The 72,089-nt window shown below is 47.5% G+C and overlaps 1 protein-coding gene across 1 annotated transcript; it reads right to left on the bottom strand.

Annotated features, from left to right (window-relative positions):
* Nucleotides 1-30,993: 30,993 nt before the first annotated feature.
* On the bottom strand, nucleotides 30,994-60,125 carry LOC135913047 (endothelin-converting enzyme 2-like). The gene is made up of 10 exons (XM_070532216.1): nucleotides 60,072-60,125; nucleotides 52,207-52,349; nucleotides 49,271-49,551; nucleotides 46,550-46,717; nucleotides 45,006-45,209; nucleotides 43,501-43,695; nucleotides 37,950-38,291; nucleotides 35,060-36,246; nucleotides 33,476-33,721; nucleotides 30,994-31,350 (listed from the first exon to the last, which is right to left on the bottom strand). Exons 3-10 carry the CDS (start codon nucleotides 49,526-49,528, stop codon nucleotides 31,050-31,052), a joined length of 2,901 nt encoding a protein of 966 aa, XP_070388317.1. The 5' UTR covers nucleotides 49,529-49,551; nucleotides 52,207-52,349; nucleotides 60,072-60,125; the 3' UTR covers nucleotides 30,994-31,049.
* Between the last annotated feature and the right edge of the window lie 11,964 nt (nucleotides 60,126-72,089).

Below are 72,089 nucleotides of genomic sequence, written 5' to 3'. Positions count from 1 at the left end.
TGCCGTGGACGATCTTGACCGCGAGAAGACTGCCTTTGTAACACCCGATGGTCTTTATCAATTCAAAGTGATGCCGTTCGGCATGATCGACTCCCTTCTTTCCGGTTTCGAATGGTCCAGGTGCCTGTGCTACTTTGACGACGTTATAATATTCTCCCCAACGTTCACTACGCACCTCGAGCACCTCTCAGCAGTCCTGGACGTTTTTCGTCGAGCCGGTCTGCAACTCAACGCATCGAAGTGCCATTTCAGCCGTCGCCAGATTACCGTCCTTGGGCATCTCGTGGACGCGAACGGAGTGCAACCGGACCCAGGCAAGATCCCTGCTGTTACGCACTTCCCTGTTCCGAAGTGTGTCAAGGATGTGCGCAGCTTCATCGGCCGTTGTTCGTACTTCCGCCGTATTGTGAAAAATTTCGCGGCCACAGCACGACCACTAACCGAGCTTTTGAAAAAAGACGCCCCTTTCCAGTGGGGCGATGACGAGGCCTCTGCGTTCTCGCATCTAATCGAACTTCTCACAACGCCTCCCGTTCTGGCCCATTTTGATCCTTCCGCGCCTCCAAAGTCCGTTCTGATACCAGCGGTCACGGAACTGACGCAGTACTGGCACAACGCCAGCGCGGCAACGACCGTGTTATCGCTTACGCCAGCAACCTCATCTCACCCTCGGAGCGTAACTATTCCATCACTGAGCGCGAGTGTCTGGCCCTAGTTTGAGCGGTTGCGAAGTTCCGGCCATACTTATATAGCCGACCCTTTTCCGTTGTCACAGACCATCACGCGATTTGCTGGTTAAGGCCGATCCACACGACGGACCAAGCCTGCGGTTCGATCGGTCACGTGATGCGACGTCAGGACCCGCCGCTGTGCGGTCCAGCGCAGAGCACATCCACACGGCGGACCGTCATAGCAGATGGCAGAGCACACGAACCAGCTACACTCTCGGCCAGTGTTATCATTGTTATCGTTCCGGATCGAGTTCCACAAAGCCGGGAACTGCTCAACGAGGTATACAAAATGAAAAAAACCTCCTCGTCACTTCAAGAGGACACGGTGCTTAAAAAATATATCTGCTGCACGCACGTGTAGGCGGAACGGCGGACCTGAAACGACTGGCTTGAATGGCTTTTGCTGAGCCGAAAACTAGATTAGATTTGGCTGAAGGCACTCTTTTTCCGGACAACATTCGTTGGCTAAGCCAAAATCGCTGCGGTTTGCACGTGGTCCGCCGCCAAAACGGAAGCGGGAGAAGTCTCGGCGATTTGTTGGACCGCGAGGGCCGCGGTCTTGCGCGGGCCAACGGTGGTACGCACGATATGGTGACGTCTTATCACGTGATGCGCGGACCACGATCCAAAAGAGCAATTTCATCCTTCGTGTGGATCGGCCTTTATGCTCACTGAAAGATGCTGCAGGAAGACCTGGTCGCTGCGCCTTACGCCTCTAATAATATTCGTATACGGTCACCTACAAATCTGGCCGACTACACAAGGACGCTGACTGTCTGTCTCGCTACCAGGTAGACGAGCCTGACGATGGCGACAGTAGTACCGCCAAGGGCATTTTCTCTGTGTCTGCCTTCGCTAACATCGCCGACGAGCAGTACCGAGACCTATCACTGCGAGCACTGATCGAGCGTCTGCGCTCTACACCCTACCGACGCATTCGTTCGCCTATATGTCCTCCAAGGCGGCACTCTGTAGCGAAGGAACTTCCTCCCTGACGGATCTGATCTTCTTCTTGTCATGCCAAAACATCTAGGACAGACTGTGCTCTTTGGGATGCATGACGCACCCACTGAAGGACATCTTGGGGTGACCCACACGTACGACCGCGTCCGCCGCCACTTCTATTGGCCTGGTCTCGCTCGCTCCGTCCGACGCTATGTTGCTACCTGTGACCCTGCCAGCGTCGGAAAACACCTCAGGTGATACCTGCCGGACATCTCCAGCCGATCACCGTCCCTGCGGAGCCGTTCTTTTGTGTTGGATTTGAGCTCATCGGTCCCTTTCCCACGTCCTCCTCTGGGAACAAATGGGTAGCCGTCGCAACTGATTACGCCCTACCAGTTGCAGCTCTGACGTCGTGGACTCTGTCTTGCATGACATTATCTTACTGCATGGCACCCCGCGACAGCTGCTTACTGACCATGGTCGTAACTTCCTCTCGAAAGTTATCGCCGACATTGTGCGTTCCTGCTTCACTCAACACAAGCTGACTATATCATACCATCCTCAAACCAATGACCTGACAGAGCGGTTAAACCGTACTCTTACCGATATGCTGTCCAAGTACGTTTCCAAGGGCCACCACGACTGGGAAATTGCCATTCCTTACGTCACATTTGCGTATAATTCTTCCCGGCACGACACCGCCGGATTTTCTCCATTTTATCTACTGTACGGTCGCGAACCGACCTTGCCCCTTGACATGGCGCTTCCTCCTGCTGCGATGTCAACAAGAAAGTATGCGCGCGACGCCATTGCCCCCGCCAAACATGCACGCCAGCTTGCCCATGCTCGACTGAAGTCCTCGCAAACCACTTAGCAGCGTCAGTACAACGCGCGCCACCATGACGTACAGTTTTCGCCTGGTGCGCTCGTGCTCCTGTGGTCGCCCTCTCGTCACGTCGGACTTTCAGAAAAGCTCCTTTCGCGATACACAGGGCCTTACTGCGTGCTGCGCCAGGTGACGCCTGTGACGTACGAAATTGCTCCTGTGAGTTCAACTTCGCCCTCTGCTCAGGCATCTAATGATGTCGTGCACGTCAGTAGTCTCAAGGCGTATACTACACTGCTTCCGAGTCCGGCCTTTAATCGCTCCGGGACGGCGCTTTTGCCACCGAGGGTAGGGCTACGGAACAATATTTGCAATGACGAAGAGGCGAGCAGTCAGAAGACGACGACGACGATTGGAGGCTAGCGCGGGCTGTTGCCTCTTGGCCAAGTGCCGTGTATTCCCTTGTAAATATACTTGTACTTATATATACTTGTACTTGTAGCTTTTCGTCTGCGTCTTCCTACATAACAATATGACGTGCGTAAGCAAACTCAAAATGAGGGTCTAGCAATTTTCATTACGCTTCTAATTAGGCCGCACATTTCAAGATTTGCCCACCATATCACGTATACCATAGCATTGCTCACAATTCCTCGAAGTATAAACTCTAGAGTGCTCTGTTTTTTTTTTCACAAAGCTTTTATGTACCGCATGTTGCTGCCTTGGTACCAAGGTGACGGCGGGACTAGTCAAGATACAGACATGCAGCTTTTACCCTGCTATCCTCATGACAAATGGTACATTCTGTTGTGTTACAGATGTACCGATGCGGTGAAATAAACCAAAACAAACCAAAACTGGCATGTAACGTTTCTGAACTCTTCTAGTAGCGCTAACCTAATCGCTGTAAAATATTAGAGAATAAACAGAAATCTGCACCGGAAATCAGAGCAGTCTACTGAAGCGTGAGCAGGGAAGACATTCCTCCGGCCTATCCACGAAAAAGAAAAAAAAAAGAGAAGAAAATACTAAATTTTTTCTTTTCTTTCTTTTTTGCCCTCCTCGCAAACACAATAAACTTTAACTGCATGCTTGCTCACCGAGCATGTGAGTCGTGGGTGCGCCCCTTCAGCCAGACTTCCTCAATTATTTTTTTGGCAGACGATTTTTTTTATAGTGTGGGCATGACGTTGTAGGCAGTTTATGGTCCTGAATATTTTTAACAACAGAGCCCGACCCGACTGGCGGTGTACGTACGGCGCCCGGCGGGGCAATAAAGAGTTCGCATTCTGGTGCACCCGTCCCCCTCCCCCTTTTCCCGACACCGGCTGCAATAAATCTCTCCCGTCGCTTTTCGATCGTTGCGGAGACAATCATACTTTCTGCATGAGTTTGATTGCCGGCGCAAAGACGAAGTCAACAACGCCAAGAGGGGTTCATTTGCAAATAAATTATACGTTGCCTTTTTACACCGCGATTAGGTGAGCCATGAAGACGCAATTTTAGAAGCGTAAGAAAACGCTGCGGCGAAAAATAGTGCATTCTTGCTTCACAGCTCAAGAAAAATTAGTTACACTGTGACGAAAAAACAAAAACGAGAACGGTCTTAGTTGATGGAACCTGTAGGTGACAGGAAAGAATGTTTTTCTGAGCGAGTTGGGGTTGAGAATGTGGTGTATGAACCGCAGAATTTATTCTGAGATCTGCCGCGTCTCAAAGCACTAGCAGTCACGAGGGAAGAATGCGAGAACGCTCCCCTTACTACCGTTACCAGATATATATTCGCAATTGGAGCACATTTTTAGACCGCACAATCTCTGGGATCAGCCCACGAAAAAGGATAGGAACATACCGGATACTGAAATGTGCGGGTAAATCGAAAGAAAAGAAAGAAGAGAAGAAAAAGAAGACAAGCCATTGGCTTAAAACTTAAAATTTTAATTTAAACTGCTTCTTTTTGAGCGCCTTAGGAATCGACCAAAATTTCCAGCTCCCCAACACAACAGCGCGATACTTTAAACAGAGTATTGGGCAAAAAGATCTCTTTCTGCCCTATAAGCTTTTACAAGTGAAATCAGTTACACCGACCCAAAACAGGTGCGTCGCTAGCGTTTTGTTTTACTTGTTTCTGTTCGAAAATATCTCGACGCCACTTCCAATTCTGGTTGTGACGTCATACATTTTTTATTTCTTTTTTTCTTGACAGAAGTTGTCTGCATTAGACACCCACCGATAACGCTGTCAACGCACTTCCAATTTATAGAGATGTGAGCTTCCGTGGACCATTCGCTACCATTTTACATATGCCTAGTGTCAACATTGGGCCCTCCACTACACGGCGTATCTGATAGGTGCTGACTGCGTCCTTGTTCTCTTTTATGTTTCGCGTGCGAGCCTTTTATGCGAGTGAGCACATTGAAAGAGAGCGGGAAGAATTAATTGAGATGAGGACGGAAGAGGCCATTCGGGAGACGAAATGCTATTTTACTGCCGTATATACTGGGGAAGGTGTAGTAAAGCAAAGAGCTGCAAAGGCATAACAGTGAAAGAAAGCACGCGCCCTTAGAGAGAGAGAAAAAAAGAAGGTATTGAATACACCGTTCAAGGTGTGCAGCGAACAGCAAGGGAACACTTCCCGTTTTGACCACCGCTTCTTATCTACTTATCACCCCCTCCACCCCCCCCCCCCAAAAAAAAGAACGTGATACAGCCAATGCAGGTACAAAACAAAAGCGCGTGGTGCTGGTATTGAAATTCAGAGGGAGAATAGAGCTAGGGATCCCAGTGAGGAAATGAAGGAATCTTCAATCAGGGACACTTTAGGCGCGAGTGCCATGTGCTTGTAGAAAGTGACAGTGGCGTGAACAAGACAAAGCGCGCCGAAATTGCGTGTCGGTGCCATAACGTGATAAGAGACACGCGAATGATTTTTTTCCGCGCACTATCCTTTTTTCTTCTTTTTTTGCGCGGAAGAGCTATCGGTGAATACATATTTTTGGATAGTTGGTTCGTCATGGCTTGTAAACAACGACAGAAAATACGAAGGAAAGAAAGATGACAACAATGCCTTCACAAGGCGCTATCGGCAAACTATTTCCAGCACTAAGAGTGCGAAGTAACGGGTTGTCATGCTTCATCCTGGGCAGGAAATCGCCCATGGTCGTAGCCCTTTTTTTTATCAACAGCATACGTTTACTTCGCGAATACAGACCGATTCGAGACATCGAAGTTTGGTGCACGCTGCATCTCGCTATACTTTTCTATCGCTTGACACGCTCGTGACACAAGCGATAGAAGGCATCTATTTGGTTTTCTGTGCTGCACACTAAGAGCATTGTGTTTACATTACCTTTTCTGTGAACGACGTACGACGGGCTGCCCAGATTTTCCTGTTTACGACCATGGAACTACCTTTCATGCGTTGGCCGTATGCCACCGGGTTTAGTGAAAATATCACAATGTTCGATTTCTCCCCACGCTCCCCTTTTGGGAGGCAAACGAAGCAGGTAACTGTGCTTAGTGCCGTGTTCAAAAGTTCGGGAACAGACTTCAACAAAAAGTGCATTCTGCCGGCTTTTCGTACGAAGCGGAAGTAATGCTGGCGTTCAGTTTCGGCTCTGTTGACAGGGTAAATCAGTAGAATGTCAACAGGTTCTCGCGTGTGGGCGTGCTTTTGCGTAGCTCAGGAGCTTTGCCACACCGATCACGAGGCGTCGAAAATGACTTACCCCGGAGTGGACGCCTGGCAAAAAGTTGTGTGAGAAAAGTTGCAATTTTTAGAGCCATCACAAAAAGCGCTGCCTGCATTTTCTCATTTTTTTTTGACAAAGGAAAAGTCGTTTTGGAAAACATCAATACCTTGGTCTGCTAGAAGATTTACTGCCCCCGTGGCCATGTATTGTACAGGTTACACGCAAGCTTCGTTATGCCTGAACATGCACGCTAACGATGTTACGTTAGCGTGTTTACGTGCGTCCATGTCTTGAATACCGTATCCATCTAAAGCTAAAATTCAGAGCGACCCGCCGTGGTGGCTTAGCGGCCACATGGCGTTGCGCTGCTAAGCGCGAGGTCGCGAGATCAAATATTTGGCTGCGAAGGCCGCACCTCGATGTCGCGAAATGCAAATGTATCCATGCACCGGGCACCGGCTGTACCTTAAAAAATTCCAGATGCGTGGTCAAGCTTAATCCGGAATCCCCTGCTATACGGTGTGTTTCTTAATGAAATCCCATAGCTTTGGCACGCATAAAGCCCCAGGATTTAATTCCTTAATTGAAGGCCGTTGTGCTTTATGTGCTTGGGAAATTTGCTGTGAACTATGCCGTGAGTATGTGCCGTGATTTGTGCTTTAAATATGTGCCTAGAATATGTGCCTAGAATATGTGACGTGAACGTCAACGCTACTTCTGTCATGTAATGGTCACTTTCGGAACTGTGTCAAAGTGACTGTAAGTCGTAAGTTCGTTTAATGCATAAATTTTTCCATTCGTAGCGCCATGAGAAATATCTTGCGCAGCCTAAACGCTACGACCTCTCCAACAAATTGATGTAATTAAAAAAAAATATATTCAAGCTGAATCGTGTAATCGCGGGAGTTGAATTCCAGGCGACAGTGTGAGAGTTGTTTGAAAATTTGCGGCTTTCTTCTGCTTCTGCGTTAATGATCAAATACACCTTATAACAAAGACCCGGGCCGCCCAGTACACTTTTGCAAAGCGATTTCTGCTCCATTATATACTGGGTCGTAACCTAAACATTCAGTGTACAAGTTCGATCCCCAAAACCGCACAGTGGCTACCCTATTCACCTCCGCGATCCAAAACATTGTACCCAAGACACGCGATTATTGAAAGTATAGCTCGACTTTGCCTTGATGTCACTAAAATGAATAATCGTGGTTGGCTGACACACCTGTACAAGTTATCTTTAGCGTTGAGCAGCGGTGAATTTCGCACCACATTCTGCGGTTGTCACGGACTACAGTGAAGACACTTTTCACACATGTTTTGTATATTATTGAAGTGGGCCACATCTGTATGTACTTGGGCGATTACGAAAGATGTGTCCATGCTCCCGCAAGGAACACTTTCTTTCTTTAAAATGCTCTCGTAGACGTTTTCTGTTGAGAGAGAGACAGAGGGAAGGAAATCAAGTCGTCAAAGATCTTCCCACTATATGTTACCACTCCGAGACCATATGTCGGTGGCGCAAGTTACCTAACACTGTTGTTAGCCCATCCAGTGCACTGCTTTCTGCCTTATTCGAGCGACGTTTGCATAAAAGGCAGAAGTGTTAAAGTCCAGTACATCTCTTATCTACTGTTTTTATACTCTGGCTGACACATGTCATGTCACTGATGTTCCATTTTTGCTTTGCTTTTATAACTTTCACAGTATTCAAAAACCATCTTTTAATGAACCGCCGCTACAATAACACCCTCTGTATGGCTGTAGTGATGTTAATAATAAATAAATAAATAAATAAATAAATAAATAAATAAATAAATAAATAAATAAATAAATAAATAAATAAATCTATCACTCTTGTAAACAGCGAAGATGCCACAAATTTCTAGAAAATAATCCTACGAACGCGTACAAAGAAAAAAGCATCACACCGTACGCAATTATGGTTCTGCCATCTTGAAATACCGGCAATCTTTCAGATAACACGTTTATAATGCCAAGTTTATGTAGTCTCGGGAGATATAGACTATGAGATCGACATGTCCAAAGCCAGCGATCTACCCGATTCTTCTTTTCGTGAAAATGAAGCTTATGCTAGAAGTGTGTATGGCTGCGCAGTAGCTTCCGCCGGACTGGGTGCACTTGGGCGTGTGTTTGTGTCTACCTGGGCTTTAAGTGGGTATGTAGCGACGTTATCCCTGTAGTACGATGTTCTTAGTTTTGTTTCCATCTCTTAAAGGAAAAAAAGAGGTTGCTGAGGGGTAAAAACTTTGGCTGCTACTCTGTGGCATCGGGGTTAGAATCCACTCAGGGCCCTGCTTATTATGTTCTTCAATTCTTTATAAAGTTACAAAACACTTTGTAAATCATGGGGCGAAAACTAAGGGAATAACTACTAGGTGATTGCTGTTGCTCTAAAATACGAGAAGAAAACGCGACACCTCTGTTTCAACTAAGCCTTACCCTTCCGGGAACACAACATATTGCAGACAGACGTGTGGAAATCTAGTCGCATTTTAACCAAATTTACTTTTTCTCTACGAATTGAAGAATCGGCACTGCTCAATGGTGTGCTCCAAGTATAGTTATGAGTTACTCCCTCTAGCCTGTGAACGAGCACAAAGTTAAAAGAAGGGACGCGGAGAGGGAAGAGGTGTGCATATTTTTAGAGGGAAGAAAAAAACAGAAAACTCACGAGTGTGTTACGCTAATGTTTAAGCGTTAGCCGTGGTGCATAAAAGGCGTTAGTTCACGCAATCTCGGGAGAGAGAATTGAATACCGGTGTTTTACATGCCAGAACCACGGTTTTATTAGGTGGCACGCCGTAGCGCGAGACTCCAGATTAAATTTCACCAGCAGGTGATCCTTAACGCGCCCCCAATGCACGGGACACGGGCATTTTTGCATGTCGCCCCCATCGAAATGCGGCCATCGCGGCCGCGATTTGATCTCGCGACCTCGTGCTTGGGAGCGGTACGTCATAGCTGCTGAGCCACTGCGGCGGGTAGTCGAGAGAGAATGAACCATTTAGTATAAGAAAAGCAGAAAGGTCGGACCGACAAGCCTTGTTGCTGGCGTGCTACTCAAAGCAGGGAAAAGGGAGAAGGCAAACGAGAAAGAGAGAGAAGGAGCCCGGATGGCGATAATAGCGTACAGTGCACGCGTGTGATATGCGTACACGATATGCGCACATTCCATGCTATGCAATGCGCATTGTTACCTTGTCTCGGGCTCACCGAATCGCTCGGGGGTCTGAAGGTCCTGCTTCCGCCATGACAGACATAGTGGAAAGGAAGTTTTATAGCATTCTCATTTAATCTGCAACTTTCCTCCGCGATGAAGGCTTGAAAACGACGACAGCATGGCGGCAATGGGATGACGAGTGTGAAGTGATGACGATGGTACAAAGACGACAGCGTGACGACGTGACGCGTGCGCTCTCATTAATTGAAATAACCTCTGGCGCGCTGACAAGGTCCCTCTTGGCCCGCTGCCAAGGTCTGCGCCTGATATCGGCATCAACGGCGCGAAACATGGGGAGGAGGAGGTGGGGGGGAGGACAATGGAGGCGAAGAAGAGACATATTTCTGCAGCCGCAACGGTAGCATGTAGCTGTGTCTTACCAGTACTCACCTACGGGGCAGAAACCTGGAGGCTTACGAAAAGGGTTCTACTCAAATTGAGGACGACGCAACGAGCTATGGAAAGAAGAATGATAGGTGTAACGTTAAGGGATAAGAAAAGAGCAGATTGGGTGAGGGAACAAACGCGAGTTAATGACATCTTAGTTGAAATCAAGAAAAAGAAATGGGCATGGGCAGGGCATGTAATGAGGAGGGAAGATAACCGATGGTCATTAAGGGTTACGGACTGGATCCCAAGGGAAGGGAAGCGTAGCAGGGGGCGGCAGAAAGTTAGGTGGGCGGATGAGATTAAGAAGTTTGCAGGCACGGCATGGCCACAATTAGTACGTGACCGGGGTTGTTGGAGAAGTATGGGAGAGGCTTTTGCCCTGCAGTGGGCGTAACCAGGCTGATGATGATGATGATGATGATGATGATGGTGATGATGAACGGTAGCATGTCTCAGTATTTGTGCGCAGTTAGAGAGAAGGTGGCGTCAACTGGTAGGACTGCGAAACTAAGCAACTCGGCGTTGTGTGCTCTCTCGCGCACCTTTCTCGCGCTCCTCTGGTATCGGAAAGTGCCAATGGCGCAACATTGAGCAAAGGTATAAAAGAAGCGCTAGTTTTAAACCCTGCTGGTCACAATATAAATGCCTAGCATGCAACTGACACCTGAACATCGGTCAGCAGTGTAGAAAAGAAGGTAAAGGACTGAAAGATGACCGACATAAGAAGGAAGAGAGTGCTCGGAGCTGACAGCTCTGCTGGAATGAGATCCTCAGCAAACAATAAGAGGGGAATACGTGGAAAAGGAAGATTCACTCAACAAAAACCTGGCTGTTTTGTTAGAAGGGCGGGCCATTGAAAACGATAGCAAGGGGTAGGGTTGCATTTGAGCTCCTCAAACAGCATTTTAATAATTCGCGGTGCCCACATGTTGGCGCGGGGCAGCACGCTGCTGCTGTGCAGCAGAAACAGTGCCTTGGTAGCTACCAGGCTTCTCAGAACGCCGGCGTCATGAGGAGCACCGCCAGCGGCGTCACAGGCGTCGCACCTCGATGGTGCACCAAATAAAACCGAAGGAAAGCTGCCAGCATTTGTAGCTTGAAGGTTGCTGTCCATTTAGCTCTGACTACTGTGTGCACTGCCGTGTGGCAGGCGCGTAGCTGCACAGCAGGGACGCTCGTATTCTTGTGCACAGCGCTAATACCAGCAGCGGAAGCTAGAATATTGTCATGACTCGTCGGTAGAGGAGATTGAGCGGAGCATTATGGTGCGTCCACTTGGCTTCGTTCTTTTCTTTTTTTTTCAGAGAGAAGTACTCTTGGACGCACTGTGCTGCCTCTCTGTAAGCCTTCACAACTTCCACACGCGGGCAGCGCATGCGCTGTAGATACCCAGTCACGCCGATATGGCGCAACCTCAATGACCCACGTACTACTGTGCTACCCTAATTGTGTGGAAAAGCGAATACTAAAATGCAAGTTCATTACGACTTGCTGTAGTTTACAGTGTTTCGTATTGCAGGGTGTAAAATGCATAGAGACGGTGTCTCCAGTAAACAGCAGGCGTAGATCTGTAAACACACCAGCCCGGCCGTGATGCTCTGCATGGCGACAGAACAATCATAAACGCAGCAGAAAAGTAAGCATAACAACTTGATTCAGGATTCGAGTTGCGCATCATTAGGCACACGAAGAAAGCTTCTCTTTGTTACTCCTGGCGCACGTAGGCGGGGAAACGTGCTTGGAGCCCGATTCGGTTGCATAGTTTGGGTTTGTTGTTTTCTCTAGACCCTCTCTTCTCCTGTGCCTTGCCTCCGGGCATTCTGAAAGCGGGAATTGCCAGTTTGCATTAGCGCCCGCTTACGTGACTGCCGGTATTTAGGCCTAGAGGCTGCAAAGGGCGCGTACCAGATGTTCGGGAGTTATAACATTAGTTTGAATTGCCTTTGAAGCGATGAAGCGAAACATTGCGACAGATGGGAGCTTTGATGCAAGAAGGCGGCCACAAGGTATGCATGGTATGCATAAAACTTCAGCGGACAAGCGTTCTCGTTTTATTTCTAAATAAAAACGCGTAATAAAATAAAAACATATAAACTTTATGCTTGCAGACAAAGCTACAGATAAGTGAGCAGAGAATACTAGCGTAATTAGTATATACTCGGCCCGAGGCGCCAGTATTAAATATTGTACGCCTTCCATGCTTTTGCGGTGTTTGAAAAACTGGAAGCAGCAGCTCTGACTGTGCGAAGGGCGAGCAATGATAACGACACGGCATTTCAGCGGCAAAAGATTCCGTGCCACTTTGCACGTCAACTGTCCAAAATGAACGGGTCATTAGCTTGCTTCAGCACGCCGCCGTTTCTTTCCAAGCACTTTTTCTTCGGAGAATTCCCTTTTGTGGCAGAGTTTAATGTCATCACACGCCTCTTTTGCACAGAACGCGCGTTTAGAAACAAGTCTCGCACTGGCAACACACCGCACGTTTGCGCGTCCACTCTTGCGCTTTCTCGGAACCGTTCTCTCGAATAATATTTCTGTGAAGAACTGACCCCTAAAACTGCGTGACGTTGCAAGTGCGGTTCGTCCTTAGTACGATGTCGTTTTTACCGGCATGTCAGTGAGAAAGTTTAAGTACATACTTTTTATCGAATGGCAGATGGATAGGCTACAAGTACCAACGCCGGAAGAGAATAAATAGAGAAATGGAAATGGGTGTTGCGAAGGAAACTTATTGAAAGTGTCGGATAATTTCACGACTTCAATTCATATGCACTTACAATCGAACACAGGGTACACTTTGCACAAAGTGTCACTTTCTAAAATGTTTGGAGGCGGATACCTGCTTGGGATACTGTTCTTAGTAGGCGAATCACGGCTGAAAAGAAGTGGCTATTTCCGTCGTATACAGTGTCACTACAAGTGCGAGCCGCTCCCGTTCTTGAAATGTTTGCGTTCTATCAAAAACTTTTTGGCTAAATATTACTTATTTTTAACCGAAAAGAATAGCTCGTCTGGGAAGACTCGCGGGAACACATTGAGCCTTCTGAGAGGCATAAACTTATTGCCGTAAGGCCTCCATAGATTCCCGCACGAATTCAACTTGGTGATTGGTATTCAGCGTCTTGAAGTGCTTAAGGAGCATCTTTATCAGTTACAAGTATTGCAGGTGACACGGATCACGCAAATATAAATCCCCAGAACATTAAAAAGCAGGTATGAATGGACATGGTGAAGGCACTCTCACGTGGTGAAGAGCAGCTGGCCGATGTTGTTAAAGTGCTACCATCTCTAGTAGGAACTTGAGGGATAACCACGTTCGGAAGCTAGGGACCGCATAACGAGGAACGGACTCAAAAGAGGTGTATAGGCCTATGTTTAGGCGACAGGAACACGGCAGTGCATTTTAGACAGGAAACGCGGGTAGTAGGTGTTGTATAGTTAAGATTATTATTATTATTATTATTATTATTATTATTATTATTATTATTATTATTATTATTATTATTATTATTATTATTATTATTATTGTATATGGGAACATACAAACACACAAAGGAAACAGGGAGGGAGCTAGCTGACAACTGCCACTGGGAGGGGCACAACCCCTGCCTACTCTATCGGGAGAAGGAATGAAAAGAGGAGAAGAGGAGAAGATAGGAAGAAAAAGTAGGAAAGAAAATAGGAAATAAACAAATGACAGAGACAGGGACAAAAGAAAGTTGGCTGAGATTAAGAAGTATAGCTCGGTAAGTCATGTAGTGCTTATACTAAGTATCTTGGGTTCCACTAGAGTACCGCAATCGATGTAAACGTAAAAGAAAAGTAGACGAGGAAGGCAGATAATTGTTAGGGGAAAGAACCAAGGAGTAAATTTGCAAGCGTAGGATGTCTCGAGTCGGCTTACGCAAGGCATCGATAGGAGAGGCATTCGGTTGGCAGGGAACATCAATCAAGTGATGATAATTAAAAAAGATCCAGAACTTAGTCTGCCGATAGAAGTCCCCTATGTGCGGTCATTTACGGAGAAATTGTATTCCTAAATGAACATAGAAGAGCTCGTGTTCGCACGTATAGGCATATTATTCTTATGAAATATTTTAAGATAATATTCTAATAATGATCCTACAGTCGCGTGAGCATTGCTTTTAGATGACAATGAGAGTAACGTGAATGCCACTTTAACTGTGAAGCTCGTTGAAGCTTCCACTATGGTTCACTTCTTACGAATTATTATAGTGGTTTCTCATCCAGCACTGCGTAAGACTTTTACAAAGATATTTCAGACAGGTTATTAGCACGCAAGCACCACTTCACATTGTCTTACGAATGTGTACGTGAAGTCAGTGTAGAAAGTTTCAGAGTTCACAAATGTTGTACATGCATTTATCGAAGCTACACCATAGGCTCGCTGTATATAGGGGCATCACTGGATGATGTGTTTTAGTGCGCGCTACGATTTTCTATAAATTCTACATGACTTCTCTTTGCGTCCCCTTTTATTGTGTCCAACTTCTTTTCATTTTTCTTTCGCTTTAGCCAGTTGAAATTACCTAACAATAACACAATGGTTCTCACCAGAACGTTATCCTCTTTCCTGAACCAAGTTATCCCTCATAAGCACGGTACGAACACACGTGAATCAAGAGGCGTCGTAGAAGTTATGCATGCCATGAACGGGAGTTTCACGATTCGACGGAATGGCGCTCGGTCCTACGCGGTAGTTTCCACTGTAAGGATGAGCCGAATTTTCCTGGCTCAGGCAGTGGTCACACTCACTCGTGTGCTGTAAAAGCGCACGCCAGGCCGCTCCTGTCAGTGTCCCATTGAGTGCGTACCTCTGGCCCGCTAGATAAGCATTCAGGGTGTCGGTAAGTTGGCGAGGAAGCGTGGGACAGCGTAGGGGGAAATCGCGCTGCTGTAGCCGGGCCTCCTTGACGAGGCAGGCTTTACGCCTGACGTGTTCCCCATCTGGCCTATACGGTGGGGGAGCGCGCACCGTTCTCTTGGAGTCGCAGAAGCGAGATACGTGCTAGCGGCAGCGAATGCTGTGAGGACAGGTTGAGGCGGTGCCAGAGGCAGTTTCACACAATCGATTCGCTTGCGCTTGGAAACAAAAGCAACACATATCGCAGCATCAAGCGCGTCCCGGATTTGAAGGGGAGGAAAATTTTTGTCACACGTAGAAATGGGACGCTCAACGGGAACGCGAAATATGATTTATATTTTGGGACTGTTCGTTTCAGAACAAAAAACGAATGTGAGCGTCTCGATATATGGTGACAGAATGAAAACACTAAATGTGACATATAATTGAACATTGCAATTTTAAGTGGAAAAAAATATGTACGCTTGTCCGCATACGCCAATGACATATGTATTTGGTTCCGCGTGTAGAACATGGGAACTTCTGCGAACAATACCCGAGAAGATAATCCTGGCCAATCAGGCTCACCTGGCGACAGTCGGATTGGAAATATCAATCCACAAATGGTGCTTTATTATTTTCCCTGGATTGTGAAGGCATTAGCTTGGCAATCAGCATCGGAGGCTTATGTATGCACTACAGAGGCTTATCCACTACAGTGTGCCGCGGTGGCCCACCCCCGATTCCATCGTCTTATCACTTGACCCGCGCATCAACGTGGTTTGGTGAATCACGGCTGTATGTTGGGGATGCCATCCAACGACAGCAATGGAGAAGCGTACAGCAACGGTGACCAGCCGAGTAGTTTAGCAACTCCCTCTGCTCTCGCCACCTGAAACTCAGTACAACGTATTAGAATCACTACACAGTGAGGGTGTCGAAATTGCTCTGGGTGTGCCAGAAGTAACAGCGAGTGGAAAAAAATATTTATTCGTCCCGGTCACCAAATGTGCGCTTGCTTTCTTCTTGAATACTGCTGACGCAGCTCTGCCAAACGAGGGAGTCTGATATCGCAAGAGTGCTGCACCGACGCCTCAGAAGAACTGACTCTCGTACTTTCGTTGCTCTCAATACTTACAAAGCCCTTATTCCTAAATTGTCGCTCAAAAGGGAGCCACCGAAGCCACCGCGGTTATTTGAGCTTATGGAATGGGATCCAAAGGTTCGGGGTGCAGTACCACACCAAGTGCAATACGCTTACGACACAGGCCAGGTGCCCTATAACGTAGAACTACTCCATTTTAATCTTATTCCAAACTCCTGGCGCCAAACTTAAGTAACCACCTATGCAAGCATTGGGATATGACCCGAGTCGTTGTTTATACAGTCCAATGAAACACTCTCGTTGTTTATAGAACATCCCTTTTGTTTGCCTTAAAAGCGAATATCATTGCCTACCTTGACAGTTTCTTTTATTCCATTGGCTGCCAAGCGGAGAGGAGCCAGAAGGAGTGGAGAGGGGTTCGATAGGGCCGAGCTAGCGCAGTGACAACAGATAACAGAGTGAGAAGAGTGGTACCGTGGTCTGCGATTGGTCTGCTTCCCTTTGCTCAGCTTGCGGAGGCTGGTTGAAAATCGCGTTGGCGTGCAACGGAAAGTTAAAAACGCTGCTAAACCGGGTACTCTGCGAAGAAGAGTCGGCAGAGCTATGTCGTATACGTGCCGCAAGGGCACAACGTTATACTGCGGCGCAAAAATTCATTCTTGCCGGCAGCTCCGAGTAGCCAGTGCTAGAGAGATCAGCGGGTTGCCATCTTCTATTCCTTTTGGAACAGGGCACCCTTCAGCTATACCGAAATATGTAAGTTCTGTGCGGCATATTAATGCATCTTTAGTGCTTACACGCCACTTTGATGTAGTGAGTTATTGCGACTTTGCGACGTCGCGTAACAGACAGCCTAAGTGGGGGCAGTTTGAAAAAACCAATAGCTGTGCACTAATGATAAAAAAGGTGTCGAATTGGACAGAAGCTTTTGTTCTTCTGTTCGGGGTAATCACGCATAATGAGTGTGTACACACCATACGACACGAGTTTTCGCGACGTCGCGTGACAGACAGTCGAAGTGTGCGTGGCGCAAAATGTTTTCAACTATGATTGAGGGTTAATGACAAGAATGTAACAGAGCGGGCTTGTATAGCTTTACCTTATAGCATCCCAGCTCCTTAGTAAACGACATATTAGGTATAAGGCTCAGGGACACCACCTACACATTAATCAATAATGGTTCTGCTGATGTGGAAAAAAAAGGGTAGAGCTAAGCTTTCGTAATTTTCCTGGGAGCATCATGGGGTGCCTCAGTCTAGCAAGTTGTTTCTACGATAGTAAGCAAAAGCAGCGGAATTGAACCTGCCTTGGGGAAATTTAAATCTTGCCTAGTGGAACCGGTAGGGATAGTATCGGACTGCAAGCCGGCGCTGGAGGTATTGAAGCGTGGATTTCTGCACATTTACCTACGCAGGCGTTTACCCAGCCTCAAACAAGTGTCAAGTTTAGGATTCCATCCGCATTTTCTGTGGCTCTGATAACATATCCGCGGGTCTGGAAATCAAACAGCCGACAGACTTGCGCGCCAAGCACTAAGGTGCCACCCGATGTTGCGACTGCCTGAAAACACCTACAGCGCATAGACTTCTATCGTGAATCATTCTAACTTCATGTGGTTCCCAGCGTACTAGCGCTGCGTGTTGAAGGGGCGCACAGCTGATTAGGAGCCTCTTTACTAACCCGCATTCGTGATCAGTCAGCGTGAATAGCGGCGTGGCGATATAAGCTATAGGCCTGCCGCCACAACCAATTCGTTCTTTGTGCCGCGCTCAGAAGAGGGAGATGTGAAACAGTGCTTGTTAGAATCTCCAGAGTTAGTCAAAGAGCGCAAGTCTGTCCTGAAGAACTGAAACAGAATGGCCCTACCACGGAGGATTTGAACTATACCACAACAAAAGCGACACACTGTGTGCCATCAAGGCTCTGTGGATGTCCTTTGGACGGCATGTAGCTGTCCTTGCAGAGCCGCTCCTTCGAGTCCACGCACTACTGCTTAGGCTCTGCCCCAGGCACTATACCACTTGCGACCGAAGTACAGCGGCTCGATATACGGATATCATGAGCGTCTCCTTTGAAACGTGGTGGTGGCAAATGCTACCAAGCTCGTCACCTTTACCTTTCTTTTATGGCAGTTTTTGGTCTCAAGGAGCCATGGTTTGTTTCTAAGGACCGTAGATACAGAAATAAATTCATTGGCCTAAAAGGTAGGGTGTTTTCTTTTTTTTTCTTTTTTGAGACAGTACAGGTTTTTGTATAAAAAAGGCGATAAGCGCAGCGAACGGGGTGTTTGCAAACGAGTTCCTAGTCAAGGTGGACAAACTTTGGAGGTAATAACGTGAGCTTTCTAAGACTACTTTACGAACATTCGTTATTTCACATTTTATTAGCGCCTTAGGATCACCTTACCAATTTTCTGACGCAATTCACTTTCACGCCCTTCACGCCCTTCACGCCGGCTCTGTCTTTCGTAAATGATTTCGCAGTGTTTATGCAAAATATCTCTGTAATTTTGCACCATCATCTCCCGCAAGTTATCCTGACTCTACCGATATTCGTCTTCAAGGTGGGAACTGCATTTTCACCGCTTTATTGGACCATTTCTGCCGAGCCGCTGCACCGCCGAGCTAAGCTTACTGCTAAGCTTAGGGCTCCGGCCGCTACGTGAGCCGCAGTTACGGCTGCGCGTCAACTTTCTTCAAGCCGCCATGGAAATACAAGTTGCAGGAACTGACATCTCACCCACCGAGATTTCCGAAGAAGCAGGATGGTGCACCATTGGCCCGCGTGAACGACTTTCTGCTTGGGGCAAGCGCGCTAACCCTAACATTGCATCAGCCTCCCAAACCGGCGTTGGAGACACCAACAAGGCGCAGCGAGGCCCGCGCGCTCACAAGCAGCAAGTTCTGAAGGCAGGGAAGATGCCCACTCTTCCACGTGATCACCACAAAGTAGTTATCAGGCCACGGGGCGGCTTGAACGTTGCAAAAGTCGGGGTCGTCCGCCTCGCTTCGGCCCTATATAGGGCGGCAAACGTATCTCCACAAGACGCCACGGAAGACATTGTCTGCCCAAATATTCAGCAAAATATCATCGTTGTGAGTACCCCTCACTCTCCCAATGCAGAACGGTACCGCCGACTCGACAGCTTTGAGGTCGACGGACACAAGTTCGAGATACGGGCATATGAAACTGCGCCCGACTATACAGTCAAGGGAGTCGTCCGAGGCATTCCTCTCGAAGAAGACGCGAAAGACATTCACCTCAATATCGTCAACAAGAGGAACCCGAGTGCCTTAGCGGCCAAAAGACTCAGCAAGACCACGTCGGTCATCATCGCCTTCGATGGTGGCCGAGTACCAACGTGGGTGTACTACGGGGGTGCTATGCTCAGGTGTACCTTGTACAGAAAGCAGATTGACATGTGCCACCAGTGCGGACGCGTCGGCCATCGCATGGACGTCTGCCCGAACCCCCAAGACCGTGTGTGTAGAGGCTGCGGAGCCTCGAACCCAGACTCCAATCACACATGCACGCCAAGGTGTCACCTTTGTGGGGGAGCGCATCCCACTGCGGACAAGGCCTGCAAGGCTCGATTCAAGACCCCCTATCTTGTTAGGAAACGACGCGGCGACCGACAGAGGGCAGCTGCGGAGGCCGCCCTCGAGCTACAGCAACAGACCTACGACCAACATTTCCCACCTGCCTCCCGCTCCCGCTCTCGAGGCCGGGCCCGGTCTCGCTCGGTTGCGGGGTCTCCATCCCGCCGGCAGAGCAGGTCTCGGAGCCGGGCGCGCAGCAAAACTCCCAGGGCGAGCCGTAGCCGTTCGAGCTCTCGGCGTCCGAAGCAAGCCGGCCAGCAAGATTCGGACCTACCTGACAAGGTGAGCTGGGCAGATGCGGTTAAGGGCTCGCTGAGACGCAAGGCTCAGGGAGCTACTGCCTCGACTCCAATACTGCCTACTGCCTCAGAACCCAATAATAAGAGGGACCCCAGGGATGTGGCATTAGAAGAAATGCAGCGCGAAAACGCACAATTACGTACGGTCGTGCTACAATTAACCCAAGAAATTCGAGAGATTAAACAGCCCATGGCGCAGCCATCTATACCTAAACCTCCTTTAGTCCCGACTCCCGTCACGAACGGTAACGACAGTGCGGCGCCGCCCACAAAGAAACGCGCGGCGGCCAGTTCCGAGTCTCAACAGCTCGAGAACCTCGAATCAGCAGTAAGTGATTGGCGCAAAGCACATGTCACGATAAATGACTGGCGGAAAGAACAAGAAGAAATGAGGAAGCTGCTTTCAGAAATTCAAACCGGGATCCGCAACATCGGCGTTGCGGTCAATAACCTCACTGCTCGAACAGACAGGGTTGAAGTCCATATAGACAAAATCGAGACTCACATAGGCCTTCGCCCAGGCGTGGAAATGATGCCCACCATGGGCCCTACAGTCATTCACCCTAGCCCTATTTCAGGTAACGCACAAGTACAGCACCACGATGGCCAGCCCCACTAACGAGCTCGTGGTGTGGCAGTGGAACTGTCGGGGCTTCAATAAGAAGCAACCACTGCTGCAACAATACATCCGACACGCGCAACCCAAACCCGACATCATAATGATACAAGAAACAGTAGGTACCGTACCAAAGCTTCCAGGTTACACTGCGCATGCCTCGCCGATTCCCGTTGATCGCGGACTTGCAATTTTAATTCGGAAAGGGACAGTAGCGCAAGAACAAAGCGTAAGCGGCACACATGCGGAAAACATGCTTGTAGAGCTCCTTCCCAATAGAACACGCAACCACAGTGTATTTCTCCTCAACGTATATAGTAATCCGGCTCACTCACGGGCTCGTTTCCTCTCTCTGTTCCGAGGGGCGCTTGCCTTGGCGGGCGCAAACCCGTTTCTGGTCGGGGGAGATTTTAACGCCCCGAACGAGGCCTGGGGCTATGGCTACACTACCGCCAAAGGTCGACGCCTGTGGCAGGACCTACATGATGCCGAGTTAACTCTTATTACCGATCCCACGGCGCCGACCCGCACGGGCACCTCTACGGCACGGGACACGACACCAGACCTGACGGCGGTCCGTAACATCCCTCAAGCAATGTGGCGCAATACCTTGGAAGATCTCGGTAGTGACCACATGATCATAGAAACACGAATTCCTCAAGCGGGTACACCCCCTTTTCCTAAGCAATTCAAATGGACGGACTGGGACAAATTCCGAAAGCAGCGAGCTGAACAGAGAGGTGAGGAGAACATCGATGACATCGAGGCATGGATGGAGACGCTCAACGACGACATGAACAAGGCGACGCAGACGCTCGCACCCGAAGTCCAGGTTGACAAGATCGACAGCCGACTAGCCCACCTATGGGAAGCCAAGTCGTCACTAACCGCAAGATGGAAAAAGCAAAGGCACAACCGAAAGCTTCGTAAGAAGATCGCACATATCAATCGCCAGCTGGAAGAACATTGTCGGACCTTAAGCCGCCAACAGTGGTATGACATCTGCAACGCGGTCGATGGGCAGCTCCACAATGGCAGTACGTGGCGCCTCCTTCGTCACCTCTTGGGGGAAACGCAGAGCAAGTCTGCTCAGCAAGCAAACCTGCAACGCCTTTTGCACAAGGAACAGGCTACCACGAGTGATCACCAGCTCGTGACACGCCTGCTAGCCAAGTACTTCCCTCAACGGCCCGATGTTCAACACGGAGATTACACTGGAGAGACAAACGTGACACTCGATGAAGAATTTCACGAGTCAGAGATCCGCGCAGCTCTCCACGACCTTAATGGCAAATCAGCACCTGGTCCCGACAAGGTAACGAACAAGACTCTAAGAAACCTCGATGATGCCTCGATAACCGCTCTTACGGCATACATCAACAAATGCTGGCGAGCAGGTTGCATCCCAGAGGCGTGGAAACGCTCTAAAGCAGTCCTGATACCGAAGCCAGGCAAGCCGTCCAGCCTCGATCACTTGCGGCCCATTTCCCTCACATCCTGCGTTGGCAAGGTGATGGAGCACGCGTTCCTCTTTCGCATCAACCACCACCTCGAGGACACTGGAGCCTACCCACCCACTATGGTGGGCTTCCGGTCACACCTCTCCACTCAAGATGTCATGCTCCAGCTCTACCACCAGATTATCAATGACCCAACTAGTGGCAACCGGGCCATCCTCGGTCTAGATTTGGAAAAGGCATTTGACAATGTAGCACATGCAGCAATCCTGAGCCGCATAAACAAGCTCAACTTGGGTGAGCGAAGCTACAACTACGTCAGAGACTTCCTGTCGCGCCGCACAGTCACCCTCGCGGTCGGCAGCATGACATCCGACGAACATACACTAGGAAGCACCGGCACTCCTCAAGGATCGGTCATATCCCCGCTCCTTTTCAACCTCGTTATGATGGGTCTCCCGGCCTACCTCGACCAGATCGATGGCCTCCATCACGCCTTGTACGCAGATGACATCACCCTGTGGGTCAACAAGGGCAGTGATGGTCAGATAGAATGCACCTTACAAGCAGCGGTCTCTGCAGTCGAAACCTACCTCCAAGACACAGGTCTCCGACTATCTCCACTGAAATCGGAGCTGCTCGTCTACCGCTCGCGCCGCCGGCCCAAGCCTACAGCCGAATCGCGCCAATGTGACGACATAATCCTCTATACGCAAGACGGCTCCTGCATTCCCCGAGTCCCGAAGATACGCATCCTAGGCATGCATATAACAGCCAACGGGTCAAACATAGAAGCTATTCGCAAAATCGAAGGCAAGGTTACAGCGGCTACCCGCCTGATCAAACGCATTACAAACAAGCACACGGGCATGAAGGAGGACAGTGTCATGCGCCTCATACACTCTTTCGCAATCAGTCACATCACTTATGTGGCTGCCTTCCACAATTGGAATGTCACTGAAAGGGAGAAAATCAACACCCTTATACGCAAGACTTACAAGATCGCCCTTGGCCTACCGGAGTCCACAAGCACTGCTCGTCTGCTACAGCTGGGGGTATACAACACGCTTGAGGAAATTGTGGATGCGCAAAGAACCTCTCAACTCGAACGCATGTCTCTGACAGCCACGGGCCGCTACATCATGCAGAAACTCGGCTTCAACTACCACGTCCAACACGGTCAGAAACAGGTCATTCCACCTGACCTCAGCGACACGCTGATTGTCGCCCCTATACCTCGAAACATGCACCCCGAATTTAATCGGGGCCGACGCCAGGCCCGTGCCAAGGCCCTGCTGCGCTCCTTGGGTGGAAAGAGGACTACGCGCTTTGTAGACGCCGCAGAATACACACGAGAACACCGGTTCACGGCGGTAGTCGTAGACGTTAGCTCCCGGCTTACGCACGCGTGTAGTGTCGCAACAGAATACCCCGAAACAGCAGAAGAGGTAGCAATTGCGCTTGCGCTTACCGACCCCCTCTGCGAGGTAGTTTTTAGCGACTCACAATCCGCAGTTCGCAACTACGCGCGGGGGCGCATTTCCTCCGAAGCTCTCCAGATTCTAAGGAAAGCTGGTCGACAGCACTTAGATAACACCGCCATCATATGGTTTCCAGCGCACGTCGCCACCCCCACCGATGAGGGCCTCATTAACTTGAACGAGGTAGCACACCGCTCTGCGCGAGAACTGACCCGCCGCGCAGAATCGGAGACCGCCTCTTCGAGTTCAGAACTGCTGGCTCAAAACACGCGAGAACGCCTGGTCAGGTACAATGACATCACCAAGCACTACCAGCTAGGCAGGCGGTTGCTGCCCCCACCTCACCCCATGCTGTAACGTCGCCAGGCAGTCATCTGGCGACAATTGCAAACACAAACCTTCCCCAGTCCGGTGCGATTGCAGCACATTTTCCCCGCGCAATACCCGACTGCTCTTTGCAAATTATGTCAGGCAACTAGAGCGACGCTGTCACACATGTTGTGGGAGTGTCGGGTTACATCAGCTACAATGGCAGTAGCTCCGGAGGCTCTTGCGTCGAAGTGGGCCGCCGCTCTGCGCAGCTCCAACCTCAAGACACAAGAGTGGGCTGTCCAGCAAGCCCGAGAGGCGGCGACGAGGCAAGGCCTCGGAGTCCCCTCATAGGAGACCTGAGCCCGGGTCGTCAAATTCGCCGGATTCAGAATAAAGTTGTTTCCATCCATCCATTTCAAAAATTGAATTAGTTCAATAAGGAACTTGCGCATGGCGGAGGGCTTAGAAGTATGAGGAGCTAGGCTGCACATCCGCACATCTGCGTGCGTTCGTGACGTACGCTGCTTCTTGTGGTGGTGCTTGTCTAACGTCGGCAACGGCTTCGCTGTACATCAACTTACACAGGGTGGAATGGCGGCGGATTTTTTTTCTATTGATGTCTTCAAAGAATGCATCTTATCTCCATGGAACTACGTAAGCACAGATGACTCGCCATTATATATTTTTCTCGTGGCTTTAAACTCTGAAGAAGTGCAACTTTTGCACGGACGCGTGTCTGAAAGCAATTTCCGTGGCAGTAAAACGGGAGTTTGGCAACACAGCCGCAATAAAATGATCTCGGCACAGAGCGAGGCAGCGGATGGCGGAAGGGCCAAATCGATACAGCCTCCGCTTCTCTTCGGCATCGTGGCCTCGGCGGGCCTCAGGTAAACAAGCGGAAGCCGTGACATCACCCCCCTTCTCTTTCAGCGAGGCGTTGGGACGCTGGAGAGTCGTGACCTCCGAAATGCGGGGTTAGTGGCCGCATTGTGGCGCCACCGCGATGCGCAAGCCGGAGTCAAGTCAAGCCCACACCTCCTTCCTGAAGGGGTGGCCCAAGAGGCTCTTTCGGCGCCGTGATATTGGACGGGTGCTCCGCGGTGCGGCAATTCCGTGCGGATAAGCACCCCGCATTCAATAGCGGGAAGTAAGGAGAACGTTGTGGTGCAAGGCAAGCCTTCTACCTAAATCCAGCCTCTCTTCACGCTATCCAATCGAGCGCCAACAAAAGCAGGGAAAGTTGCCCCTTCTCGGTCGCTTCGGGCCGAAAGAAAGAAAGAAAGAGAGAGAGAGAGACAGAGAGAGAGAGAGAGAGAGAGAGGTGGATGACTGAGAAAGGACAGGGTGACTCTCTATGTCAGCACCTGATGGCCGCTACTAGGAGAGGGAAATAGAGGAGATCTCAAAAAAGGAGAAAAATAAATTATGCGCAAAGTTGATGAAGCGCCTGTCATGGTTAACCAACGACTTCATATTTTCAGGCTAGATGTTCATAAAGTGAGCACGCCAGAATTAATGAAGGCTGCATATGGCGCACCAGTCTGCGTCCTTTATTTCTAGCATATTTTCATTAATGTCTTTTTGGAAGTTTTTTACGAGGATATCCGATGCGCACTGCCGTTAAGCCAGCTTATGAGGCGTTCAAAAGTGAAAAATGGGCGAGTTTGTATGGAAGCATGGCTAAACATCGAGCGCCAACTACTGGGACACAAGTTTAGGCACAAGAAAAGGCAAGACACAGCGCTACTTATAGCTGAAAGTTTATTGCGAAGGTTAGATAGAGATTGTATAAGCTGAACATGTACTATCTCGTCAAGCGTCATGAAACGGCACAAAAGAAAAAAGAAAAAAAGAAACCAAAGAAATACGATTCTAGATACGACATAAACCGTGGGAAATTTTGGGGGGAGCTAGCACAGATGAATAATATGTTTTGTTTCTTTGTGGCTTCTTTTTCTTTTATGCTGTTTGATGACGCTTGGTGGCATAGGCCATGTCGGGCTTATATTAGCTCTAACCTTCTGAATAAACTTTCAGTTGTAAGTAGTGGCGTGTCCTATTTTTCTCGTGCCTTAGTCTGCGTCCCCGTAGTTCGCGCTCTGAATTTAGCCATAGTTATGGGTCGTGATTATCGCTCAACAGAGCGCCAGTTATTTCCCGCCGGAAAAAATGCGCCATCCATAAGGCCAAGCATATGAAAAGTAGTTCGAAATTATTTTCTTTGTAGAGACGGCCACCATCGGCCTGCCCGCATTTTGTTTTTCGCAGTGATATGATCCTGTGATATTGACAGAAATGTTCTAGCGTGATTAACACCCGAACAGAATATCTAATCGTCAAGTCTGGTCAGTTGCCCCTCCACAGAGTTTTACCTAACAGGTTGGAGGTAAATCAGTATGAAACCTTTTGCTGCGCATCTCAGTTGAGCAATAAACAAACTAACCAAAAACGTAAAAGCAATTTAGCATGCATTTCAAAAGGCTAAATATAATGACCCTAGATAGAGCTTGAGAGGTTGACGAACATTTTAATGCAATTATCATTCTAAGCCTACTTTGGTCACTTTGGAGTACTGTTGCTGTCTGCTATCTAGCTCCTGAAATGTTGCTCGCTTTCGCTAACAAAAGAAAAGGGCGGAAAGACAACGACCGACTGATAAATACGGTAATTCGGCACGCTCTTTTAACGGGCAATTAAAATCAAGATTTTAAGACTGAAAAAGACGCCTAAGGAATCGCGCCGCAGTTTCTTCGAAGTCAATATGCTGAGCCCAATTTCTACCGTTCATGCCGGGGAAAAATATAGCTGCGGTTGAGAGGCCGCGTTCAGTGACGCTTTCTTTGCGGTGTCTGACGATGGACATGCTGTGGGCTGTGGCGCGTAAACGCATTAAAAGAATTGCGACACCAAAATCTCGGGCGATTATTATGCATCAGCATTAGAAGCGTCTAAGTGGAAATGAGTTTGTGTGTGAACTGCCGGAAGCCGGTCACGTGGAAGAGGTACAGCAGGGATGGGAGAACTGATGGAAGAGCGTGCATGTATATATGCTCCGGACCGCCATCCCTTTCGACTCTCATCCTCGAAGATGTAGGAAGTATGGAGTAAGCTTTAGTAAGCAACACTTTGCGATGTGCTGAACGTGGTTTAAATCATGGATCCAGAACCTTAAACAGATGCGACGTGATTCTAACGCATTTCTCTCGCATTTACCGCTAGGATCGCCGCTTAATTTCTTTTCTTTTTACTCTTAATAAAATGTATCTAGGGAACCGTAATAACGACCCGCATATGCGCAACCGTGTACCCAGTAATTTAATATAAATCGATTTCCATCTCGCAATGCCAGCTTTCTAACTTCCCACAAGCAGGGGAGAATAACCTTTGAGTGACGTCCATCATGACTGCCCGACGTCACGGAGTTTTCGTGAACCATCAAAACGTCGACGACAATGTACTCATACGTCGTCTGCTCAGTTTCACACTTGCGCCCCAGTTCGGCGACGGTGGGAGTAAGTGGTGGACGCGCATTTGCATATCCCTATCGGGTTTTGGCAAACCATTTTGTTTACCATGATTTTCCCTCTCAATGATATTTTCGTTATCACTGTCGTGACGAGTCCAGAGAAGCGTGTCGTTTCATTTCTTCATTTAAAAATTGAAATAAATTACCGTTGAGTCGTCTGCTGTCAGTTATAATCTTCGTGAAAGCGTTCCTCGTAAGCATATAAGGTCTATGTTATTGTCAGTTTAGCCTGCAAATTAGGCGTCTACTCTCCTATAGTGCAATGATCATTCTTAACGTGCGTCCGTCACTGCAGAGGAGTCTTCAGGAGTATGGTGTGTCGCTACATTGTTTGAATGTTAAACGAATTAACGACGCCAGTCATACCGAGCTGGGTACTGAGGTATTTTTGGGAAGGCACTCATAGAAAAAGAACAGCATAGGGATACGCAGCCGGAATACTGTAATTTCAATAAAATGACAATAAGTGCTCCGCAAACATAGAGGGGCAAGTGATGGTAAGAATGTGGTGGAGGAAAACGCTCGAGTTCAAAGAGAGGCTGAGAGAGCCAACAGCTTTATTTAATGCAATTGAAACTCAGTCAGGACCCCCTGTGAATAGCGCTTCATCAATGATAACAGAGTGCTCCTCTTACAGCCTGGATCACTCGCGTTGGTGCCAGGCAATGCCATCCTGAATATAAGTCACAAGTACGTTATCCCTGGCTCAGACATTTTGATATCGATTCTACTGGTGTACTACAAGCTACTGGCGTGTGGGTAGACATATCCGCTATCGTACGGCACCGAAAATGTATTCACTGCAGGACTATTTTTTGTAAGCATTCTTTCTTCAGTTTTAATTGTTCCGAATCATTCAATCGGCCGAGTGGTTCAGCTTGGCTATGGCGGAATGAAGTAGTCATGTGAGAGAATGACGAAGTGTTAAGCAAGCCCCCGTAACACTATCTGCCTTTATTTTCTGTGCGTCTGACGAACGAATCTTCTGTAGGAAGAGATGCGCGCATATCGCACGCGCAGGGTAAGGCATGTGTTTGATTCTAATTTAAGCCAACAGCCGAATGTGGACGTTCACAGCTGCGTTTCGTGGCGAACTGGAGGCAGGCACCATGGCTGCGACAATCTTCGAACTATTCTTGTGCGGGGATGCATTTGGGCACGTTTCATATCATTTAAAAATCAAGGTTCAAAAGGCTACACAACGTTTTCAATGCACATAAGCTATACAAGACTGGCGAACTGAACTACTTGCTCTAAAAGGAAGCTTTTCTTTTTCTGACCATAGGTGGAGCACCTGCTAAACTGCCAAATAGTTCATACAAAACAAAATATAGCGAATATATACGCACCTGAAGGTAGGATTAAACCTCTGTCTTCGTGCAAAATGGCTCGACGTTCTAACCTTTACGTCATAAACGTTCGCATGATTCTCTAGTATCAACACCAAGTAGCTGTAGGTGACACATGCTACGCTCCCGCGTAAGCATTCGGATGAACTTTGTCAGCGTTTAGGCATAGCTTGTGAACTGTGTAATCCATACACATTAACAGTGTACGGCATTAAATTTGCAACCTGCACGGTGCACAAAAGTAAACGCTTCACGAGCTTACACGTTACAAGTAGGGTTGCCAACCGCCCGGGCTTAAGCGGGACAATCTCGAACTTTTGAGTAAGTGTCCCGTGTCACAATCTGACCCACTCGGGACGGCCAAATGTCCAGTATTCTGCTGTATCTCCTAGATAACGAATATAACATTTTTTTATATAACACCCGACAGCTCGCTCGCGCAGTTTTTTTTTTTCGTTCTGCTGCACTGTCCGATACACAACGGCAGTGTTTGTCACGGTGCTAGCTCTGTTGTGGGCCCTAATTGTTCACAGTACTTCTATCCGCATTAGTAGCCATGCTAGTCATGAAACTACACTATAGCTTTCGCGTTACAAACCGCGACATGGTAGGACTCAAAAAATATTCAAGGTCATTCTTCCCTGAGAACGTGTATGACCAGCGGAGCTGTAAACATCGTGGGAAGAAACGTTCGCAATCACCGATAAGTCATTTTCAAACCACAGTCGGTCACAGACAAGACAATTGAAGCTGGATCGAGCCACCCGCCACTCTCGTTCAAGCCTGCGGTCCCGAAGTTGGGCCTCGTAAGCGGCTTGTTCTTCGGCAGTACACATTTCACGCGGCCTCTTCATACCAGCGCAGGCAACATACTAACTGCCTATTTGGTTCTTTCCGCAGGCACGGAAATGTCGCAGATGGCCTCCTAGCAACCATATGTCACACACCAAATGATCGACGCGCGCTAGGGTCATTAGCGCTCCACGGCGCAGCCAACCGAGCAGCTGGCTAAGTCAGGGGCTGGGGTAGCTGTCAAAACTGCATTACGTTCGCGCTTCGCGACATCTCGAGCGCTACCAATCACCATCAAATGGTTCTCGAACCAGTGTTCCGCACACCACACAACTGAACCCAAAATGTCTGCCCAGAAAGTCCCTCTGAAATATCGCGTACGTACCATTGTGCTTGTCCAATTTATGGGCGTGGTACCTGCGTCGCTTCACCGCATTCTCCGCTTCAAGGCATCGGTCTTTCTGACGAGCCCGCCGCTTTCGGGCTTGTCGAGCACGATCTTCGGTGCTACTCGCCGCCAGTTTCCAAGCTTTCGTCTTACTACGCCAGGTTTCAGCGCATATCTTACGGGTTTGCTTTGTCTGCTAATAATTGGGCACGGGAGTGTTGGGGCACGGACATTGAAAAATATATGGGAGGGTAGACATATACAGCTCAGCTGTAAAAAAGAAGAAACGAAAGAAAAGAAAAAGAAATTCGCCGTCGATTACGACACTCCCTAATGGAAAATTTGAGCACAGCTATACACGTGTTTTTATTTCACGATATATTGGCTGGCACGGACAATCTGTCCCATGCGACACGTTCCAACCGGAGCGAAGTGCGGCGCGTCTGCCTCACTAATCGGGAGATCGCGAGAGGCAGCGCGTCGGTGACGCGTGGGTGCGATTCACAGCAGGCGCCGCAGACAGACCTCCGCTTATGCAGCGCTTTGTTTTCATAGAGACGACGTGCGCTGCTCTGTCGCCATATCGTATACTAATGATGAGTATAGTCATCATCGCCGCACAGCCCGTCTAGCGCGACACAACGCTTTTCTTCTCACCCTTTCGTTTAACCAACAAGGAGAGCGGCCCCTCGTCGCACGGAAGTCGTGTCACCAGTGTCAATGGCGACAACAAGCAAGGAAGCGTCACATGAAGCCTTATTCGTAGCCGCTAGCCATCGCCCTTTGCAGAAGCAGTGATCCCCGTCACACGTGCTGGTACCACGGACTCAGCAGCTCACGGCACCCAGTGGGGAATGATCCCACTTCTTCGCATTACGAGTGTGAAGCTCTACCAATTGAGCTACCGCGGCGCCGTTTTCCCATCCACTTTCTTGAGCAGTTACATTTTTACTACTGCAACTAACCAGGGGAGTGTTAGCCGGCGCCACAACTCATAAAGCTCGGTGGCGAAAGCGGAACATCCTTCCTGGCGCAGGCGTCACGAGTACGTAATCCTTTTGGGTGAAAGCAACTAGTCAGTAAATCTACACATGCTACCTGAAAATCGGGCCCCACCGGTTAGCCCCCTTTCTTCTCGTTTATAATTATATGCAATAAACCACGCTGATGGAGGGAACGGAAAAGCTATGGCTCACTGTAGCAAAGCGAGCAGCCAGGCTTTGGAACACCGAACGGCGCGGAATGTGACTGCCCTCCCTCCTCCCGTCGCCGCCGTGCTTTTCCGTCTCCTTCAGAGCGGGTAAGGCTGAGGCGAGCGGCACTCCGTCGTTGCACCCTTCCTCAGGCAAGAGACCGCGTACAATAACACGACGACGTTGATAAGGAAATATTCGTTTTAAAGAACAAGATACCCAGTGTCATGTTTGAAAAGTCATTTAAAGGAAAACGCAGGTCGAAGCCGTCTTTTCCTTCCTGCGGCACCTAAATGCATTGTTGAACTGGGAACCGTTCATGGCCAGGTTGCACGCAAGATGACCGCGTGGCTCGCCGCAGTAGCGCTTGCAGTAGCTCACGTAGAAAGTCTGTTCATCGGACAGCCACTCAAGCAGCTTCAGTCGCACTGGCATGTCGCTTTGGCTCCGCACCGAGGTCACCTGCATGGCTTCCAGGGCCAGGTCGATGGCAAACAGGTCGACCAGCAAACTTCGCTCTGTCGCCGACTCGGCCACGTCGAAACTGCGTGCGCATGAAAATAAAGACACTGGGCATCATCTGAGGTAACGTCATGGCTTCCTATAGCTCTCCCATTGCAACCATTTCTTTTTTCGCTAGATCACTCTACATTCGCGGGACACTCCACTACAGGTTATTACGACAGCGACACAAAGACGGTTCTTCTGGGACTAACATCGTTACGGGTATACGTGAAACACAAGGAAAGCACAACGGGCTCGGCATCGCTGTCATTCGGACTACCTCTTCGTCCTGCTCGGCACTTAAACCTTATATTCACTGACTTGCCCCTGCAATAGAACGATGTCACATTCATAATCATGAATAAGATGTTTTCCACAAAGCATTGGATGCGCTCACAACAAAGCACCCGAGCAATACTACAAATTGTTTGTGCTGTAATGTGCATCGTGAATTTTTGTTTGTTAATTGCCTGCACTGGAAGTCTTGTGAGTTAAGTTACGTGTGCCTGCGTCCACGTGTGCGTATGCCGGCATGGGCTTTCTAATAAAAGCTACTTGCGAGTCAGAATATAAATTAGCGGCGATTTAGCGGTAAATGCGAAAGAAGTTCCATTGCACACCTGTGAGGTCCCGGATCCATGATTTAAATCGTGTTCATCCCACTGCAAAGTGTTTAGGAGCTCACTCGACACACGTGTTGCCTCTTTGAGGAGCGAAGTGCAATTAACTGGCGGTTGTTAGGAACGACCACCGTTAGTTGCACAATACATATATATATATATATATATATATATATATATATATATATATATATATATACATATATATATATATATGTATATACATATATATATATATATATATATATATATATATATATATATATATATATATATATATACCAGACGTTGGGAAAGTAAATTTTGTCTTTTTTTTTAAATATGGTATAGCAGGTGAAACAAAAGATGCCATAAGAATCCACACCCGTTGTTGGTTCAACGACGGAAGGAGCGGCAGTGGAGGAGGCATGACGCATGCGCAGAGCGCTGAAGAACCGGTTATCTGCGTAGGACAGATAACCGGTGGACCAGAGTTACAGAATGCTTACCAAGGGAAGGGGAGCGCAAGTCAATGACGGCCGAAAATTAGTTGGGGTGACGAAATTGAGAAGTTCCCAGGCGCAAGTTGGCATCGGCTAACGCAAGACAGGGGTAATTGGAGGTCGCTAGGACAGGCCTTCGTCCGGCGGTGCACATATAGATACGCTGATGATGATGGTGATGATTAGATTTACCTCTAGGAGTGCTAGTCGGTTCCACTAACGGACGTGATGGTTTTAAAAAAAAAATCCTTTTGCACCTATGCCCTGGGCACACCTACACTCTGAAGTTTTGTTCTCTCCTGGGGTCTTTTTACTGACAAAAAGCTCTTACGCTATAACACTGTGCGTAAAAAAATGTTCGACCAATCCTCGTGTTGCACATAATACTAGCCAATGCAGCTAGCTAGACAATAGCAATAGCATTGTAAGGTTAGTAACCGCACAACACAAGACATGGACAAAACGAAGGTTTCTCTATATTCCTTGTCATAGACAGCTCGCTGATACACGCCTTGTCCCTAATCTTTATATTGTAATCCTCATTGATGTATACTGTCAACTGGCTCGCGTGTTTATAAATGGCATTACTTTTTCTTTTAAATAGGGGCGACAGCCATACGACTTGCAGTGCTCCGTAAAATGAAGTGGCGCAACCTCTAGAAGAGATAGCTCATGTTTCCTAAGTCGAACATTCACACAGCGCTTCTCTTGCCCCATGTACTCTCTACCACAAGATAATATAATGGCATACACAACCTGCTTAACGCGACTGATGTACCCGTTCACATGGTTGACTTAGCCTTTACTTGCCAATCCTTCAGCATATTGTAAATTATCGGGCATATGCGACCTATCTTATGTTTCGCAGAAAAACTCGATTCCGTAACTGTAAAAAACTGGGCGAGTAATATGGGTTAGTGATCTCTCTCAAACGCGAGCAGTGCCTCCTTGAAAAATGACCGCTAACGCAGTGGGAAGGAATGAATACCGTGGCGGCTGCCATCGGTAATCGAAAGGGTTCTCGTTGAGACGCGTTACACGTGCATAAACAAAATGACATTACCGACACTGCTGGCGTTCAGGTTTGTCCAGCTGCCACCACGATCTCGCGAGGCCCGTGCTGTCCAAGGTGCGACCGCGCATGTCCACAGAACGTGCTGCTTGCCGGGCCACCTTGAACCCGAGGCCCGCAAAGCTCATGGCACTCGACCCTTGCCGTACGTACGACGGAGGGAACAGTGCCGACAGGCTGAAGCGAAGTTCGTTCAACGTGTACAGGTATCGCACACTTCCCGACTGCCAGCAGTACCTGCCGTGAGTCAGAACAGCAGTGCGCGCCGGTCTTCAGTCACACAGGAGCCAACTCGAGAAATGTGGATGACCGACGCATCATCAACCGACATTGTTACGGAAAACCCCATAGATAGATACACTCTTCAAACGCCATCACAATTCATTGTGCTAAATTTTACAGACATATACGTATCATTTACGCTTTACTAATGAAAGTGAAATGCGCCACCATTGGCGAAGGTTAAGCACGTATTCTTTAATGTAGGAATGGAAAATTTGAACTTCATCGACGAAGTTCAATGAGCAAGTTCAGCGGCGATGATTGCGAGGCACGTGATAAACCACATTCTCTACCTCGTAACTATGGTCGCCAAACTTCGTAAAGCTACGAAATTTGACATTATACAACGTAGTTAAGTGACATAAGTGAACCGCAGTGCCCCCAAAGTGTGGCGTTAACGTCACAGTAAACTCTTTCCCGTCATGCTTTTCCGCCATCTTCAGAAGCAACATTTAAAACAGGAATGAGCAAGAAAGCACATGACATTTACTGCACATGCGCACGCGGACATGGGGAGCACATGCTCTGTGTTCTCTTTGCTTGTTGTTGTTGTATATGCTGCAGTTGAAGACACATTGGTACCAACTTACTCATTAGTCAATGCTAGTATCCACTGCCGCTGCTGGCACGACAAGATCTATTTAACGTGTGAATGCACAGAGTAATTTATCACCGGTGTTACTCATGACTGCAGTGACTCAGTGAATGTTGCATTCTGCTGAGGAGTGCCATTGCTGGCTCCTTCAATTGCGGTTTGCAACAGTTACGTTCAAACGACAGCTCAGCGTAAAACTCGTCGTGTATCGATATTTGATAATGTCCAATTTTCGGCAGCAAATAACACGAAACAACATGAACGTGGACTTCTCGCGTTGTTTTCGAGCACGACGCCTATAATAAGAACACATCCACATACACACACAAAAAAGAAAGAAATACACTGACTTCCCTAGCAATTGTGCTGTTTTGTGCGAAGAAGAAAGAACAAACACCGCACTTTTGAATCACGCCACACAGGACTAAAAGAAAAGTGGCACGGGACACCACTTTTGTGACCCGTTTTGTCTTTGGGAAACAACAGCATTCATTGAGTGCAAATTTTTTACAAGATATAAAACTACCTCAATATCAATCAAGAGCAATCAGTTCGGTTCTAGGCATTCGTGCATAAACTATTCGAGCACATGTGTTAGCAACCGTTGGTGCATCGTGCACCTCTAATAATTAAGCACTCCAGTTTTACCCGACAAATATCGTTCGCATTTCCCCGAAATTAACATAGGCGTGCCTCACCTCGACGTCATCAGGCGTTCGTAGTGCGGAGTCGCTAGAACCGCCCTCAGAGCCTTCTTCAACTGGATCCAGGACTCGAAGACACCTGCGGACGTCTCCGGAAAGTTGGCGTAGAGCACATCTAGCGCAGAACCAGCCTGCAGGTAAGGACCGAGTGGCCATAGCCAGTAACTCCACTCCAGTGAGCCGATCTTCGCCACGGCCTCTGTCTTTGTAAAATTAGGTATCGCCGCCGACGCCACCACGCGTTCGACGAACGCCGCCGACGTCTTTTCCAGCAGCGTCATCATCTTCCACCTCTCGTCGGCACTGAACGCGTCTCGAAAAACGGGCGCCGCCTGCGCTATGCCGAATGATTCTTGCGCCGCGACGAAGCACAGCACGTTTGTGTCGAGCTTACCAGCAGTGCCTGCCGGCGCCGGGAAGTCAAAGTCGGCGTTAACCATCCAGACGTAGGAATACGAGAATGTCCATCCAACGACGTCCAGCACTCTCGCAACCGGAAACGATCCGACAAGCTGACCGAGCCGACTGAATCGCTCCTTGTTCAAGATCAGCAGCTTCGTATCATTGGAGACGTTCCGAATGGCACTGCTGAGATGCTTGACCAGAAGTCTCGACCAGTCAGTCACTGACAAGACGTTTCCGAAAACCTGCGTGATGTTACCGAGTGGCACCAGGACGTCGAAGCCGTCACCGCTGTCGTCGGCTTGGTCTGTGGGAAGTACGATTGTTCTGAAAGCTCCTTCGTCCAGCAACAACACCTTTATAGCCGCGTCATCCAGGGAAACCTTGCCGCCTGTGAGATAACGAGCCACCATCTGGACGGTTTTATCATACGTCACATCGTCGAATAGCGCCAGCTGCTCCAAGCGCAGGACGACCAGGTCTCCGGGCTCCCCGATGACGACTAAAGGAGTGCCATCGTGCGAAGCTGCATGGGACACGACAACGTCGAACCAGAGTCCCACTCTCCAGTTGACGACCAAATCTAGGATGATGTCTAACACGTCGAAAAGAGTAGCGTTTCTTGAAGATGAGGCACGAAATGGCCACGTGATTCCGCGATCTTGCATGAATGCCAAGAAGTCATCCGAAGCCGTGTATCGGTTCGATTCCATACAGCTGGTCACAGCGGCGAAAGCCTTGGTCGCTGCAGCATACCTTTGGTTTGCCGCCCGGAAAGTCTGCAGAAAATGAGAGTAAGAAGAATGGGAAATCACGTTATCTTTCAGTATGTTTGTTCCACTGCCAATTTGTACACTTCATCTTAAATTACCGTGAAAATGTGGTTCGCTTTCATTGCTTGTCATGCCCGCCAGGCAGTGCATTCCACGTACTGTCTGTCACATGACATTCGTGGAATGTCAAGGGTAAGACCACACTAAATTTGGCATACACATTCGGAACCCGACAAATACTAAATTCGGCGAGAAAATTCAATTCGTGGCAATTTAAGCTAGTGTGGCTTGAGCTCTCTCTAAATACTTCTAAGTATTGTTTGCCAAATTTTTGTTTTTGTAACCAGCGTTTGAAATTTCGGCTCGAGGACAAGATTAAGACTTTTAGAAAAATTTGTAATAGTTTATCGTACAATCGCGAGCATTAGTTTTTCTCAAATGTTGACATTCTGTGTTTTGATACTATATAAAGATATCCAGTACAACTCAAAATCTTTATTTTTGTGATTTCACTGAGAAACAAATCACCCAGGTTGTATCGGGGACGCAGCCACCGTGGGACACGTGATACGTCTGCTGAGGGCGTATGGGCACTACGGAGTGCAAAAATGAAGTAACCGAATACACAAGTGACATTTATTCTCGCATTACAAAGTTTACATGATTATGATACAGCTAGGGCAGGTCTTGTACGGCGTTATCTTGCAATCGCGCTCACTCTCTATTCGTAGTGAGTCCGCACTGATCAAAGTTGGTGGGCATCAATTGGCATAAATGTGTGTTGTTGTCCAAGTCTCCTCACATCTACTGTACGTGTAGAAAGCGGGCTGCCATATCCAAAGAACCGTCAAACGTCTGCAACACATTTCGCACTTGCAAGCCTTAGAGCCCCTGATTAGGGCAGGTTTGAGTTAGACAGATTTTACCTCATGTGGGTGAGTGAGCTCTCTACAACGCGACCAGTGCCACTTGGATCGATAAACGCCCTACTGCCGATCTCTGCTTCTCTGAACGTCGAGCGAGACGCTAAGTTTAGCTCCGATTAAGTACTGGGTAAGTGTCACTGTATAAGGGCTGGTCTTCAATAAACCTATTTGACGCCAACTTGCGTCACTAGATATGTGCCGCTGGGCATGCGCGGCTATTAAATGACAAAAAAATTCCCTTTAATATTTATCCGGTGCTGCGCATAACGAAACCTCGTCATATATGATTATTAAGACACTCGTCTTCAATAAACCTATTTGACGCCAACTTGCGTCACTAGATATGTGCCGCTGGGCATGCGCGGCTATTAAATGACAAAAAAAATGCCCTTTAATATTTATCCGGTGCTGCGCATAACGAAACCTGTCATATATGATTATTAAGACACTCATGTCCGAGCATAGATTCAGATACGCGCCACGCGCAGCGTTCGTGGCGGTGCCACTACATGTCTCAATGTGTCCATAAGGAAGTGCGAGAGAAGAGTCCCACTGCAGCATACACGCGGCATACACGACGCGTTTCAGCGTTGGCGATACGGTGTGCCACTACGTTGTTTCAATGTCAATCGCATTCACTTTCGACATTGATCATTAGATGGCTTCCGTCGGGTCTCGCTTTTTCCATAAGTGCTTTGATCGCTAGATACTAAAACATAAGAGGCGTATACGCCAGCCAACCGCTTTCACGCGGGAGCTCAGGCGTAATACTGCGCGTCTCACCTGGATGTCGCCGAGGGTGTACATCACTTCGTGGACGTATGCGTGCGCCATGGGGCTCCTGCTGGCATGACGGGCGTCATTTCGGCGACCATCGTCGCCGCAGACGTAGGCGTAAAGATCTACGCAGGGGTCGAGAGACTTGTTGAGCGTGGCCAGGATGTACCTGGCGTGCTGCACGCAATCCTTTGTGTCGCAGACCTTGAATCGGAAATGCGCTCGCAAGTACACGCTGCGCACGACGATGAGAGACATGATGGCCAGCGCCAGGCAGAAAACAGCGAAACCGGAGAACGCCGTGAGACGGGACACCCGCTGTTGCTTGAGCTGTTGGTCCGACGAGGCCTAGTGTGAGGGCGTGGAGTGTCGGGAACATATCTTAAGTGATTAGGTCTAAACAGGCAAGCGAAAACCCTGAATTCCGGGTTCTTCAAGCGAATATTATCGCGTAATGAGCACGGTTAACTCACACTTTCCTAAGTCATTATAGTTAGCTTTCGGGGATGTTAACGTCCCTGAAATGTGTTGCTCCGCTCTACCTGTTTCAGCTACTCACGCGGAAGCACACGCATTCCTACACTCATTCCGTGATTTTTTCCTTAACACAACTAATCGCTCATCATATTCGACGTTCAACCACTTCTGCAAACATTCTTGATTTAGTCTTAACTAACGACCCAGATATAAATTCTAGCATGAACCATTTGGATGGCCTATCCGGTTGCAATATTAAGAATGGGAAAGTCGTTTGGCCCATTAACAAGTGGAAGAGTATACAGAAGTTATTAAGGTCTTAGAGCAAGGGCAACAATCAAGCCATAGACTCCGAACTAGACATTTTTCGCTGAGGGCTTTCGAGAGTTGTTTTCCTCACGTACAATTGATGCTGTTCAAAGCAAATTATCATCTAATCAATAAAGTTGTTCATGTCGAAGCCATAAAAACTACAATAAAGCACCGTGGTTTACGCAAGAAGTTCGACATCGTAACACTAAAAAGAAATGTCTTTACAGAAAGCTTGACAGAAAACGTATTTCACAATCCTGGCTCAAATACAATTAGGCTAAGGAATATAAATGTTTGTTAAGCTCTACGCGCCATAAATCTTTTTACCTATGATTTGACGTACATATGCTCCAAATACAGCCCCAAAGGTCCTGGCGGGTAATAAAACCACGTGGTCATTCCAATGTCATTCTAAAAAAAAACAGCAGTGAAATAATCCCCGGGGTCAGACTGCGCAGATCATTCGAATACTGCTTTCATATCCGTCATCACATGCGAGCTCGCAGCTTCATGTCCTGATATTAAAGGGACCCTGAAACGCTTTTGACGATTTTCTACAAACGTACTGAGTCGTTAGAGTAGGTCCTTCTGATCATTAATTGACACATCTAAGTGCTCTGCGTAAAGCGTGTAATTTATTATAAGGTTTTAAAAATGCACATCGCTGCCGATCGCAGCGCACTGCTCGGCGGAATTTTAAGGCGCCCCTACCCATATGACCGAAATCACCCATATGACGTCAGCGGGGCGAGCTATCCGATTGGCTGACCAGGGCGCGTGATCGATAATTTTTCCAACTTTATGGTAAACAAATGATCTTCGTAATAGTTGGAATATTAGTTAATTTGTTTTTATAAAAAGAAAGTAACATAAAGAGAATGCACAAGAACAATTTTTCAGTACACTTAAGCACTTCCGGCACACAGCAAGTGTCGTCTGCTTGTGTTACAACGTACTCCATTTTGACGAGAGCTCCGCGGTCAGAGTTGGTCTCAGTCTTTTCGCGAGCACTATGATTCGACTTTGTTGCCTTGTGGACAGCAAACGTAGCGACTGGCAATATGTCAACTGCGACATCGTGTCCCTCTGCAAGGCAGCGTACGAGCGAACTGGCTGCTGCGCATCGGACTGCAGCTATCCGATCGGCGCCAGGATTTGCGCGTTTGTGGCCGTCACTTTACACCGGAAGATTACTAACGCAATAGCGTTTCGCGAGTCCCGTATTAGGGCAAACGTAAGCGCAAGGGGACAAGGTCTGGCCGCTTGACTGTGCCGTAACGGGATGAGCCGAGATGAGCAGAAGGGCAAATGTGAATGGTCTGCACGGTGCAGCCACCTGGCGGCATGGAGCTCAACCATACACAGTAGCAGCAACGAAGCGTATTCTTCTTTGCTGCTGGTGCGTATTTCTCGCAGGAGTGTAATCATGAACACGTTGTTTTTATAAATGTTTAAAATGTTTTACACTTGGTTAGAGCAATATTAGCGCTTTGTTTGGCTGGTTACGCGCTGCGCCAACAAGTGTCTGGACCGTGCAGACCGACCAGGCCGCTCACGTACGTCTACGCCAAAGTTCCTTCATCAGCTTCAGTTTATGCCTCCAGTCATTTGCCGAAATGACCAGCTTGCCTGTGGTTACCGGAATACCAGACACGTTCGGAGCTACGACAGAATGCTCGCAACGCACGCTGCTTCGATAGCCCTCGCTTGGGTTCGACAGCCAAGCGGCTAGCGGAGAGGTTTCGCGCGGGCGGGGGCGGGCTCCCAACAACCGGAAGTGGACGATGTGACGTCGCATCGTGACGGAGGACCAGTAAAGGCGGAGCTTAGCCCCGCTCGCTCGGCGAACGAGTTGAGGAGGAAAAGCATGGCTGGGGAGGAGGGTAACTTCTAATCGCTTGTAGCTCCATTAATACGTAACGCTTCACTTAAATTGTGGTGCGAATGTTCTACTTAAGCTGTACCCTACGCGTCTACAAAATTTGTCCGAACCGTTTCAGGGGCCCTTTAACTTTTTCACAGAAACGTCTATGACGGTGGCAATTATTAGCGAGGACGACGTCCATAATTTTCTTTGTGGAATAAACTAAAGTTTGTACTGTTTGTGGTCACATCAAATTTTAAAGCAGAAACTTATCGTCCAGCTTTGACCCCGTACTATTCGCTTGTTTTCCCTCTCTGCTAATGCCATTTTTCATGAATGGTGTTTTACCACAGTGATACCCATTTTTAAACTCATTGTTAAACACTTAACTAGAAGCCAATATCTAACTACTGCCTCGAAGATAATGGAGTAATCTACAAGTATCAGCATGGTTTTCGCAGAGGTATTTGTGCAACACAAAGCTCGCAAGTTTCATTAATGACATCCTTAGCTCAATACACGCTGGCTTAAAGGTTGATGCAATTTTGTTACATATTTTTTTTAGATTTTTCCACCGGTGTCCCACACCACAACATTCTATTAAATATAATAAAAACACCCCTAGTTGCATGGATAAAAGAGATCTTTTCTTCTTCAACGTTAATCACAACAGGTAATCACACTGATTCTTATGGAACCATGCAACTTTCGGTGTTTCCCAAAGAAGTGGTATTGGTACCTTAATATTTCTAATTTATATAAACGACTTGCCATTTCGTGCTTGTTGTCGTATCAGATTATTCGCTGATAATTGCGAGTTTTACTACAAAACGTTTTATGACGCTGACCGCCTAGCTTTACAAAAAGATTTTGATGTACTTAATCATTGCTGCACCTCCTCAATAAAATGCCTATAAATTTATCAAAAACCAAAACAATGTCTATCACTGACCACATCTCTCGGATAAACGGGGCCCAGCCCGTTAACAACCAGCCAGTTGAACTTACAAGCACATAAAAATGCCTTGGAATGCAATTGCAGCCGGACTTATGTTGGCAGAACCACATCGATCATATGCTCGCATCTGCCCACCGCTCACTGCAGGACTACTCAAGTGCGATCTCCAACACACTCCTGCTGACATTCGTAAACTTGCTTACATCTCATTAATCTGTCTAACAGTAGGATGTGCACCCACCATCTCGGACCCGGAGCCGGCTTACGTTATTGCTAACACAGAATGATTGCAAAATCGTGCTGTATGGTTCATTCACTCTGACTACTCATCTCTCACTGGCGTAACTGGTGTGTTCTGTCTTATTTAACTGTTGCTAATAAGGTGTTTATGTTTTCTCTTCCCCAGCCTAAACTAACGTAGACTAAAATGCGGGACTCTTTTGAGAAGCGCTCTCACTTGAGCGCGCTTTGCTTCTGTAGCTTTCCCTTCGTAGCCGCAGAAAGCTGACCGTGAGTATAATTGTATAATTCTGCATTTCAGTTATAAGTACTATCAGTTCTGTCCCCTCCTCCCGACCTCCGCCTATTTTGTACCCCCATCTGAGGGTCTTTAGGGGTATATTCCTGAACAAAAAATAATAAACAAATAAATAGACGCTACCATTCTTAAGTAACATTGAAAAACCTTTGACCGTGTGTGGACGAGGCACCCATACTTCTTTACAACGTTATACGGATGTCACCTTGCTAGCACTAAAAAGTCGTTATCTAATTATTCTGATACCTACATGTGCTGGCCTGCTTATGCGCAGAATTTTGAAGACACGTTCATATGCAATTCGTGACTTCTAACATGTGTGCCAGCAGCCCATAGGGCATGTTATGTTGATTTTGATCATGCAAGCATAAATGAAAATACGAGGTTAGAGAAGCACCGTGGTATAAACTTAAATTTTCGATGTTCATATATACCGCACGCACCAGTTCACTGCTGCTTGCAGTTCGTTAGTGATGTTGTTCCTACATTTAAATTGTAGCGTAATGAGAAGCACAAAATCAGATTATTCTGAGAGAATATTTGAGTCCCTGTTTACATTGCTTTGGTTATGAAGGATTGCTTACGAGCGGACAAAATAATATCCTCACTTTCCTGCTTTGCAGTTCACCCGCGAATCGCACTACGCTACGTGTCAGTGTGACGAAGCGGATTTCAATGTATTTTCACGTGTTTTAGCTTTTTCCGCGAGGAAAATAGCAGCAAAAGCATGTTACGTTTTAGGTACATTTATTTTTAAAAATTTCACATGGCCCACGTTTTTTGTCGATAAACAGACCTGAGCAGACGGCTTAGTAACCTTGACTAGTCAAAAAATTTTTAGCGTGGGAAGCTTAATGTGACATGTTCCTCCTGTCATTCGCTTACTCTTGTATGGGTTGCCCGGACTCGATATATTCTTTAACAACTCCTTTTCACTAAATTCTTCTTGCATTTTTGTCCCCTACTGCCTCCAGATACTTGGTCTTGTGCCACCGTGATAGCCACAGAAGATACTTGGCCCCTAGTGAAGTGGGCTGCATCACTAGGGACGTACTCTAACCAACCACCTCACAGTAACGCTTAACCTTTGAATATTCTAGAAGTATAATGCTTTAATCAAAGTGATTTTCTATCTTTAGTGCACATTTCGCTGAAAAGTATTACCAAGCGGGATTTTCCTGTTGCGTAATAAGTTTGCCATTAACTTTGCATCTGCAGTGATTTCAGTACCCAAGGCAATCGCAGGCCAAATTGAAAGAAGGCGGACTGCTCGGCTACGTCCGTGTTCTTTCGACAATGTTGCGTTTTTGTCACTTGAAACAGGTTTTCTTACTTACCGGTACACGCTCTGTAACTCATCGCGGTGTTGTTACGATCACGTGCCCCGATTCCGGCCTTAGGTACTCACGCTGGGCTGTGCTGAACTCGAAGCGGACCCGATGGGAGAATGCAGTGGGGGCGTCGTGGGCACGACTTTGCCCAAAGAAATGCTCTTGTCTATCGAAGCTCGCCCACGCATGGGCTCGCGGGGATCAGGCCGCAGCTCGTCTACGCTGTCATTGGTGGCTTCCGGTGCGTCTCTTGGGGCGTCAAGCACACTTTCCTGCAACGTACAATAACATACCGTTGCATGACACTCTTTTTTCTGACATTTAGGTACGTTTCTTGGCACCGTACAGCCAAGCTGTTGAATGAAATGTTTCTGACATCTTCCTTCAAGGTATAAGATGCTGTTGAATGACGTAAGGTAGGCGCAGTACGCGTTTCAAGAAGAAGGTACTCCATTCACTGTTTACCTGACGCCCACTATAAGAGCCTTCGCGATCGCGTACAGCAAAAGCTATTTCAAGGTGCCCTAGAAGCTCTGCCAGACTGTAGCATAGACACCCCGAAAGTAGTTTTTTGTAAACTCGGATGGCCAATGCAACGCTCTGCGAGAGAAAATACCACGCGAAATCTTGACTTCTGCGCAACGGGGCGGCGTGTCACTCATGAAACTGGAAGGGGCACTATGAAGGCTAGGTCTTTGTGCCTGACCTGTCACGGTCCCCCATGTTTCTTAGCTTAGCTAAGTTGTCTGTTTGACTATTTGCCTTTTTTTTAATCACTGCATGAAATCAACGGCTCCAAAAATAATTTTAACGTTTGACTCGCTGACCATGTGGATGTCCAGGAGCTGAATACCAAAAGCGCTAGGCCATCGCTCGGGTGCTTTGTAAATATAAAGATTAATTCCAATAACGCATAATCTGGAGGAACACACCGAAAAGACAAGCAGTGCTGCGGGCATGTGCCTGCTAGTCCTCTTGGTGAGTGGCTTTATGACGCAAAACTATTCCATCTTTATTGTATTCCGATCTCCTAGCGACTATTTCACGTAACCAGCGACGCAAGCATCGGATGGTTACCCGGAGCCCCGTCGTTTGAACAGCCCAATATGTTTATAGGAGGTCGCTTTTTTTTCCATGAAAGCGAATAGCATTGCCTACCTTGACAAGTTTTTATTGTCTTATTGGCCTATAGGACGCGAGAAGCGCGAATAAGTGGTAAGGGTTTCGATGGAACTGATCTAGCTGAGTGCGTGTAGATAACCTGTTGAGGAGAGTGGTGCCGGCGTCTCCTATTGGTCCACGTCCCCTTGTGTAGCTTGCGGTGACTGGCCGGAAATTGCGACGGTGTCCAGCAGAGAGTTAAGAATGCCTCTAAAATAGATTCTCAGCAAAGGAGATGTGGCAGATATATATATATATATATATATATATATATATATATATATATATATATATATATATATATATATATATATATATATATATATATATATATATATATATATATATATATATATATATATATATATATATATATATGTATATATATATATGCTCGCGGCTCGAATTAAAACAGACTCACGCCATGGTCACTGGCGAGCGAAGCACCCCGGAGGGGAGAGCTCGGAGCAGGTATGGTAGGGAGTACTTGTCCGAGAGACAGGCGCCGGTCTATGGAGGCACGGCGCCTCATCGGCTCTCGAGGGTCGGTTAGCTGCTCCACGGCGCCGACCTCGACACCCTGACATGCCTCCATGATAGTGGCCAGGATGCCATCATCCGGCGCCTGCCAGAGTGAGGTATCGCAACTTGAACATAAGCCGCGTGGTGCATCCAACAAATCCCTTTATTTCAACAAATTTGCTTTCTCGTTTCGAATAAGTTTATCTTCTCGCTTTTCATCACGCGCCGCTCTTGCCCATGACAGCCAGGGACCACGATGTAAAGGTATCTGTTGCTTATGAAGTGTCACTGCAAAATAAAAGAGGATCAAACGCTAGTCAAGTGCGCTGAGATACGTTTCTTGCCGGGAAAGTTATGAGGTGACGACTCTGGCAGGAACACACCGGGAACGAGGCGTTAGAGACAGCGAATGTTCACGGGATGGACAAAACTCACAGAATAGCCATCTCTCCTCCAAGTTCGAAGCAATCAGTAAAACTAAAGATAAACAGACAAGTACCAAACTTATTATCGCTCACGCGCACACCCTCCACGCCTTTTCCGAATGCCGCAAATCTGTATGCATCGGTTACCTCTCTCACCAGAACTCAGCTACTGCCAGCTGTTCTAGCTATGAAACTTGCATTCGAGAAGAGTAACAGATTGCTACAATAACACGGGAAATCAACTTCGGGTACTGTCTCTGTGAAAAAGTACAGCGTAACCTCGTAACAATCGTCCATTTAACGTGGCCCATCGAAAAGAGTCTCTTGGGGTACTTATGAACTTGCAGTGGCTTCTCAGAAACGGTGCTATGGTTACCTAAAGTGACCCAACGGTGCAGCAGCGTAGCACACTCTGTAGCTATGCACTGCAGTGCCTGCTTTTAATGGACGTCTCCTGCAGGCAAGCGTGACTTTGCTACAGTGACAACGTTTCTGGGCGGAGTCTGTGCGAGAACGGTTAAAGATACGTCGTAATAAGGCCGCTAAACAATGAACGTCCTTATTATAAAGCGCACTAGATTCACCATGCTCATCCTTTGGCACTGTGCTAACGCAACGACTAAGCAAAGAATGACGCGCGGAAACGTAATTTCCACCTGCATGGTGAGGACGGGCTGTGATCGCTCTCGGTATCGTTCTTTGCAAGGTCCACGAAATCGTAGCCGGGTCGGGCTGGGACGGGTCGGTGGTTTGGAACCAGCGACCAAGAACAGTAATCTCTGTTCCCACACTCAGTTTTCACGACTCGACGCCGAGTTGTCAGGCCGCCAGGAATGAAATCCTTATAAATGATATCAAGCTTTCTTCTCAGGGCAAATTTATTCAATATCAGGCAGACTTCTACAGAGACTTGATCGCCTTGCATTCTTGTTTATGGTCCCTATATTTTCTGTAAGAATGTTGACCAAAGATCGCAAAGCAGGGCCCGTTGAGCTCGACAGAATTTCGGCATACTCACACCTAGAAAATGTGCCGGAGACTCCGTATGTAACACCTCGCCCGTGGACACTCGCCGGTCGATGACGGCCCTGTCAGGCAAGGGTTCGCGGGGGTCTACGGCCGGCTCGTCATCGTCAACGTCCCTGCCGGCTTCCTTCGTGTCCTTCTGAAGAGCTGCGGACTCCTGCTAACGTAACAGGCAAGAAGCAGCACCTCAGCACCATGAATGTTCAAAGCTGATCTTGAACGTATCGGGGCTTTACGTGATCCCTAAAATTCACACAGTTTTGTGGACGTCATCGATTCCTGTAAACAATGCCTGTGTCTTATACAACACCAAACACGGTTTGCATATATGTCGCGAGAACGTTTTGACATTCCAGTTCACTCTGTCATGAATCCTGACACCTCAAACAAAGCACCAGCTTTCTCATGCCACACCGCGCATGCGCAAAGGTTCGGGGCAGGGCAGCCAACAGTAGAAATTGGAAGTTCAAATGTGTTTGCACACATTCGCACGTGATTGCTCCTGGAAAGAATGCCTTGAAACAAGCAGAGCCAGAGAAAGAAAGTGTACGACAAAAATGCGATTGTATCTGCACGCAAATGGTAAATCGTGAAGGAAAAAATTTTCGAAGTTTTGACAACGACGTGACAAATATTTCGGTGCCAAACAATTTGTTGCTGACGACTGCCACAGTCATGAACCAGTACAGATATTTTGACAAGCGGATGTAAAGGTGTAACGTGCAATACACAATATGGTCCTGGTGTCTACACCAAATTCCCAGATAATTTTGGTCCTGCTGCAGCCGGCCCATAACTGCATATTGTTGAGAATGTCAAGTAGGAACTAATTCTTCAGAACCCACTTCGAACCCCACAAAATGTAGTATCCATAAAAAAACAGTTAATATGTTGCTGTTACTCTTACAATTAAGACAAACACCTACATATCGATGTAGGTGTTTCATTTGTGCCATAAAATGTAGAACCTATTAGCTGGCATTTCATGCATCGTTTAGTCCATGAATCGCCTGCAGCCTGCCACATGACTCACTACGATTCAGAGTTCTGCCGTTCTTCTCCCTGGTGGGAGTTCAGAGAATTTATACATAACTTCTAGGAAGGTAATTCCTCGTCCAGCAATAGTTACGAAATCAACAAAGATAGCAATGCAGACAGCAAAAATTTTAAGGACGCTTAATTTTCGCCTTTAAGAGTGGAACGCAATAGCATTCAAAGATCCCTGACTGCTTTTCACGCTTCCCGGCAACTGCAGCTCATGTGTAACCGCAACGTTTACAGGAAAACGCTAGCGGCAAATGCTGTGCACGAAGGCGAGCTTCCTGGTAGAAACGAGGACTCTTGCGTGGCCATGCGGCGTAGGTTAGCGTCATCTGTAGGTGTTTCAAGGAAGCGGGCGCGCCGCTTTATGTCCCGAGAGATCTGCACGCGCCGGGCGCGCAAATAGAAACGCTGTAAGGGGGTTTGTATTTTAATCTTCCGCGTAACACAATTATGTTTTCTCGTATATTCAAATCACAATCCAACATTATCAAGTGTATAGGTCGTATTTCAGTCCTACTTTACCCTTTTTCTCACGTATTTTAGCTTGAAAAATTCGATTGGTTTAGTAACTCCTTTGCGCTACATGGAGGGCTTGCGTGGTTGCGTAGCGTGGGTCGAGATAATTGTTGCCAAAAGGTTGGTCGACGCTGGACGCGGGGCGCCTACGCAGCATTTTCTGCCACACTGGGCCCTTAACGTTGTCGTATTAATATGTCTCTATAAACCTCTGGTTTACGGTTATCATCACGCAGGGCGACGGACAACTAATTGTCGCATTCAACAATAGCCTGAAGAATGAGCAGTGGAGATTCTTTTTCGCTTATCATTTGCAACAGCGCAACACCGAATATATGGTAACAATCTAATAGCATCTTCAATTGGCCGCCTCCATCCTCAGAGTCAGAGCCTATCAGATCCGGCGTTTGTCGACTCAGAAGAACACGCACGCAAGTCGAACATGTGACTCGCTCTCGGAGGTGGATATAGCGGAGGCGAAACCGTGTGACTACAGCAAGCGTCCGATTTCGTCTAGCTAAAGCTCCCAGCGCTGCCGGAAGAAACGGTTGACGCACTGGTGAGACGGGTGTTCGCTGATACGCCAGAATGTAGCGGCCTAGGTTACTTTGATCAGTCACCAACAAAGGAGACGTTGTGTTGTGATGACGTGGCGGAAACGCTCTCGCCACTGGATGCGGGAGGAAAGCAATTGAAAAGAAACAGCCGAACTCAAGGCGCGCGTTCTCTTCCGACTAGTCGAAGACAACGCTGCTAGCGAGTGCGATCTAGTGCACTCTGGAACGACCAGCCGAAGATGCCATAACAATGCAGTTACCACTACTACATTGCTAAACTCAATGAAAGAGGTGCCAGCTAACGGTCGCTTGTTTCCGTGACGTCAGGCTGGAGACGAAGCTTCCTTAAATGCGTCCCTAGGGAACAATATTTCTGGCTACGGAAGCACGTAGGGAAGGCGTATTGCAATTTTGTGGGCCGAGATTTTGCGAGCCTGTCACGAAGCACGTTGTCGTCGTCTTTTGTGATCAGCGGTGAGCTGGCACGGCCGTAGCCGCACCCTACACGTAAGCTGTGCTATTTTCGGGCACAGTGTGCAAGCTGAAGCCGCTTGCGACGGGTTAAGCCTAAACGCTACTCTTTGAGTGCCTCTCACCTTGTCTGTCAGCTCGCTTCCTCCAGCCACCCGTTTCTTGGACTGCGGAGATGGATGTTGCACCGGGTTCGCGGTTGACGTCACTGCAGCAGATTTTTGATGAGCAGGACGGCCCTTCGAGGGGTCCTGGGCAGCCGTCGGTTGCTTGTTCGCCAGCTCTGGCACAGAGTCTGTCGAGCCCTTGAGACTCTTAGTCGACGGGTTTCCAGCGGAACTGCACTGCTCGGGGTCCGCACTGCTCTTCGTTCTGGAGTCCATCGTTCTGTGGTATGCACAGGCAACTTAAGAGAAAGATAATCTATTAACCCAAGTCCCGTCGTAGAGCGGAAAGAGTCGTTTCACTAAAACCTTGCGCTCGGGCTTCATTTTGAGAAAATCAATCGTAATGTGCTCCCGCCTACAGTGCACGGAAAAATATTCCCATGCAAGTATGCCTTTCAGGTGCCACTGCAGACAGTATAATGCAAAATTTTATATGTACTTGTTCTTGTAGCGTTTCTATTTTCCCACCGTTTCACACATTACTTTTACGTTAAAGTTGAACCTGCCACAAATATCAGGATTCAGCTCTGTGGGAAATTAAGGGTACTATACAACGTTTTCTTTTTTCGCCTTCTACGAGTTAGCTTTTATTATCTTTTATTTGTTATTAAACTTCTCAAGGCAATTTGCAGTCTCAAATTACATAAATGTGTTTGATTGTTTTACTTGCCGCCTCAGTGCACTAGACGATTAGAATCAGTATCCTAATTAAAATTATCCTCCTGTTAAATAACGTTAAGGTGTCAACAGCATCCAACAACAAACGCGGAGAAACAGTTCTCTCATCCCAAATTTCGCGTATAATATACACTCTTCGAATGTCAAGCCCTTCTATCGTGCAAACGAAATGTTGCGAACCAAACTGGCCGCAGAACTGGCCAAAAATGGTAGGCGACCCTAATCTTTGACTAACGTGTCTCTTAATGTCACTCGCACCTGGGCGTTGGTGGTGTTATAGTCAAGCGAGTGAACATTCTTCCCCTAGCACTATATGAGGGCGACGAGAGAGGGAAGGCGAGGAGGAAGCGCAGTGCGCTTCACCATGCGGGGCGTTTCCCCTTAACGAGTGGCGCCGGAAGCACACCTTATGTTCCCTCTCCGGTGCTGACGTCAGAGCGTGCAACGAGCGCGCGCGCAGCTGTTGCGAGCAAGCGAGCGAGAGAGCAGGTGCGCGCCGGGAGAGGAGAAGCGAGAATGTAGGAAGTGACGTCAGATCCGTTCTGCTAGGCAAATGTTCAGTCTATGCTAGACAACTCTTTTCCATTAATTAGCCGGTTAGGTGTCATGCCACCTTTTCGTGTGTGACGTCATTAGTTACGTCATTACTTTCGCTTTCTACTTCCGGGTTTCCAGGAATTTCGCCAAAGTCATGCTCACGTGGCGGGTCTCTAAAGTCAACGATTCCGTGCTTTGGTGTGCGGTAATCAGTGATTTCTAATTATTTCAAATTATTCCAGACACTTCAGTTTTTCAACTTGTAACTAAATTTATGCTCTGAACTGATCTGTAATGAAACCCATGAATCTTGTGATGCGCTATTTTCCAGTTCTTTTTCTGATTTATTTCGAATTTCGTCCCCGATCATCTCAGAACGTGAAACGTAAGGGCTGCGCAAGAAACAAGACTGTCACTCGATGTTCGTGCCAATAATAACAGGAACAAAGAAAAATGCATTCCGCACGGAGCTTAAATCCAAGCAATAAAAAATATATTCATTGTGCCCTTGATTGTGACTCAACTATCGCGGATCCACACTGTACGGTATAAATGAGCAAGGGACTCTGGAATTACATAAAATTTTATAAAGCTACTTGAATTACTTGGCAGCCGTTAAGTAAAATGGAAACGGGGAGCAGAGAAGACGAGCTTTTCTTCAAACCCGTGCGACCACGTAAAAAGGACTTGGTTGTCAGCTCTGCTTGCCACGTTAGAAGGGCATCTTGAAAAGTTCCAAAATCTTTCAGAAATCTTACTGCATCAGCTTGTATTCCTTCATAGATGGGCAATGAGAAATATTTTTAGGGAAACCAATTTATTTTCATTTTCGCCGCTCACTGGTTGAGGATATACAACGTTTGTGAAAAGAAGACATTACAACTATAGCCCATGAGTGCTTATTTGCGCAATGCTGTTGTGCACCGCACGCCTGGAGCACCATTGGCAGTCGAAATCTCAGGGTAATCATGTTGCGAGTTCCTGTACCTCTCCAGAATTTTCGAGCAGCACGGATGCAACGGGAAACAGTTTAGACGCTCCTCGTTCAGACATTGCTATGATGCGCTCATCGAATTCGTTTTTTTTTTTCGAAACCTGTGTACTACAAGCGGTAATTTTTACAGATATTTCATGACTATGCACACTACATCCGTGCTCTCCGGTCACATGCTAGCATAATCTTAGCGCCCCCCCCCCCCACCCTGTAGCGCTAGCCTCGCTGTGTACAGGGAAACCTTGGTGGCGCCTGGGTCACACGTAGGCAGTTGGCAGAAGGTTTGAAGAGAAGCAGACGTTGCGTGTACGTAGCCGTGTGGCCGCCTTTGTGGCGTTAGCGTGTCTGTGTGGCCTTGTACTAGTTTACGGCACCTCCGGAATAGACCCGTCTTTTTTTTATAACTCCTGAGGCACGTGTCTAGCGTGATGACGAAGAGAGCACACAGGATGACATAAATAACCGGCACCTCTCGCTAGCGCCGTAAAGCAAAGCGAAAGTTACTTTTCCGATGAGACCAACTCAGACAACGGTTGTCGCGTGATCTGTGTGAACTGTGCTACGTATTCCAAGAACGGTTACTACTTGTTAACACGCTGAATCCGTTGTACGAGCAGGATAGCAAAATATGCGTTCCTCCGCAGCAGACTTAGGCGTCTATCTAAGGCGAAAACATCTTACTTACCTAATGTGACGTTATTCTTCTTGGCGCCCCACTGCTGGACAGTAGCTGCGTTAGATTCAGTGCAATCGTCCTGTAGCAGCAGCCCAGAATGAGAAAGTGGCTCGGACAGCACGAGATCAGGAGCTGCTTCTTCTTTCTTCAATCTAGGCGGCGCGTGAACAGGGATAGCGTGTCACCATCTTTGGGCAAGCACGTCGCCACTAATCGCATAAGAAAAGTAAGGGGCTCGTTATTAGCAGTGTATAAATAATTTTGCTATTGTTTAATTTATTCCAAGTAATATTCTTAAGTTGTGTGAAATTACGGTTTTACGGTGTATAGGCTATTTATGACCTTGGGGAAGATTGTGCAGCATGCGCTCGAAGTATCAGGGCTATTGCAAAGCCTAACAGCGTGGTGGCATTAAATTGATTGAGGCCGCCAGGCGTACAAAGGAGTGTTTTCTCGAGACATTTTTCATCAACGGCAGTTTGCCGGTAGCCAGAGTGAGATTCGTTGTGTTTATTGTTTGCGAGCAACAAACGATTGGGTGAAAGGATGTGCATGCCGAGCAAAGCAATAAATCGTGAATTCTTTTTAGTATTGAAGAAAACTAAAGGGACATTTTAGGTACAAGCACGGATAAGCATAGATCCCATTCTCTGGTTGTGCAAGACGGATATGGCTCCCTTGCGTTTCGGAAGGTGGCTCTAACACTGCAAATACAACGCACGTGACATCTTAATGCATTATTCTTTACGTAAAAGGCTGCATACTTATTTTTATGGTTATAGGCTTTCGGTTTATGTAAACGGTATACCTATCCGTTGTAGGCTTTTTGAGGAAAATAGTGTCACGTGGGAGTGATGGTCGAGGGCACAGCAACAAAACTGTAAATGGTGAAACTAACTTAACTGGGCGAACCTGTGCCCATAAAAACAGGCTACACTCAAAGCTCAACGAAGACGGCGAACACAGTCGGCGATCGTCGAAAATCTGATCATCGGGTCAAGCGCGGCGGCTTGTATACATCAGCCATATAAGTTCCAGAGGAATTGCTGGTGCCTGCGTGTCTTTCTGAAAGTTCCACACCATTCGCGTCGCGCATACATGAACTCAGATTACACAAGGGTCCGTGGCAAGAGACATCGGATGGAACCATCGATAACATTCGTGAAACTTCCGATACATGCAGGCGCGTCCTGCGCTGTGCCATAACATTTATTATGCGGTGAAACGTGGTCACTCGATAAAGATAAACACGTGCACGTGTCAGTAGTCAGTTTGCGAAAATGCATAACTGATATTTTTTTATTTATATACGTAACGTACTTCTGTGTACACCTGTCACCTTTGCCTATGTAATTCCTTCCATATACAATTACCGTTTCTTCATCCTCCTCCCTCTGAAAATAATTAAGTAAGTGAAAGTTCGGCAGAACAAATCTCTTGATGGCTGTGAACGGTACGCAGTCAAATAATATAGCGACACAAAGTATCGTCACCATCGAAGCGCCTTATGGATGAGGCGTGCACTGCAGCTGGGCTCCTCCATCTGGCTTATTTAAGAACACTCTGCGCCATCTAGCGGTGCCGCCGCGAAGTCTGCGCGTGGCCTCGAAAATTCATGACACGCCAGTGCATGCGCCCATGAGCACATCATGCGGCAGCCGGGCTGCATTCTTGCCCTTTTTTTCTGCACGCGCTGCGTCATCTAATAGCGCTGCCAATAAGTCCACACATGATCTCCTAAGTGTGTGGCGCGTCGTTGCGCGCGAACGCTGCGAGTTGTTTCCTCTTTCGTCACGCACGCAAATGTCCAGTGACCCAAGTTGGCGAGAGGTTCATCGTAGAGCTGCACATACCCAATGCATTGTTGGTTGAAAGACGTTCATTGAAAAGCGGCGCATACCTAGTGCAAAGCGTCCGGCTGATGTCTTTGAGGAACCCGGATGAATGCATTCGATTCTGCCCAGCATGTGCACGGGATAAATTTCAAAGATTTTCTGACGGTACATTCGGCTGGTCGAAATCTCGCGTCCCAATATCGGCTGATTAAAATGCAACCGCACCGCTCTGCACTGCACTGCTACTGCTTCATGCTGATTTCCAATGCAAATGTTGCTCCGTTTATCGGCGCCACCGTGAAGTCCGCGCTCGGCACAAGTTCGATTCGAGCGAGCACCGAGATATCGGACTGCGGGAAAAGGAGTTAGAGACGGACATAGATATAGATAGAAAGTTAGCCCCCGGAAAGTGCGCGGAATACCATAGGAATGCTAATCGCATTGATACCACACCTTTGTCTGGTGCGCACATTCAACTCAACGCACACACATAACAACTTTAATTCTTGGATCGTGGTTCTGTCATCTGGCCTGTCCAGTAATTTATGAGGGTTGAGTCAACAGGGTCAGTATTTTGAATTTTTGACATAAAGAACTCGCTGCAGTTTTGATTTTGTCTTGCGCCCGATCCAGCGACAACCACAAGTCTTAAAACCTCGAACAAGAAGCGGATTTGATTCAGCCTGAAAATCTCAAATTTTGCCTATGACGAAATCTCCTTAATATTTTTACCAAACTCATTCTTCACTGAAATGAATGACTACCGAGCGAATACCATGGACAAAGCTCTCCAGGAGAGAGAGAAACAAAAATTGTGGAAGGGCCAAGTGTGCATCCTGCAAGTGGATTTGTTCCTAAATGGAATATCTGTTCGCAGTACAAGACATTGCAAGATGTCAGGACACAATACCAGAGGCGCCGTATCTTATAGCCCCTTTCACAGAGCTGCCAAGCGCAATGGAGCAAGCTAACTCTCACAATAATGCGTAAATGCAAACCTGCATCAATTCAACGTACAGTACTGCATGGTAAGAGCGCGAAGCCGCGTAGTTACGCGTATGCTCTAATTCAGTATTCTGTTACAAGGGAAAGTTCACTGATTCCGCGGTCTTCAAATCACAATGGCTGCAACTTTTTTAACGTTGGGCCAGATTATACAAAGGGAGAGGCAGCATTCCGATGTGAAAAGCACTTCTGCCCTTTCTTGGGGAATTTTGACCGCGTTCTCACATCGCTTCACCTCGAAGGCGTAAACCTGACGTATGCCAGCATGTCCATGACATCTGGCTTATCATTTACAGATCGTGCGGTTCCCTGCTTTCTTCGAACGCTTCTAGGCGCAGACTCTAAAGAACATACGTGATGAACTAGCCCGTTTATTTTGCCTTTTGTAGTACTACTCAAAGCCGAAGTTCAAAGCTTGCACCCCATTTAAGGTAACGCTTCAACTGTTTTACGCTTTTTATATATACTATGAAGGGGGACTCATCCAAATGGTTTATACTTTGTTAATATTTCAATTAACAATGAGAAAATGAAAACCACGACGTCAGCTTTCAGCAATCGGTGAAGCGAGCTGCTCTTGTGAAGTAAACTGGTTTCTGTCTGTGTAGTGCATTAAAGGGACACTAAAGCTTAATATTAAGTCAACGTGGACTGTTGAAATACAATTCCAGAAGCCTCGAAACGCCTGTTTCATGCGAAGAAGAGACTTATTTTAAGAGAAAATGCGTTCTGAAGCGTCCGCGTACCTCTAGCGTAGTTCAAATCACCCGCCCTCCGATCAAGGAGTATTGTCGTCATGGTCTCATAGTGACGTTGCGCCGTCGGTGAGTAGAACGACTCCCGCAGACGGCGCTACAGCTTTTCTGCACAAAACGCAAACGCGCGGCCAGAAACAGAGCCAAAACAGAGCCGACAGTAGCGCGAAAGCGGAACTGTGGTGGCTAGCGGAAGGGAAAGCGCACGACGATAAGCTGGTTCTTTATTATGACGCCAACTTCGACGCTCGTTGCAATGGTTGACCCTGACAACGACACATTAGCTCGCGACGCTGGGCACGAGTTCAGCGATTTAAGCACTGATGAATGAGACCTGCTGTTGAGGGCTCGCGCTGCCGGCGTCGTTGCGTACTACTACGACGACGGTCTGCTTTGAAAGGCACTTCACGCGACTTCAGTAATTCGGCGTTGAACTCGTAATCCTCTGGATGAAAGTGCAGCGAGCGCACTACGTGATTTCTCGACTCTTTGTCAGCGCGCTGTGGCAGAGGTACGGCACTTAACCACTTCAAACGGAGAGGTTCAGTCGTTGGCACACAGTGATAAGTAACAGTGGATTCGCCGCTGCAACTGCCCTTGGCCAAGTTCCGCGGACCATTCGCGCATCCTACGACATCACACGGGCATGGCATTCTCGCTGCTTGTTCCAAATGCAAGTTTCGCGAGCCAGCAGGACTACCGCAGCACGACGCGATAAAGAAACAACTGAAACTCCAAAGCGCGCGCGGCGCAAACTCTAGCGAAAAGGAAACCTTTCGATCACCCATACTATTCAAGGGTAACGTCAAAATGTTATTTTTTCTTAGAATCGAATAGAAGTAGACAAGTAGCATTTTCTTCCGTCTTATAATCTAATGAAATTATCTTTTTAATACGAGTAGTTGAGTACTAGTCACATAAATTATGATGAGGAGTGCTTTCGTCATCGGGCTTGTACCGGAATGTCGCTGTGGGGTCTCAAATCGTGTCATGCATTTACCTCAATTTCTCGGTTACTAAAGCTCTATTTGCGATTATATTGACGCCTTAGACATTCTAGAGCATTGCTTTATCACTTTAACTTGACTTTCTGGTAACCTTTAGTGTCCCTTTAAAGATTGGGTGAACCAAACGAGCAACAAAACACGTAGTTTATTCAACGTTCTCTCCCACAAAAGTGGAACCTTGTAGCAAAATTTAAGTGACACACAACCCAGCAGCCTTCAGGTTTTAATCTTTCGTTAAAATTGTCGAAATAAAAAGCCACGGTGACAGCGTCAATACAACAGTATTTCGAATGCTGTTACCAAAGATTCTTTAAAATGCTGGCGCAAAAGTATTTCAAACATGCTCGCGGCACTCTCATTTGTGTGGCGGTGTCCATTCTTGAAAGAAAGGAGTATCTTGGAATAATCAATACGTCAGAGTTTTACAATACAGATAACATGAGCGCCAGCTGAAAGCCAAATCTCTGAAAGCCAAAGCTCTACACAGAACTGATCAGCGGTTGTTCAAGAGAATGTGTTGTGAAAGAGGACGGGCGACTGGCAAGAGAAAATATATAACTCAATTCAATTCAATTCTTTATTTAACATCGTCATGAGGATGTTGGGTGCATCGACAAAAAGCCAGAAGAAAGGCTTGACAGAGGTCGACGCACCCTACAAGGAAGCTCCTTACTCTTCCAAACGAGATCGGTATGCCTTAGAACGCGCCGTTACAATGCGAAGTATACCAAGTAAGAAGAAGCATGTACTTGGCGCGGTAACGCTAGGGAAACGATGGACATGTTTATTTGAATGTGAATGCATCTACCCAGCTCTTGGTTTAGGTTCCTCTGGCCTCCTTGGAGCCCTTGGCTTCAGGGATAGCAGTGGGAAAGTAAACATGGCCACAATAGAGATTAGCAAGAGTCGATTGGAGGTTTGGTGGCAGAAAACTAGGGAGACCACAAACGATGGAGGCGTACAGAGTTCCCAGTAGTGGTTCAGAAAGTTTGTTGCTGCGAATTCTGTCTGTGTCTGTGTGTGTAGAGGGGGTGGGGGGTGCGCGTGTGCATGCGTGCATGAGGGCGTGTTTCAAAAAGACAGCTAGGACATTAGGAAAAAAAAAGAAGAAGGGTTTAGTGGCGCAACGTACCAACCCACTTTAAAGGGGACGCTCATAACATTCGTCCGTCCGTCCATCCGTCCGTCCGTCCGTCTGTCTGTCTGTCTGCCTGTTTGTTTAGTCGAAGGTGATCCAGCACAGTATCTCATTTCGAGAAAGCCGAAGGCCGTGTAGCAGCTTAGCGGCCTATAAAAACTTTCGATCTTTTCTGGGTGTCGCCTTTTTTTCCCAACATTCAGGGCATTTCTTTTTATTTTGGAAAGTGCTATATTTTGGAAAGGCTATATTACTTTTAAATTTTCATATCCCAAACTTGTTTCTTCATTCAGCCGTAGAATGGAAATACCATGAGCTGCTTCCGCAATCTTCACTGGACGCCTAGGGCGCTTGGGCAAAGGCAGGAAAAAAGATGAACCAGCGAACGACAGGTCCTATTCCAATTGAATAGCAGTATGAATGCTTCGACGCTATTTGTTTTAGGTGTTCTCGCTATAAAAAACGAAAACTGAAACCCGCATCGGCAACTGCCGTACAGGTTGCCTTTGCTTTGTCGGTCGAACGGCCATACGCGACTGCCTTCTGATAAATACTGCATGCGTCACCGTCGACAAGGTTTATTTTCTTGCGGGCATGTGTCACCGACAGACGTTGCCCCCGGGAGGCCTACCGTGGATTGCTCGTCCCCGTAAACACAAGACCCGGATAAAGCGCCCCGAGCGAACTCATACCGATGCCTTAGATTATCTCTGTAGTCCGACACAAGACACTCCGAAGTCTGAAAACAATTACTCGGCTCGTCAGCAGCAAACATTAAAAAAATAAATTTGTATAAAACTTGTGAAATTACTGCCACGCACTTCCTCTTGCATGTATACGAAAGTTATAATTTCTGTGTGATTACTGTCACTCAGCGCGAAACAGAAACTAGAACCAACACCGCAACAATAATGCGCATGTCAGCTGAATTCGTTAAAGTCAAGTTATTACCAGCTGCTCACGTATTGACATCATATTAGAACAGCGCAAATCATCAATGTGCAGGTAGAAAATAAATACAAGGTTAAAGGAAATAAGCAGAAACATAAGGAGTGTATCTGAACCTAATGTCGTAGGGGTTTCGCGTTGAATACAAACAGTGTATTGTTTATGTTTTTTTTATTTATTTTTTTACAGTCGAAACATTATCTCGCAAGGCCGATAGAACCAGCTAGAGGAAGAAAGATAGGGAGAAAATGAGGGGTTCTATTTTATTTTAGTAGCAAATATAAGCCGGATGAAAATGGGAAGCCATTTGTCGGCGTCGGTGCGTGCTGACTTCATTATCTGCTGGATTTATGTGACGGATGTAATGAAAGCGAAAACAATAAGCAGGACAAAATGGCAATTTTTGTTTATTTACAACAATGCGAGGCAATGAGAGACAGAATCTAGGGAAAGAATAGGAAACGATAACTGCTATGTTTGTTTTTAATGTAGAAACAGTAGGATGTGGATTTCAATCTGACCCGCGGGCAAGCTTTTCTTTAGTCCACTCTCATTTCACGGTGCCAGATTGCTTCCACATTTAAATTAAAAACAACGGCTAAGTAACGCTATGCTTTCCCTGTTTCCCTGACTTCACTGTCTGATTGTCTCATATGATTGAAATATATATATATATATATATATATATATATATATATATATATATATATATATATATATATATATATATGTGTGTGTGTGTGTGTGTGTGTGTGTGTATATATATATATGCTGAACCCATCGATTCTTTGTGTTCTACTTGCTCATCGCATAGAGAGGGCCTCGCATTTAGCAGTTGTTGAAAGACTGGTTTGGCGAATGCCAACGTAGCCTTTCCAGCTTTTCCCATCACTGAAAGCAATTTACTGGCTATTATGATGTAGAACGTCCGTCCACTCCTTTATAATGTGTCCCACACTCATATATCTGCGACAACCCGCACTTCGACAAGCGAAATAAGTTTTTGTGTGAGCCGAGGAGGAATTGTGTACAGGTGTTGCTAACACCAAGGTGCGCGAGCACGCACGTACATTTTCTGAGGCTTCTTGTGTCGCCCCCCATCCTCTCCACCTCTTTCTCTTCTCCCTCTATAAAGATAAAGACAATGAAAGAAAGAAACGCATTTTCCATACTTTTCTTTGCTCACCGAGTTCGTTTTCCAAATTCGTGTCGGAGAAAGACATTGGACGGGCCTCTCTTGAATCCCACCTTGACAAACAAGGCTGTGAGGTGCGCGAGCACGACGAGGCGGTCCTAACAATAAGACGTCCGCAAGGGGATTATTCCTGACTTCACGCGAATCCCGCCATCTTCGCTGGGCTAGAGCTTGAACCCGGAAAGCTGGTGCGGGCCTCAGCGCGGCGGCCTCCCAGGACCATTTGCCCAAGGGACTACCCGACGACCCGGCGTCGACAGGTTCATTTGTGCACTCCGAGCGAAGGGAACCTGCAGTGCCGCGATACAAAAAAATAATAATAATACAATAAAATAAATTTAAAAAATTGTCAACAGGTTCGGGCGAAGAGAAGCTGCAGTGCAACGACAAAAAAATATATATATATATCTGCACAGGTGCAGAAAGGAAGCGTTGCAACAGCGTGCAGTAGTACGTCGCGTAGCTTAAGACGTGAAATTGGAAAGGGAAGACGACGGATGGAAAAATCGACCTCTGCCTGACAGGCGCCAAAATACGTTCCTTCACGTTGGCAAATAAAGGACGTTACCGCTTGAAGATCTGCAATCAAGGCAGCACCTCAAGAACTTCCCACATGACTACGTTATCTCGACGTGCTCTTTCCAGATTTTGCATAATTTCGGATGAAAACGAGAAAAAGAACGAAGCTAGAAAATACAAATCAGCAGACGGACGTATGCGCACTAAGAAAAACATTTGGTTCAGTCACCTCAACATCTGTAATTCGTCCTTGTTTTCAATAGTTTACTGATACCTAAACAACGTGCTATTTTCCTTATTATTCTATTCTTGAGCATATACTCACTTAAAATAATAATAGTTGTATTACTATTACTACTATTACTACTATTACAATTGCTACTATCCCCCTTTTTTCCCTTATTGTTCAATAGAACAATCAGCCGCTTCTTGGTCGATACACTGTTGTATGTACTAGTGCTTATGATTGCCACCTTCATCATCACTATCAAGATACTGTACAATGAGCGGCTCTCCAATCTCTATCTTTCGATTCTAGCTTAGCCAGTATAAAATTTTGCGCTTTTATTTGACATTTTACTTCGACCTACTCGATTCTTGGCCAATCCCTCAGAGTGGAAACGTGCCAGTATTTTCCAAGGATCTACATATACATATACAATTAACGGAATTACTAAAAGGCAACGAAAATCTTTAACTACGATTATTTTTTTCAGCGGCAAGGAGACAGCTATGTTGGAAACCAAGGCGCATATTTGCAAAATTTCTCTCACGTAAGACTTGCGCGAATTTACCTACGTAGCGAAATCGTGTTCTTACCACATCCGTCGCAATCACGAATGGTGGAACCCCTAACGCAGACCGATGCAACGGTGTGGTGCCGTAAGATATGAATACCGGCCCACGGTTCCTTGATAAATGAAGGACATCTTTCCTGCTCCGTGATGTTGTCAGGAGCACCTGCACTATCCGCATATCAACGGAATTCGAGAAACTCAAATGAACAAAGGTAAAGCAAGCCAAGCATTCGCCTTGAAATGGGATCTTCAGTGGAACCCAACATCGCATGCGTGCGCGAGGAGTCCACCAAGAGGTTCTGTTCGGAGAGACATAGAAATTGGCCACCGCGAAAACAGCCGGGAAGCGCTCTCCTAGTCTCATAATCCGGGCTGGTTTATGACGTACATTTTTTTCCACGCACGGTCCATGCTCTAACTCACACATGAAAAGCTTCCAAGAGGGGTGGACACAGGCTTCATGTCCAGGAAAACGTAGACAAGCAACGTATAAAACCGCCAACTGAACAGCTTTCAAAGAGCGATGAACCGCACATGAACTGTGCATATGAGCCCTGTGCCGGATGGAGTGGAACAAACAAAGCAACCGCGAGGAAATAGTGTGGTAACTAGACCCTCCCCATGTAAATGCATGTTGATCTTCTAGTATGTCACCTAGGGCGAATGCCATACCAGCATTCAGAACACTGATTTAGAACGAGCAAAAAAAAAAGAAAAAGAGAGAGATGCAGCTTTCAATGGTATGCTGCAGATGTTAGCCTGGCTGTTCGTCTGACAGAACTGACCATATACCATACCATACCATACCATACCATACCATACCATACCATACCATACCATACCATACCTGGGCACGTGATCTCGGCTAATTTACCGAGACTTAACACAGTTGCTCTGGTGGTAGCTGTACTTGTGGCGACTTCGGATTGTTCGCGCAAATTTAAGAAAAGACACACACAGACGCCTACAATGCTTCGTAGGTGCACTGAGACGCAAAGCAAGCAATGCATTTGTTGCTTCTCGGTATAGCACAAAAACAGCGGTTGCCAAACCAACTAGTGACACCACAAATTGCCGCACTGCCCCAGTGACTGTCGCTAGGCTATTTGTCCTAATAATCGCTTTTTGGAATCCAGCTGTGTCCGCGGTCGAAATGCATAATCCATATACGTACTTATTAACGTGTTTCGTGTCGGCAACATTGAAAACAACCGATAATTTGCTACTATCGATTCTTATTGCGGCTGATTTCCATATCAGATTACCGCTTGGAGTATTCCATCCAACTCTTGGCCAATCTCCCATACAGGGTCTGATCCAAATTTTTACTTGATAGCAACACCACCGTGCAACTGAGAGATTTACATCGTTTCATATAGGAACTAACCTTGGTTGTGTTGGTCTAGGCAGGCGGCTCTCCTTTTCCCAGGAAATCACGGTTCTCTACAAATGAGCCTGGCTCTGTTCACCAGTCGAAGCTGGTCCTCAGTGTTCTGGCATGTCAGCGGAACCTCCCACTGAGCTTCCGATGGTTGCTGTACTTGTGCCTTCGGTTGTTTGCGCACCCCCCCAAGGCAAATTGCACAATGATGAGAGCCGCTATTGTGGCGTACTGCCTCAGGTTTATCAGAAGCACAGGCTATGGGCGACCTATTTGAAACCTCGAAACCTTTGCAATTTCTAAGCTGTACTAGAAATAAAGGCATTATCCATGGACGTGAACAGACAGGCCAAAGGGATTGAAGCTTCACGTAATAGCACTGAGGCGTCATGGCAAAGCGTTTAAGTTGCAGTTAAGGTTTATACGCGTAATTAGGAGGCTGAGCGACTAAACCCTCCACAGCTGAATACATGCTAAATCTTCTAGTACGTCGCCCAAGCCGAACTCCATACCTGAATTCAAAACACAGATTTAGAACGAGCAGAAAATACGAACTTGCGTATATATAGGGTGATAAGAGTTAAAATGTTTGTTGCACCAGTGAAACGAGCTGATATACAAGATCATGTGCGATCTACAGTGCGCACACGCACAAGCGGTATACATATTTAATGGCTTCAGCCTTGACATCGAGATAGGCACCTCTTTGCTTTCGTTTATTTCGGTCATGGGTTGCAACGACGCTATTTAGGGGAAGTCATAACTACTCGGAGCTCTATGCGAAACCTACAATCGCTGGTCGTTTTTGCATCGTGGAATGAGACAATGTCCAGTTTATGCATACGCGTCGAATCGCAGCGAGTCATTTCGGGCAAACCATGATCAGAAAGCCACGTCCAACATACGGCTTACGTACACCATATGTACGAGGCCTTAAACGCTCTTACTTGGATGACAAAAGTGCTTAAGAAAACCACATTTCACTCAAAGTGCGAAACTGCGAGAACCATTCGCCCGTCCGCAGCTGATGAAGAAGGTAACGCTTGCAAATAATCTAAACACTAATGCATCTACACTGCACCCATATGCAAACAACGATCAACGAACATATATGTCATTAATAAAAACGTTCCGCAATATAATGTGCACTGTACGGTAGCACAACCGCACATAGGCTTTGTAATTATTTTACTTTCTGTAGACCTATACGCAGGCATCTCAAAGCAAATTCGTTCATTTTCTCTATTCAACAAAGAACAAAAACGAAGGAAAATTAAGGTGTCGGCGTGCGTCGACAAGGTTTGCGAGCGGATCCAGTCTCGTAATAACGTCGCCTCTAAACGCGATGTGGACGTGCGTGGTCTATTCGAAAGCGAAGCGGAAATATGCGTTGCCGCGAAAGACCCCATCGTCTGCGGTACGCCTACTGGAGATGCCGCAGAAGGGACCAGCCTGCGCCGGCAACAGGTCGCCGTGAAGCCGCACACAGCTTCTGCCGACGCAATGCTCCCAGACTGCACGCATCCGGCCGTGGGCTTGAACATAGGCACACACACACACACACAACACGCTCTGTAGTGGCGCGCGGAGACGTCACGCCACAGCGCACGCGGGCGCCGTCTTGGAGCACTCGAACGCCTCGACGAACTCGGGCATGTTGAGCAGGGGCAGCAGGCAGCAGGCAGGAGACACGCGCGGGCACTGCAGGGGACCGCAGGTTCACGGACGCCGGGTCGAGGATCTGACGCTGCTCCGGCGTGTCATGCTGCGGCCTGCACGACAGTAGGCACAGGCGGCGAAAGAAGGTCCGCTGCGCTGCGCGCCAGTAGGTGTTCCAGGTGGCCGCGTGTCGCTCGGCCGCGTACGAAGCGCTCAGAGCCGCGTAGGCGGTGCGCGCCCCCTGCAACCAGTAGTAGTATTCGGGTGCCTGGTTGTCCTGCGGCCGCTCCAGGGAGATGTTCATCTCGCGGCGCAGGGAGTCCACGCACTGGTCGTATCGCATGAATGCCACCTGCATTCGTACGCGAGCCCGATACCACACATGAGGTGATGGCCGGAGTGCCTCGTAGCGCAGGCAGCAATGTATACCGCTGCTGAAAAAGCTGCATCGTGGGTTTTGTATTATCTTAAAATTGGGAGGTTCAAGGTCCCGAACCTGTCCAGCGGGTTATCGTGGACCACTTGCCGAAAGACTCCAGATTAAGCTTGATCACCTGAGTTCTTTTACTTGCACCCAGACGACGGTAAGCGACCTCCTTTGCATTCTTTCCCCTATGTCGGAATGCGGCAGTCAAGGCCGGGATGGAATCCAAGACTTCTGCTCAATCGCGCAACGCCCTTACCGCGAAGTTACCGCAAATATATCGCATGTGTTTTGTTCTACGTAGCCAGATGCTATTCCTAAGTCAACGCGACTACGTCGTTTGTACTGGCATAGTCGGCGTTCTTGGCATTAAATGGAGAGGGTGGGGTAAATTCTGAGTTCATGTCATAGTAAGATGAGCGCCACGGACAGCCGGCGCGATGTTTGTTGCTTGACCTCTAGACTGCGAGAGAGAGAGATGCAGAAGAGAGAAGGGCAGGGAGGTTAACCAGAGTTAAAACCTCCGGTTTGCTACCCTGCACTAGGGGAAGGGAAAGGGGAAGTAAAGACGGAATGAAGAGCGTGACAAAAAGAAAAGTGTGAGAAAAAAATATGAAAAGGGACGGAATGGGGTCATAATAGTCTTTCAATAAGCCGCTGTCACGTAAAAAGGTCAACAAAGCCTTGACCGACTTTCACTGCGACGACAGTTCATGTCGACATTCCAAAACTGACTGTTCTGAAAGTGGCCTGTCATCAAGGCGTGCCAACGTGGTCGCTAGTGATAGCCGGTGCGCGCTGTATTGAGGACAGTGGCAAAGTATGTGTTCGATGGTCTCCTCGCCGCCGCAGTGACTGCAAGCCGCGCTGTCGTCCATACCGACTCGGAAGGCGAAAGATCTTGTGTAGGCGACACCAAGCCACAGTCGGCAAAGTACAGCTGTTTCGAGTCGAGAGAGTCCAGATGGAGGTCGAAGTCGAAGGGATGGGTCCAGTCGGGGTAGACGCGTATGCTTTAAGCTTGGTGTGTTCCATAAAGTTTTGATGGCTTCCTTTGCAAGCACATGAATTTTCATTGCAGCGTCTGTTCTTGAGAATGGAATGGAGTCTTGCGAGCCCTCCTCATGTGCAGATCGTGCTGCTGGGTCGGCATGTTCATTGCCCATTATGCCACAGTGGCTTGGAATCTACTGTAACGTGATGTGGTGTCCTTGCTTGACGAGGTGGTGAAGCAGCAGTCTGATTTCTAGAACTAGTTTTTCGGGGGGTCCTCGGCGTAAGGCAGAAACCAAACTATGAAGAGCAAGCTTGGAGTCAGTGAACACGCTCCATTTCTTGAGTAGTTCAGAAATTACATGAAGTGCACAACGAATAGCAGCAAGCTCCGTGGCAGTCGATGTAGTCTGGTGAGATAGTCGTATCTTTATGGTGGAAGGTTTTGCAGGAAAGATCACCGATCCTGCAGACCCATTCACTGTGGTTGAAGCGTCAGTATATAGATCATGATGCTCGTTGTACGTCTCGTACAGCAAGAGCAGTGTAAGCTGCTTGAGTGCTGGAGACGAGAGTTGGGCTTTTGTTCCTATTCCTGGTACCGTTAGTCGAACCTTTGCTTGAGCCAAGCACCATGGGAGAAACGGAACTTTCGCTGGAGCTGTATAACCTGATGGAAGGTATGCACGATAGGGCAGGACTGTTTCACAAAAGGATGCACGTGATCGATCCTCTGGCAGTGAGGCTAGATGATGGGCAGGGGCTCGAGCAAGGTGTCTTACGTGTGCTCTGAGCGCTTCCATGACTATATGGGTCTTGGCTGGGATATCGTGTGCAATGGTAATTCTTTCAGCCTTTGGTGAGCCTGGACGCTTTCGAGTGTACGGATATTACTTCTGCAGGTGTTGGTCAGCACAGGCAGGCTGTATCGCAAATACCCAAGAGGGAGCGTCCTGTACAGTTGCATCATTGCATGTACTGAAGTACCCCAGACTTTTCCTCCAAGAAACTTAAACACATTAGAGATATCCGTCAGGCGCTTCTTTAGGTAGGCCACATGAGGACTCCAGCAGAGGTCACGATCAATGATTACGCCACAGAATCGGTGCGTCCTGACATAAGGTATGCTTTGACCGTCGATAGAGACATCGTACGGTCTCATTGGCTTTCGGCTAAACGTGACCAATGCGCATTTTTCTGGTGAGCAATTGAGGCCTTGTTCATTTAAGTATGCCGATGTTGACGTGGCAGCTTTTTGAAGCCTGGCGCGTACTTGCGGCCGTGTCACACCAGATGCCCAGACGCAGATGTCGTCAGCATACATTGATATTTTAACTGTGTTCGGAAGTCCTTCCACGAGACCAATGAGTACAAGGTTGAAAAGCGTGGAACTCAAGACACCGCCTTGTGGAACTCCATGGTGCGTATAATATTGCGAGGTTGGGCCAGCCTCAGTGTTAAGAAATAGAGACCACCTGTGTAAATAACTGCGTGTCCAACGATATAATGGACCACCTAGGGCCACCGATTCCAATGCTTCAAGTACGGCGTCATGAAGAACGTTGCCGTAGGCTCCCTTTATATCTAAGAACATTGCGATATATAACCTCTTACACGTCTTTTGGTGTTGAACATAGGTTACCAGATCAATAACGTTGTCGATAGAACATCGGTGACGTCGAAAACCAGCCATGGTGTCCGGGTAGATTTCGTAATGTTCAAGGTACAACTCAAGCCTGGCAAGGATCATTTGCTCCATTCCCTTCCCAACGCAACTTGCCAGCGCAGTTGGTCCCTATGAAGTAATCCCTATGGGAGACTTGCCAGGCTTAAGAAGCGGTACCAAGCGGCTGATCTTCCAATCTTGAGAAACTTTGCCCTCCTGCCAGGACTCGTCATAGTTATAAAGGAGCGCACTTCGTGCCCGTTCACCAAGGTGACATAGCATATGTCATCCGGACCAGGCGACGACAACCGATTACATAGGGCGAGCGCCGCGTCAGGCTCTTGCGTCGTGAAAGGAAGAACCATGCATGAATCTCGTGAATCTGAAATACGGTTCAATGTAAGCGAACCTGTGCGAGTTGGCTGGCCCGCAATCATAGCACAGAAGTCTTCCGCCACATCGATCTCTTGTCGGCGCTGGAATAGTGCTAGGGCCTTAAATAGGAAACGCTGTTCCGGAACAGAACGTCGACCTCGCACAGTTCTCCATATTTGAGATAGCGGTTTGCGGGGATCTAGCGACGCACAAAATTTCGACCACCGCTGAGCCTCTAGTTTATCCATACGGCGTTGTATCTTCTTTTGCATTCGCCGGGCTGTTCTTAGACCCTGAATTGACTTAGTGCGTCGATATCTTCTTTCAGTACGACGACAATGTAAAATTAATGTAAATTAATAATCTTGTATTGTAACTGCGCGAAGAAGACAAGACGTGAATAGAAAAACAAGACGCACTGACAAAGCACTTTGTGTGTGCGTTTATGTTTCTGTTCGCGTCTGGCCTTCCTCGCGCTGTTTAAAATTTTGCTTAATCTAGAAACCGAGTAACCCAACAACATGGCCTAACTTCAATAATGTAATGCAAGATATTTGTGCGCAGCACCATTTGCAAACTACGCAAAAATGCAAGCAGCAGTCCCCGCGAATGCACTCCGCGAGCCATCGACGCCGTGACGTCACGAAGACGCAGACGATGTGTAATGTCTGTCGACGGACAAAATGGTGAAGAAGGCTGCGTGCAAAAAGATGTCCGACGCGAAAGACGGCGGAAACACGCTTGACTATTCGGTCGATTCATTACTGCCTCTGTGGCGGAACGAAAACAAGCGAGCGCGCACATACCCTCGTGCTCAGGTGCTATACAACGTGACTACCGCGCCAATTGTCTCAAAGAGCCACTTGCCGGTGGCCCGAGAGACGTATGCTTTAAAGAGGTAGTGTATTAGGCATTGTGGCTAAGGCAGGTTTTGTACTTTGTGATTGCTTCCGGATCAAACAATCAGCATAAGCATCGTTTCAGAGATCTATTTCTGTTACTCCGAAAAAATATATGGTTCGCTGGGCCCTCGACTTGGATAACGCCTATATCGTATCCTGTTAACGACAGCATCGGACCCTTTTCCAGAGAGACCAAAGTTTCATTTCACCATCGGACACGTAACATGCACTTCCTGTGTGCGAGATATTCAGCTTGGCAGCAGCAGCAGCAGTCCTGCACAGTCAGCAGTCCGAAAGATCGAGCTCGCAGAAGATGATTCGCGTAAAAATTTACCGACAATTAGGAAACCCCCTAATGCAAAATTTGAGCGCAGCCCATTTCGCGTTCTCATTTCGTTTTCGTTTTCATTTAGCGCTATACTGAAGCAAAGAATTTGAGAGATACATGCATCAGAGTCGGCAACCGTCGAAAATCTGATCTGCGGGTCAAGTGTGTCGGCTTTTATACATGACTCGTCGAAGATTCCAGTGTAATCGCTGGTGCCGCTTGGCTGCCAGAAAGTACTACACGATTCGCGTCCCGGATACGATCAGATTATAAAACAATTGCAAACCACGATTATCGAAACAATAGCGAACGAGACCGATCCAAGCAAACCAAACAAGCGAGAGCGAGGAATGACGCGAGAAGACAGGCTGAGACCAGATGCGAGTACGCACGGCGATACGAGTGGTCGGGCGGATCCACATGAAACCGGTTTCCCGCACGCATGCTACTCTTACCGTGTCCGCTATTCCAGCAAACAGGGGTGGTTTGGGCGGACTGTCGGATGGGTGGGGGCGTAAACGTGAGCAGCCGGAGTGGTGCAGTCACCTGGTGGCCTAGAGCTCTACCAAACACACAGCTAAAATTGCGGTAACCTACTGTATTCTGCTTCTCTACAGGTGCAAATTTTTGGCAGCGGCGTAATTGTGAACATGATTACGCTGCAGTCGAAAATTTACACCAGCAGCTATGCAGAATATAGTAATTGGCTCTGTGTTTGTGTGGTTGAGCTTTCAACCACCAGCTGGCGTCGGAATATGGGAAGCAATAAAATTTTGCAGCTTCGTGCGGATTCTTGGCAAACTCGCAAAGGATGTGAGCTGCAGTGGCTCTTTCCTTTCGGCACACACATCACAGGTCACTCACATAAGCACTCGGACACACGTGCCTCATCAGCACCAGATTAAATAAAGACCCCGTCTGAAGCTGCCGATATAACACCGCTGTCTTACGGGTCAAGCCCGGATGAGGTGGCGGCATAGTGGTCCTCTCTAGTCTGTGCCACTTCACAATTTCGTTGTAGGTCATTCTGACCTTGGTTTCCCACAAGGTGGTTCCCACCTGCGGCAAGTTGTTTTTTCATCCACTCTAATTTCCATTATTTATCGTTTCTTTGTTTCATTTATTAAGCACAAGTAATTCCCCCCATGTTGTCCTTGGTGTCAGTGTTTGTTGGCTTCTTATGATATGAGTAATAAAAATCGGGACCCTCGGTTAACCCCTTCCTTCTTGGTTATACCCTTATAGTGATTCAATACTAAGCGCATTACCGTCGACGGCCATCGTGACATGGATTCTACCCTTTTTCTTTACAAGTCTTCTTTTGAAAGCTTCATAGAAGCTTGCTTTATTATAATATGAAGCCATAATACTGATACTTCTACAGTTACTGGCAATGTCACACCTTTTGTCATTTTTGCTGCAGACTTTACAGGCTCTTAATTCACAAGTTTTATGTTTCTCAGCCGTTTCTTTTCTATAGATACCATTAATGCGAAGGCAGACTGTGAAGACTGAAAATTCTGCCCCTGCTTCCGCCGCAGTACTTTCACCACAATTTCTTGCATCAAAGTCCAAAGCGCTATAGACGTATTAAAGGATACCCATTAAGCTCCCATTCAATTCTTAACTTCTTTCGTTGACGTTCTTGCTTTTACGTACCGCATATTTATAATGGAGTCGCTTGGGCCGTGAGTTAGCCAATCAATTGCGGCGCTTCAGTGACGTCTTTTTTAACGCAGGAGGGGTTTTGTTTGTTGGCCTGCGTTCGCCACCTACTTCCTGTCAAGAGGTGGAACTTAAATTACGTCACCACCGGCACGTAGCCGCGGAGATTTGGAAAATCGACGGCTGTACGCATGTGTCTCCTATGGAGGAGCGTGTGGACTGTTTGTCGCCGTGACCCTTTCCTTCTGATCTATACGAGTAGCACATCGTGAGTTGGTGTCACAAGCCCACTCTGAAGAATTGACCAATATTAACCACTTCACCCTCTTTCAGGTCGGCTGGTTTGCCTCAATGTACGGGTGATATCCCCTTTTGAGAATCGGCCAAGAAACGAATGAGTTAGAAATATATTTACTGAAGTAAAAAAAACACAAAAACACGATGATAAATGTTTATCAGAATAAAAGAAAAGTAAAATAACGTAACGTTTAAAAATTTACCAATGCAATCGTCTTGAATTAAATGGAAATTTCTGAACGGCTTCGGATAAACCAGTGTGACAAAGTCTTATTCCTGTAGCCGCTGTACGCTTTCTGTCTTTTCTGTTTCGCTCTTGTGGCCTGTCTCGTACCATTTACCTTTTAACGCGAACGCGTCTCTTTCCTTTGCTTTCTTTACTCTGCACTCCCGCCAACTTTGGCCCAACGAAACTTCAGAACCCACTTCAAATCGCCGTACTCCCTACGTTGGAACCCAAGAATCGGCGCTTCTCTCGGGTGCACTCGAGACCGCGCGGCTACAACAGTTGGTCCCGGGCTTCGGGGTGCGTGGCGCCGTGGCACCCTAACCGTGGGCTGCACTTGGCGGCACACCCCACGCCCCTTTGATCTCCAACAGGACGTGTCGACTACTCGCAGGGCAAGTGAAAGGAGTGATCGATAGCGGCGTCGAAACGTCGAGCCGTCGCCGGTCAACGACTCGCGCGACTCCATCAACGAAGCGTCCTTTCCTGCCGCCTGCCGTATCGACTCGCGAGGCGCCACGAAGGACTCCGCGGGGACGGTGCCGCACTCTCTTCTTCTCTTGCGCACACGACATCATTGCACGCCTTGGCACGCCCTTCTATAAGGGTGGCAGTGTCGCGAGTCGCTGCCTCTAGATTTGCGATTCGATTACGAAGCGCCGGAACAGCTTAGTTACGTGCGCGGACTGCATCGGTGTGCATGGGAACCTGGGTCGCTTATATGGGCGGACGCCAGCAGGAACGTGTCCAGCTATATGAGAGTGAAAAGGGCGATAT

Source organism: Dermacentor albipictus, chromosome 1 (genome assembly GCF_038994185.2).
Source record: "Dermacentor albipictus isolate Rhodes 1998 colony chromosome 1, USDA_Dalb.pri_finalv2, whole genome shotgun sequence".
Classification (NCBI taxonomy): domain Eukaryota; kingdom Metazoa; phylum Arthropoda; class Arachnida; order Ixodida; family Ixodidae; genus Dermacentor; species Dermacentor albipictus.
The sequence above is the reverse complement of the archived record's forward strand: the minus strand, read 5'-3'. Positions and strand labels throughout refer to the sequence as shown.

Coding starts and splice junctions, on each gene's coding strand:
- LOC135913047 (XM_070532216.1), bottom strand. CDS start 49,528: ATGGACTCCAGAACGAAGAGCAGTGCGGACCCCGAGCAGTGCAGTTCC. Junction 33,722..35,059: donor GAACGCCTGATGACGTCGAG/GTGAGGCACGCC, acceptor GACTCACGGCAG/GTACTGCTGGCAGTCGGGAA. Junction 31,351..33,475: donor CCTGAACGCCAGCAGTGTCG/GTAATGTCATTT, acceptor ATGCGCACGCAG/TTTCGACGTGGCCGAGTCGG.